The following is a 60,943-nucleotide window of genomic DNA, read 5'->3' as shown; positions in this document are numbered from 1 at the left end:
TTAAAATTTGTGATTATTATTACTATCAAAAATGTGAATGTTATTAAGAAGATGAATAAGATTATTTCACACATAGACATAGCTAAGTACTCTTACCTATTCCTATATTTAATGGTGAACTATTTATGTTAATTTTCCTAGAAAAAATTATCTAGCTTTTGGCCTTTTTAGTAGCTCATAGACAAATTTTTGTCGTTTTGTTTATTTTTACTCAGCTAATCACTGGTAAATAGATTTTAGTTTGATTACATAAATTAGAAGTTAGTGACTATTTAAACAATCCCTAATTGATGGTTAATTTCATTTTAGTTTTTATTTGAGAAATACTGTATTATAATCCTGAGAAATATATAGACATTTTCTTGTGGCCTTAAAATTGTGCAAGATTACTTAACGTGAAGGAAATAATTCAAATTGAAGATATTTTTTTAAGATTATGAAAGTGTCTCACATGCACTGTTCTTCCACTCTACATGTTCAACGTCCTTTAAACACTGTGTATCATTTATTGCTTTTAACTGTTTGCAACAAAGCAGTCATAAACATTAAAATGCAAGACTTCCCAGAATAATTTAGTATTTTCTTTACCTTAACTTCTTGAGGATACAACACTAACAGCTTTGATCATAAAACACTAAATGCTTACTAATTTACATGTAAGATATAAAAAAATTATAGAAACCTGTAGTCATAGGACGCCTATGACTACACGCTTTCTTAATGTTGAAAGCAATGACCTCCGCTGTCGTATTTCCCAGTGAATCATCAGTTACGTACTTGGGACTCGGCAGCATAAAACATACGTACCGTTTATTCAGGACCCACACTGAACATCGTGGACAAACCCAAACAGAACTTTTATTCAAGTATTAAAATGTGGCCACATCATTCTGAATACCAACGAAGTACAAATCAACACAATTATAAAAGCAGAACAGATTTTTGTTTTACTTAACATTCGATTTGCAAAATATGGAATCCAGCCATCTACTTCTTCTTTTCCCCTTCTTCAGGTTCAATATGCATAGAAAGGTGTGCACAGTAGCTTTGATTAACTACAATCCTGTGTCCCAAAAATGTATCGATTGGTCCCTTAACTAAAATACAAAGGGGGCAAGAACATAACAAAAGCATTTAATGTGTCGTTATGATCATTTAAATCAGAGATTATTTTCAGCCAAAAACAAAAAGGCTGCTGGATTTGCAAAGCACATACACGCTTAAAGACTGGGATCTATTTCTAAAATTAATGTAGGCAAAAGTTTTGGACAGAAGGGGGGGGGGTAATAATTTTTTGGACCAGATTAGGTTTTACATTTAATACTGCGGAGTATTTGTCTAATGGACACCGGAGGCTTCTATACAATCAAACAGCACTGCAAAAGCACTCAAAATCCTCAACATTCGCCAAAGTCATCATTGCTGATTATTTAATCAAAAATGAATATAAGGAAGGCACAAGAAAATGAGATCAGTGACTCGCCTCTAATCAAATCAATCACTAAACTCTCCTGTTGTTGGTTACAGATTGATAGATTTACAGCAGTTAGCTCATTTCGAATAAAACGATTTAATAGGCAAATTTCCCAGTTTGAAAGGAACTGAAGCATAGATATTTAAAGAGCTTTTGTGCCTCTGATTTGGTTCAAGTGATCTATACGCCCTTCAAAGTTGACATCGTCATAAATCTGCTAATTCAGACCAGTGTGTTCCTATCGAAGTGAGGTAATGGGCCGAACCCCTCAGAGACATCTTGGAAAGAACGGGAGTGACAACTGGGAAAAAAAACACAGTGGGAACGTCCAACACTTGCTGAAAGGTGCTGCCGTGAGACATCATTTAACATTCCTCCTATTTAAAAAAATCTAAGTACATCCCGAGATAAAAGATCACGCATAACGTTTTCTAAGGAACTGACATGAACGCGTAGCCAGCTAGTAGCTGATGGCTGCATAAACCTGTTTGCTTTAGCATCCTTCATTCAGAGGAAGCAGATTTCCATTACTTCTACTTCACTAAAACAAAAATAATAGTTACCAAAGTGCCTGTGAGTGCTTAAGATTGCAATAACATCAGAACTGTAAATCTGTTGCTAAAAGCAGTGCTCTTCTGCCGTACGAACCGAGTACAATCATTACAACAGGTAATTAATAACAATCAAACTTGTTCAACAAACATTTCAGGGAGACACAACCAAACATGTGCTTTTAAGACTTAAAAGTACTCCCAAAGGAGGTAAATGAACATTAATAGAATGTAACTTAAATGTCACTAAACTTAAATTATCTAAATAATATCTTGTAACATTAATTCTGACAAGCTCCTAAAAAGTGCATTAGAAGTTAGGCCTGGTGCCAGCAGTGAGGGTTTGAGGATTAGCACTGCATTTAAGAGCATTCTCTTCCACGTGTAGCACTGAATGACTTGAACGCTTGAGAAAAATAACCGAAGTGGAACAGCAGTGGAGGAGATATGGATTCTTCTGCAGCAATAGACGTGTGTCTGATGAGGTGATTCTCTTTTTGTTTTGTTTTTTCGTTTGTTTGTGTTTTTTGTTGTATTTTTTTATCTTCAGCTATCTTTTAGGCATCAGGCAGTCTGAGAGCAAATCCTGCAGCTTGGTCCACAGTGAGGACATGTCCAAGGAAAAGTCCAACAAAGTCCTGGAGGTCTCATGTGGTCAGTTCATAGTGATGCCTTTTTCTCTGAGCTCCTCTGTCACGCGCACCAAGTATGTGGGGTCTGGATAGCCAAAGCTGTAAAAAAAAGGAAAAAGTGGCTAAAGTTCCTTTATTTTGCTCAACTGGCAACAAAAAGTACCATGCAACTGCATTTTAATCCGTCCATTTCCACCGAAGCCTTTCTTTACAGACTGAACTCCCTTGTCGAGGATTCTCCAAAAACCAGACAACCGATACGTACCAGGGTGGCCCGCCGAATATGGATGTCTTGTGGTGAATGTCATTCCAGGTGATGACATTTTGCAGGCCCGTAGTCATGGAGGTACCAATAGTGAAGATAAGGCGCTGTTCGAAGGCCTGACGCAGCAGGCCCAGCACGCGGTTCCCTTCTGGGCTGTCAGGGAGGTAGGCCACGCGGTCTGTTCCTGGGTATCGAACGCCAGGGTTTGGGTGATCAAGCTGTGGGTGAAATGAATCAGAAACGGTGTGAAACTATAACGGCATAAGCTCAGCGTGTTTTCCCTTTACATCCTCGTGCATCGTTTAAAAAAATGCCAACTAAGTAGCAAGTGTCAAATAAACACCGAACGTCTGTTATGGAATCAGTCATTTCATGAATCAAGTGCCAAACAATCCATCCTTTAAATGGTCTGGCCTTAAAGAGACTGCCACTCGAGAAAAATGTTTGAAATCATCTTAAGTCACCATTTTAATCAAACATCTAGCCATGAGCTGTACGCCTCAATGATCAGCTTAAACCCTTTGAGCTTTATTTTATAATGTTGTACACATGAACTTAAATTTATGCATTTTGGTGATTTTTTTTTTTTTTTTTTCGTAACCAAACAAGCTGTACTGACACTGGCATTTAATTATGTATTAAATAGGCGATTTCTGGTCACAGTGAGTTTCACAGGACTTTGTTTAGATGGTGGATCTTCAAATGCAGGCCTCGAGGGTCGGTGTCCTGCAACTTTTAGATGCGTCTCCGCTTCAACACACCTGACTCAAATAATGAGGCCATTAGTACGACTGCGAAAAACTGGACTGTATTCTGAGGATGTGATTCCGCCATTTGATTCAGGTGAGTTGAACCATCAAAAAGTTGCAGAAAATGATCCCCTGAAGCCTGCATTTGAAGACTCATAATTTAGAAGCATCCGAATAAAAGGTATATAAACCACTTTCTTTTGGTTTATCATATAAAATTCAAACAAAATAGTTTGATGTTTGTTGTATCAAAGTGCAAAAAAAGGTCAAAGTAATTTTGATTGCCATAATAGCCATCAGAAGATGAAAGAAGAGAAGAAGACACAAGTGAGAGGTAATGCTACGCAGCAAAAATAAAGACGGCAGTAGCAGCAATTCAAACACTCTGCTTGATCCTCCAATGTCCAGCTAATCTGAGAAAAACTTCATGTTGATCAGCAGAATAAAGCGATGATAATAGTACGTATGATGTGAATAAGTGCTCCATAAAGTGAAACTCACAGTCGAGGGATTAACACAAAACTAAGATCTGCAAGTGGCTGCTAACTTTGTCACTTTCTAAGCCTATTTAAAACATTTCCTTTGTAGCTTTAAGTTTATTCACTGAACAGCAAATGTTTTATACTTCCTCAGAGATGATTTACAAGGCGAGGATCACAGTGAACATCAGTCACATTTACATGTTGACGTAAACCTGCAGACATTATCTTGAACGGGGAAGCTTAAAACCTGTTTGACTTTCCATAAATGAAAAGCAGATTTCCCAGTGTGGGAACAATGCTGTCTAACTCATTAGGTGTTGTTTGGCTTTGGATCAAAAATGTGAGAAGAAAGTGACGTCAAAGGGAAAACACAGAGTTTAGTTTAGACAGTGTTTCATAGTCATGTCAGAGAATATCAAATTAATGGAGCACAAATACAACTTTGTTTTGGTTTTAAAACAAAAATAAAATGTACGGAAAATTAATTTGCAGCAGCACTGCATAAAATGTTAAGGCTATAAATGCAGATTTTTTTGCGTTTGCAATCTTCAGTCATTTAAGCTCTTTCTATCTATAAGGTGTTACAATAAGACTGAGGACTGCGACTTTGAATTAGTAATTTTCTGCCTAATGTTTGAAGAGACTAGGTTTAGATCTAACTCAAGAGAATATTAATGCATGTTATCTTGCCAAGATAAGCTCTTTCACATTTTGTCAGGTTACAACCACAAAGTGATGGAAGTCAACAAATTTTTTTTGTTTTTACCCAACAAAAACAAAACAAAAAAAATGCATAATTGTGAAGTGAATGAAAATAATGAGTCTTGTTTTGCTTTATCTTTTACAGATAAAAAAACCCCTGAAAAGTGTGGTGTGCATATAGATTCAGTCTAATTTCACAGAGCTGAAAAAATTGGGGAAAAAAAATAACTGGACAAGAGAGGAAGGTTGTGTTTTAGGCTTTTGAATAAGTTGCATTGCTCAGAGTCTATATCCGTACCTGACGGTACTTACTGTCTGCACTCCAGGAGGGAAGCTGTAGATGATGCAGATACATCCATAGCCCTCGTGGCCAGGAAGCTCCATATCAGGGTCCCGCTCCACCATCATCGAACCATTGGCAGGCTGGTTCCCGACCAGCTGGCCATAAACCAGTCTGCACACGGGACAAGCTTGCTTCACCTTAAAGGCTCGTTCCAGGCAGGAGCGGCAGAACGAATGGCCGCATTTCTCCAGGGTGGTCCTCTCCACTATGTCCCCCATGCAAATTGAACAAATGCCACTGTCCTCGGCCTCACTGTGGGAACCAATGCCAGAGTCCATGTCTTTCCTCAGAGAGGCCTCGTGAAGCATGGCACACACCTCCTCGTCGGCAGGTTTCCTGAACCTCTGCTGCTGTCTCTGGGAGCGCCGCGGCAGGGAAGGGGGAGCCTGGAGGTTCCCTTCTCCGTTCTGCTCCAGGACCTCCACGCAAGGCAGCAGAGCCCTCTTCCTCTTGGGTCCTCCCTCCTGTTTGCTCATTTCTTTACGGGCACATCGGCATAAGTCAATGAAGGCTTTTCGCGTCTCACTAGAGATAGGTCCATCCATCGTCCCAGATCTGGTGCTCCTCGAGCCTTCCACCGGCTGCAGCCGCACAGCGCAGCAACCCCCCCTCTCTCCTCGCCTGACGATGCCGGCGCTCATCCCCTGCTTGTGCTGGAAGTCAATGAGCCAGGGCCGCCCAGCTGCAGCCAGGTAATCCCAAACTGCCTGAGAAACTAGCACCTCATCACTGCCCTGGCCAGCACGCACACTCATCTCATCAGAGGAAACTGCACAGAGGAGCACATAAAAGTCATTACAGGTTATTAAACTTATTCACTTGACCGCAGCCGGTTTAAGGGATAAATGAAGTAAGCTGCTGCTTAAGGTGAATGTTCTGCAACTACGAATGTTGCTGAAACACAGGGGCTGCTACAGGTTATTTAACTGGTATCTATTGTAACCACTGAACAGACAAAACATCGATTCCAGATTTTTTTTTTTTTCGCTGAATATTTCTGGCAGTACAAAAAAAACTGAGTGTAAGCATTTTTGAAGCTTTTAGGTTACAAGCTTTCACCAGTTGAATATAAACTACACCTGAATTTCTGCTTATATTATGCAATAAATATCTTTTCAAGCCTGTATTTCTGATGTATAGATCTTACATAAGATCTACATATCAGTTAATAGTTATTTTTTCCAACTACAGCACAACTATGGCCCCCCGGGTCAATCAAAGCAGTTAATATCTGTATACCGTCAAATTACATCAACGTGAAAAGATGTTCAGTATTAGAATTTGAAGATGTACTCCTTGAATTCAGAGTATTTAGTAATACTTTCCACAGTTTGTTGATGGGTAGTTTGATCAATACGTTCTGCCTCAACTGGCTCTCTGAGGACATCCGTGATCTTGATTTATGGCAAAATGAAAATGACTTTTGGCGCCCATGAGCTATAGAATCTTAAATAAAGGTAGACAAAAACAAATGCTATTAGAATAAATATATTTTTTGCACTCTAGTTAAATCTTAACCAAGTAATCAGCCAGTGGGTCTTAAAATAAGCAATGGTGGTAACATGTAAAAGTAATATAAGAGAAATCCATGTGCATCCCAGAATACCTACTGAGTGAACAAGTGTGAGACGTAAACCCACACCGCCCATTATTCTTTGATTACAAAATATATGCACTCACATCAGTCACACTGCACAGTCTTTTAAAAGCACAATTATACCTTAACCTTTTTAATCGCGCTTTTGGAGGTTCGCATTGAGCACGTGCAAGCTGAGCAAGCGGTGAGCTTTATATACTTGACACATTCGTTGGTGCAGTGTTCTCCAAAAAGACGATCTTTATAGATGGATTATATCAATTCAAATCTGCTCTGCTACATCACCGTCCAAACAGACCATTTTGAGTGAAAGGTGGCACACTTGATCCACGCCAATTTCTACAAATTCAGAGGCAAATAGGCACCATGACAGCCCGCATGTCATGGTGCCATGACGTGCCATGACGCGTGCTGTCATGATGCACCATGGTTCACCAATTGACCCTTTGCGATTGGCGCAAGGGGTCGCGATTGGCGCGCAGCCCCTTGAGCCCAGTTCAATGCATCAACTATACACCTAGCTTAGCCTTTCTGTGCCTTCATTGTGACGGGTAGGTAAAACAACCTATTTAAAATAAAATTACAAATGATACTTAGCCTGGCGGGGCGGGGGTCAGTAAAGCCTAATTACAGCCGCATAAACTAATGTTTTCAAGCCTCGATTTCTGTTAATTATGTTTGTTTTGCTTACAGCTAGTGAAAACGCTATTAAAATTAAAGTATTGCATCACACCAATACAAAAGTTCAACAAAGAAATGTTGGCTAAATGAAAAGCATCATAAATGGCTCCTTAAATGTTCAAAAGACAGTTTTAATCAGACAAACAAGCCTCATTTTTAATTTGTTTAATAATAATAAATCTGCAAGTAGGTTACAAAACTGAATTCTGCTTTGGGCCCTATTCAACTTTGGGTCGGCCCTGCTCACAGTCATTTGCACTTTAAACTGATGGATGCAGTGATGCACAAGCCAGGTTGAAGCTTTCAACGTGTATTAGGGGGATTACTTTAGCTTTAGCTCAAATATAGCTCCAAGAGTTCTCCTGCTTTGTTGCATTCACATCTGCTTAATCTGCTGATATTGAGAGAGAGAGAGAGAAACGGTGCGAAATTCAGGAAATTTGTCTGCGGCTCATCAAAGGGTGACAATTTAAATGCTTAAAGAACAAGTATGTGCTTCAGGGAACATAAAGGCTGATGACAACACATTAGCTGCTGGGATGTTCAGGCTATAAACAAAAGAAACTAAAGCCTGTGATGTGTGGAGGAAAGAAAGAAAAACAAACCCCGAAAGCATGCACTGACAAAATCATCCGAAAAGGACAGAACCATGATCGATCCAGCAATCTTACCTTGCGATCCCATAAATTCCTCCAAGTGCGAATAAAGCGTCCTGTTGAACAGAAGTAAAGAGAGAAACTGACGGTCTGAAGCACAGATATACATACACAGACAGCTGGCAGCGCAACGGCGAGCGGGGAATTCAGCGGTGTGGCAACATTAGCGTCAAATTTCTTACAACATGAATCACTACAGCGCTTTCTTCTGTGCACATATCCACATCTCACCCTTCTGAGTTGTTCTCCACTGCCTGTCAGGGAGCTGTGAGGCTGGATTAAAGAGCCCTGAGCTCCATCTGCGGAAGGAAACGGAGAGAGAGAAAGAGAGAGAAAGAGAGGGAGAGAGAGAGATGGGGGGCCTTTATTTCTCACTGCAGCTTATCGGCGGAGAACGGTGAAGAGCCTGCTGTGGTCAAGCCATGATATCCCAATGTTTTCCCGGATTAAGATACAAAAAAACAACATTTGAATCCACAACCTCCTCCCTCTCGTTTTCGGTCTCGTCTGCGCTCCCGTGTCCTTGTAGGCGTCAACACAAAGTAGAAAAACATTCACCGACGCTGTCCGTTTATCAGCCTCAGCCACGTTGAGCCGTGAGCCTGCGCTGTCCTCTCAGATAATTTACTCTGCCTTTTTTTTTTTTTTCTTTTACTCCAACCTGTTTTCATCCAATCGTGGTCGCGTCATTTTTGTCAGCTGCGCGGCGCAAATAGACTTCACTTCATACAGGAGGAGGAGGAGGAGGAGGAGGAGGAGGAGGAGGAGGAGGAGGAGGAGGAGGAGGAAGGGGGAAGGGGGAGGACAGGGACCTACATGATGAAAATGTAACCAGGAAGTTCGTCATTGGTATGACATGATTGGTCAGTAAACGGTGGATTACATAGTTTATGTGGTTTCATGTTGCCTTTATTACCACTGTAAGCGGTGATGTAGTGCACAAAAAATCCCCGCAAAAGATATGAGCCCACAGGGAATACCCACTCCAATACCGGATTTACCTTTACCGCTTTTATCTGGGTACACATTTCACTTAATACCACAACAGAGATCTTGAATACAGTTGAAATACGACCCCTTAGCAGCCAGACAATCCAAGGGCTTCGTGTAGCCAAACTGAGGTACATGTATAATACTCATCCAAATGTACTAATGTAAGAGTAAAGGCATATTTCGTATGGCTATTTCTTTTTACAAATTATCTGATCATAACACCTTATTTAATATTTGAAAGTGAAGTCAGAAGAGATAAAAATATAGTTGTATGCAAATAAAATGTAATAAAATTAATACAACTAAACAAATACAGAATGTCAAATTTAGGCAGAGAACGCATGTATTTAACAAGAAACATATGAAACCAATCACTAGCGGAATAAATAAACTAAGCACCTGATTTTTCAATTTTCAGTTTTAGTGAATAGAAATTATAATCACAAAAAACTGATAAAATTGACATTTACATTTGTTGCTAAAATATTATTCAAGTTTACAATGTATAATAAACCTGCTGCCTTTCTCTTACAGTTGAATTGATGCCTTAAGTACAGCAAGATGATTTATTTTTATCAGGAGATCACTTGAGCTACACTTGATGGGTTTTGCTCCTCTGCCTTCCTGTTGATGCTACATGAGACCTGAATACAAACCCAGCCGAAAGATTGACGCCATTTCTTCTTCTTTAAATCAAATCATGTTTATTAAGCACTTGGTGTTGGTAACACTGTAGTTTTTGTTGTTGAAAATGTAGCTAGCTCCTCATTGAAAGAAGAATGAATTACTGTACAGAATTTGAACCAGATCTTCTTGTCCAACAACAGTGTCTGACCACATAAATGTGCTTCTGGAAGAATAATAAACCACATAATATTAAACCCTGTTAGTCATTCATTCAATGTCACATGTGTGGAAGGCAGAGCAACGTAAGGCCAGTTGATGTTAATGATTTGTCTTTTGTAATAACTTCCATGTATTTGAGATTGGATCCATGTCTTCACACTGATTTTTAGCTCCCTCCCCAGATTCTCTGTCAAATTCAAGTCTGTGCCACTAAAAAGTGGCAATATTAATGCAATCTGTGTCTCTTTTGGGTTTTATTTAGAGTTTTGGAAAATAACAGTTGCAATCTACATAAATGTATCTTTTTTTGACGTGCTAAATTAGATTAGTTGTTGGTTTGTCAACAACTTCAATTCTCTCAGAGGAAGACCAAAGACGCTTTTTGAGTTCACATTTAAATGTTATTCTTTTATCTTAAACTGTTCTCCATGTGTATTTAAACCCTTTAAAAGGTCAGCTGTTATATCTGGCTATTTTTTTTGAAAACAGTTCCAGTCCATTAATAGATTACCAGAATATGAGCAATTGTTCAATTTTCTTCAATCTTCTCGCAGAAACCGATTCAGTGGCTCACTTTGTCCTCTGTGGATATTTTGTTCAATTTAAATATATGAAATATGATCACTTATTGTCATAAATCCCCCGTGGCTGCATGCATTGTCTGCTAGATTGTTCCATTATTCACTGGAAATGGAGCAGCGATTGGATTTGTGCCTGGCTTTATTGCAGTCTTTGCTCTCTGTTGGACAGAAAATTCTGTAAGGAGTTTTTAGCCAGGAAAAATTACATGTTCCTTGGGTAGGCTGGGAGAAAATAGGTGATATCAAAAACTGCTTTTGCAAACCTTTTAGAAACATGTGACTCAACAATTGGCCAAAAGAAAAGCAGTTCTTTTGAAGTGCTACATGAGCCCCTCTCCTGCTGTTTGCATTGCACAAAGATTTCTGCAGACATCAAGTGCTTTGCAGTCTGAGATTAATCCATTTTTGTTTGTTTGTATTCATGGCACCTAAGCCAAAGCCAGATTTGCAACAATGTACTTTTCGAATTCTACAAATGGCATAATTATAGTCAGAGCGGTAGGTAACGTTCACTCATCTGGACCACACAAAAGAAAAGGTAATTAGGTGTCAAGATCACAACAATACGACCACATTATGGCTTACTGTCGTGCAACGAGACTGGTAGAAACGACTTAGCACCACAGTGAGCAATAGCTAATCCCCCCTTTCTAATTACAGAGCTACTGCAGAAAGCTCCTGGAGGCAAATTAGATTTAACTGATGCATTTCTTTTCTTCAGTAATGGCTAATTTAAAGGATTAGTAGGTTGTAAATGCACAGAACCCAGTGCCTTTATCGTATGGATAAAATATGTTTGGTTTTGATTCTGTGGTTTTAGGGGGGGGGACACTAGTAATTCTGACGTTTTTCATAATGAATCCATAAAGTTTTGTCTCATCGTGAAGCAATATTTTAATGACGCTGACCCAGCAGCAACTCAAATTTTAGTAAACAATTACAGTTCCACTGCCTTCTCTGCCATCTCTAATGGTTTTCGTAGTTTCCCACAATGACGTCTGAATTGCTTTATCAATAAAAGGGAATTTGACAAGTGAGTGGGATGTTTGAAAAGAAAGAGAACACAAAAACAAGATGCAACATAGAAAAAGAAGCAACAAATAGAGTTTTTCACAAGGTCAGAATTATTCTGAATAAACAATTCTTAGATAAATAATTGTAAGAAATGTATCAAACATAATTAATAAAAGGTGAAACCAACGTTATCAGTCTATCATTTTAACAACGTTTTATGCCTTGGGGGTATTTAACTAAATGTGCAGTTGTTTTAGTTGTGCATAATATTTTACTTGGAAGCCAAGTCATGTAAGGTCAGGTTTTATTGAACAAAATCACTTGAGTTTTGAAGATGGTCAAAAATTGCATTCAGTCTCTCTGGGATCCACTTCTCGTTTAGAAAACTGGGCTGTTATGTCTCAGTTTGCTCTAGAAATATATAAAATTTTGTATTTTGATGTACTCAAGCTTTAAAAATGTTTTCATTTTAATTTTAGCCTCTTGATAAATCACGGGTAACGTCCTCTCAGAAGGTCATGTAGTTTCAGTATAAGTCAAGTAAAGGGTATTCATAGAGCACAGTTGAGCAGCAACTCTTTACACCATGAAAACATAATGGCCAAGGCAGCTATAAAAACGGGCAGTTTTTTTAGTCTTGATTTGAAGAAACTCAGTGTTTCAGCATTTTTGCAGTTGTCTGGAAGTTTGTTCTAGAAAATAAATGCTGCTTCCCCATGTTTGGTTTTAGTTCTGGGGAAGCAGAGTGCACTAGAACCAGAAGACCTGATTGGACTATTATAAAAATATTATAATACTTGCTTAAAGGTTGTTATTTTCAATTGAAGCACACCTGTCTACATATTGTAATTTATTGAATAACAGTTAGCTTTTTTTGTTTTAGTTTTGTTGTTCAATGTCAGAACTGAACAGTGTCATAGTTGATGCAACTGTTGTCTGGGTTTGAACCCCCTCCCGGAATCTGGTGGACTTCCATGTTCTCGTTTCTGTTGTTTCTCTCCGGGTTCTTCACTGTATAAATTCTCATCCGTTGGGATAATTCATCCATTCATGCATTTTCTATACACCCTTGTACCTAGTGGGGTCGGAGGGGTGCTGGTGCCTATCTCCAGCGAGACATTTCGAGTGATAGGTGGGGTACACCCTGGACAGGTCGCCAGTCCATCGCAGGGGTTAGGATTTTTTTTTAACTAAATTATCCGGTGGATGTTTGAATTTATCATGAATTACTTGTGGCTAAGCAGCAGTTGGCGCTGTTGCGCCGCACACTGTTTCTAGAATTATCTCACAGCGCGTGCCCACGCTCCAAGCAGGCGGGTAACGTCCTCTCGAGATATCACAAAAACTCCGCGATACTTTAAGGGACTTCAACGTTTCGGTTGAAAACCTGAGTTTAGTATAGGTTTCAGTCATCACATTTGCCCGGATTTTTATTATACAACACCGCTAGATAGCCCGTAGTCAGACGAAGAAGTTCACCTGCTATACTGTAAAGATGTAAGTCTTGTTTATGTGTTTACTAGCAGTCGCTTGTTGCTAATAAGCGCTTAGTCTTTGAAGTTCGCTAATGCCGATCAACTAGCTAACATTAGCTCATTGAGCTAGCACACGAGTTAGCATTAGCTGTGCAGTTAACATTTATTGTTACAGGACTAAAAACCAACACAAATCGTTAAACCTACCTACCCTTATAGCTTAACATAACCTTTTCCAACTAGCCCCAAACTTTTAATTGTAGCTTACGTTGTATGCGCCCCAAATATCAGTTAAGTTAACATTAGCTGGCAGGCTAAAGTCAACTAACAGTACTGGGTTAAAGTTAGAACCGAGGAGGACTGCTGTCATGATGTGAAGGTTTCTCTTTGAGTTAAAGTAACACATGTCCTCGTTCAAAACCATTAATTGTAATTCAGGACAAATATTTGATTGCATATGTTTGTCATTCAAAAAAACAGATTACAACAATTGTACGTTAAAGCACAACTGTTTTGCCACCTACGAAGGTTGCTGAGAAATCTTCCTTGGTTACAATTCCTGTATAAAACCGAAATCACTCAGTCTTGCCCTGTTAAATGGTTTAATAGGTTTTCTCTCTAATAAAATGCAACATAACTCTGATTGCTTCACCCTGCACATGTGACCCAGCAGATCAAAATAACCACTTTGTTTGACAGTCTAATGTAAAAATGAAATATGTTGTCGTTAATTCCCTCTTTCTGTTCATCAATAGCATGGCCCATTTGCCACAGCATGGCCCATTTCCCACCCTAAGTGCCACAGCTAAATGGTATGACAGAAGAGACTTTGTTTTTGTAGAGTTCTGCGTGGAAGACAGTAAAGATGTACATGTCCAATTGGACAAGTCAAAATTTGAGTTTAGGTAAGTTGTGTTTAAAGTGCACTAGACGGTAAGTCTTCTTGTATTTGTATAAAAATGTGTTGTGTTTTGTGAAATCCAGTCATCTGTGTGGACCAAATTGAAGGAAAACTGGGTGTACTGGAAAGTATGGTGACCTCCCTTTCTGTCATTTTTACAGGTGTGTGAGCGGAAAAGACAAGTACAACAATGAAATTGAGCTTTTTGGGGAAATTGATCCCAAAGTAAGATTAACATCTGCAGAACTAGTTAAAGTTTTAGGATGAGTTTTACTTCTCAAAAACTGTTAATAAATTGATAATCTATGTAATTTACAGCAATCGAAACACAGCCGCACCGACAGGTCTGTGCAGTGTTGTTTACGAAAAGCAGAAGCTGGGAAATCATGGCCACGACTTACCAAAGAAAAGGCAAAGGTAACTTTAAATTTAATGCATTTTTCCTTAATTATTGTCAAACAAACGTCTTCACACTGCTGTTCAAAAGTACTTTTCATAAACTTAAAAAAAGAAAAGTGATTGTCTTTTGGAAATAAACTCTGCTGTCTTTGGGTGTTTAGATAATGACATCTTGTACAAATGTGCAAGAAATCTGTTGCTACTGAATTAAATTGCAGTGAGACAGATAGATAATGGAGCTTTATTTCTTTTTAAATGTATTAAATACACTTTAAGTCTTTTCTCAAGTTTTTTCACTTATTTTCTACATTGTGTGATCTTTTAAAAGATCTTAATTTTGTTGTACAGTATGTAAGCCATACACAAACAGAGTTATTAATTTAGTGAATTTAAATTGAAGAATTTGACAATATGCTGTTTATGTGCAGGTAAATAGTATTTTTTGATTGTATAATTGTTCCATCCCCCAGTTTAAATGGTTGAGTGTGGATTTCAACAACTGGAAAGACTGGGAAGATGACTCGGATGAGGACATGTCAAGTTTTGACAACTTCTCAGAGGTAATCGAGTGAAAGGCTGTCAGCACTTATTTGTTTATTCAAAGATCCCCTTTACCGTAGTAGAGACTAATGGGGTCCACAACAAAACTTACAATTAAGTCTTCTTTCACGGACATTACAATAAAGACATGATGGTATTCCTTAAGACACAAACTAAATTAAATGAAGCACAAAATTCAAATCATCTCCAACAGTTATAACGTCTTGCAAACATTACGAAAAGACATGCTGATTTATGTGCGCCATACATCTTTTTTTTCTTTCCCCTTTTTCTTCAGATGATGAACAACATGGGTGGAGATGATTTACCCGATTTAGATGGTGCAGAATACGGTGCAGAAGAAGTATGAGTTATTTTTATTATTTTCTGAGGATTTTCTTGAAGTTTATCAGGTGAAATCCGAGTTCCCATAATTTTGTTTTTGTGTTTCAGCATGATTCTGCAGACAGCGATGATGAAAGTAAGTATGACTTTAAAAAAACAACAAACAAAAAAAACCAGCAAAGTTGTAGTTTGTTCTTTGTGAGGACAGAAGAAAATCATTCTTCATATGTAGAAGAACATAGCAGTATAATATCTTTGAAAGATTCACATGTATGACAAGTTCAGTTAAAGTGAAACTCGTATAACGTCATTACTCACTCATGGGAGTGAAACATTTCAAGTGATTTATGTTACCGTTGATGAATATGGCTTGCAGCTAATGAAAAGCTGAAAATTCAGTTTCCTAGGAAATTTAGACGGTACATAAAACTAATTTAAAAGTAATCCAAGTCTGTTAAAAAGCATGTCATTGTGCTACAGAACATGGTTGAGACTCCTGACATTAACTGTGGCATCAATGCAGCCGTGTGTAGAGGAGAAAGGCCTGTGATTCTGCTGAGGTGTTGAGAAAGCCCAGGTTGCTGTAGTTGTGATTTTCAGGGTTTCTCTCATCTTACTCTTGACAAAAATCCATAGAGTCTCTGCAAGGTTTAGATGGGAGGAGTTTGCTTTCTCATCAAACACTCTTGACACCGTTTCCTTCAAACGGTAACGTTTGGTACCTTTTGTCATGGACAGATGCCAAGTCCTGTTGAAAAATTAAATCAGGATCTCCATGAAGCCCATCAGCACAGGGAATAATTTAATGCTCTAAAATCTCCTGGTAGCAGGTGCTTGTGCAACTGTTTTTTAATCAGTTTTCCACTCAACCATTATTCCTCTAACACACAGCACTCTGAACAGCAGTGACCTCTTAAGACTTGGCCATCTTGCGAAGATGACAATGTCTATCCCCTGGACAAGTGTCCAGTGAGCCAACTTCTTTTCAATCGTTTTTATTTATGTCATTTAAGAAAAATAATCTGATTATTAGCTGTAAGCTCCAAATGCCCCATTATGACAATGTGGTGGAAAAAAAGCTTCTTTTTTTTTTTTTGCAAATTTATTAATAGAAAACCAAGAAACTACTTTTACATAAGTATTCACAGCCTTGCCGTGAAGCTCAAAATGGAGCTGTTTCCACTGATCATTCTTGAGATGTTTCTACAACTTAAATGCAGTCCACCTGTGATAAGTTCAATTAATTGTTGTTGATTTGGAAAGGCTCACGCTTGTGAGGTCTCACAGTTGACAGTGTAGGTCAGAGGTCACACACAAAACATAAAATGAGAGGAATTGCTTAGACTTCTGGGAGAGGATTGTCTTGAGGCACAAATCTGGGGAAGGATACGGAAAAAATTCTGCTGATTAGAAGCTCCTATCGAGAAATCCTTTGCAAATGGAGGAAGGTTGGAACCAGCGGGACTCTTCCTAGAGCCGGCTATCTAAACTGAGAGATCAGGTGAGAGAGAGAGAGAAGTGACCAAGAAGAACCCAATGGTCACTCTGTCAAAGCGCCAGTGGAGAACCTTCTAGAAGGACAAACATCTCTGTGGCAATCCACCAGTCAGTGTATGGAGTGACCAAACGAAAGCCACTCCTTCATAAAGTGCATGGCAGAATGTCTGGAATTTGCCAGAAAGCACCTAATGGACTCGGACCATGACAAAAAAGATTCTGTGGTCTGATGAGACAAAAATTGAACTCTTTGGTGGTAAATAGATTAATTTAAAACAATTTAGAATAAGGCTGTAACATACCAAAATGTAGGAAGAAGTGAAGCACTGAACACTTTGCAGATGTGCCGCATACATATACATTACATCAAGTGTCACTTATTGTATTTTAATGACTGAATTTAGATATTTTTTGACGCTTAATCTTAAGCTGTTTCTGCGTTTGTCAATGTTCCCCTCATTGGAATTTTTGTCTCTTGCAGAGATGCCAGACCTCGAGTAGGCAAACATGGTTGCCACCTCACTAGAGATCAAAACAAGTCGTGAGTCTGAAGAACGAAATTAGGCAATGAGTTGGCAGCCACATTGAAGAAGAACCTCTCTATACCCCGTTTCCAAAGTGAAATCCCTGCAGAGCGACGGGGGGGACGGGTGACTGTTGGATACAGACATGCACAGGCGTCCATAACAACATAAAGCGCTGTGCTTTGCTGTTTTGTTCTGCATGGACGATTCTGTTCAAATGAAAATGTTGTTGTTCCCTGGCTTAAATGACTATTGGGATGTGCTGATGTCTTATACCCTATTTCTCTTCTGTTTTGTTGTTTTTGTTTTTTTTTTCCTTTCTGGTGTCAGGTTATGTAAACACATTGTGATTTTTAATGACAAAAAAGAAACTGAAAATGCCTATTTTCCAAGAAGTAAATTTTCTAATGACAGACTTCCCCCTCTTTAATGTTTGTATTGTAAATTGCTCTTATGTTTAATTTAAGTGGCAAGAGTTCTGCTTTAAATTGGTTTTTCAGTGTCTTTGGTCATATGCAAATATTTAACAGTAATTTCAATTTTTTTAATATGTTGCAGCTTTTAAAGTAAACATGCTTGGACAACTACAGATTTGTGTTAAGAATATGGCGGTTGAGTTTATGACCTTATGTGTTCACATCTTGGAAAGGCATTGTTTTCTTTATGCAATCCATTAAAGATCTTTCATTGTTGCAAATAAAACTGATAAGTGTTTTGGTTATTTTTAATCTTATGACGTGAGAAAATAAACTGCATACATTTTCCCTAAGATTTAAGCGTAAGTTATGCATAACATGAACAACAAATATGCTTTGAATATGTACGTTTGATTCTAGGTATCAAATGTGTTCATTGTAGGCTATGGGACTTTAAGAAAGATTTTTTAAGAGGACAATAATTATTTGGTATTTTTCAAAATCCATCCAGAGTTGAGATGCTCTACATTTTTCCAAATTATTGGATCACTACAGCGGTCACATCCTATTTTTACTACAAATATCGTTCCTGTACCAGGGTGGTACAATAATGCAACCTGCAACTTCAGTTAAACTGTGTAAACATGCCCACTCTAATGTTTGACTAAATCTCCATTGGCAAACTTAAGATTGACCTCAAGATTTTTATTTCAAATATTCACTAATTTTTTGTGAATATTTGACCATGGAAATAAGTACAAGCATTAATTTCTTAGATGGTTTTATTTAAAAAAAAAAAAAAAGTAAAAAATGAGACAGCAGTTAAAAACATTTTAGCTGAGTTATAGTCAAATTCAGAAACTTAATTAGCCAACTTTGTTCATTCTTTGAGATCATTTTACTGTTGATATTCCCAATTATTTCCAGTTTCACTCATCTGACAAAATCTGTCTCCAGATGAAAAGGTATGGATTGGGATGTTTGTATATAACCCAGGAACTAAATGGCTCAAAAACCAAACATAAACATAAGGATAATCACCAGACGGGTCTTGGGATGAATAAAGCAGGGCAAAATGAAACTTCTGGAACGACCCCAACCACAGACCAATTCAAACCTCATGGACAACGGTTCAAACACGTCCACTCCAAGAAATCTTCCAATTTAATCAGCTACACCACTTTTGAAACCCAAAGTCATCGCCTTATCTAACCAGAAATGAGACAGAAAGTCCCGTTTCCTACATAAAGTGGGCGCTAGAGGTGCAACTGATTGCAGGAGATTTAACTAGATATCAGTGGGAGGGGTGTGAGGACGTTTGAGCTTTTATAGCTTAGATTAAAACCTGTATGCTCATTTTGCCCTTTAAAAATGTATTAAAGATTAACTTCGGGAAAAGATTGAAATTTAACCTGGTAGCGGTGTTGCTGATGACTTTATGTGAACTTCAGTGGAACATGAATAGTTTGTGTGTGACTGTGCTGCCTTATAAGGACCTCTGTCCTGTTCTGCATCCTTGTACTTGGAGCCGCTGGTAGGGACTTACCGTCTTTACTTTCACACAGACTGAAAAGGGAAATACCCAGTTTCATTCCTCTTTTCTGAATATTTGAGGTGTAAATTAGTTGTGGTTCAGTTTTGCTGTGTGTACATTTTCAAACTGTGACCTTCAACTTTAGACTTCCCTCAACATCAGGGTGATACGGTTAATTAGCTTTTGTACACTATTTGATGCTCATCAAATCTAGTGTCAAGCTCAACACAGAACTTCAAACACAGAATTATACGGACCGCAATTATGCTAGCAGAGAGCTTCTCAAAGGCATTGAAATTTAATCATGCCTACATTTTCTTCTTCTCCGGCAAGTCTTTACTACTGAACAGTTTTTATAGAGTTTGTCTGCCCCGATGCGAGATGTTTAGGGGCTGCAGGTTATGTGTGCGTCAGCAGTCTGGACCAAGAGAACAGAAAAACACAATGCAAGCATCTTTTCCAACACCCTCCAAACAAAACTACAGGCTTAAATGTACAAAAGCTGGCTTAGGGAGACATGGGGAGGGGGAGGACAAAACTTCCCAACCTGTTAACTAATTAACTTTTTGAAATGATCCATGTTTTGGTTAGTTATTTATTTATTTTTTTTCAAAATCAAGACAGCTCTCAAAGTCAAAATGAACCAATTTCTTTTTTTTTTTTTTGCTGCTTGGCAAAAATCTGCCAGTTGAATTTGTAACATGTTTCACACACGTACAGATCAAAAGTGAAACAACAAGCACTAAGTCAGCCACTCACAGATGCAGGGAAGGGAACTTGCAGATCTGAATATGACTGCAAGAAAAACAGACCATAGAAACCAGCAGAAACTGTTACTGCTAGCGTTTTGTTTCCAATGCGTGAAAGGCACAAAAAGCAGTAAGGTCAGCATAAACCTTTCAGAGAGCAGTGGCCGTCCCTGTAGCTGTCCTGGTCAGCATGACGCTCCAGTGCAGAAGCTCAATACCACGGCTGCTCTCCCCTCTTCCTCTGTGGCCGTGGATTTTCCACCGCTTTATCCGACCTGAGCCTGCAAACCAATCCACAACACACAATGCATAACTCTGTCTAATCAGTTCTGCTACAGAACTGTTTTTTTTTTTTTTTTTATTCAGAGCATAAGGTTGGGAAATTACTGGAGCCTTATGGATTGCAGCATTGATTAGAGTTCATCTGAGTTCTGCTTTAAAAATAAGGCCATAAACCTGTGGAAGATGAGTTGTTTCTATACTGTATGTGCTGTCGTCTCCGGCATTCTTACGTGGTTAGCATGTAAGAAGAAAATAAGGCCAGAAAGAAGTTTTTTAGTGTGACAGCAGTCACCTTAAACGGTCATCTGCTCTCAACAGACATTTACAACCAAATGCCTTCCAGAAAAAGTAATAATTGTAAAGTGAAACACGCCAGCTGTGAAGCAGGGAGGTGGACGTGTGATGGTTTGGGGACGTGTTGCTGCTCCAGGAACTGGTCCGCTCACTAACATGAGCTGGCCACATTACCGATGCTGCTGGAGGGAAATGAGAGACTATTAAAGCTGAAGCAGAACAGAAACTTGTGACGATAATCTAAAATATAACAGTGAATACACTAAGTACTGGCTGTGAATTAATACATGGACAAAGTCAAATGTGCTGAAAAGTGTGTGTCCAAACCGGGGGACACACCTGTAGTCATGGTTACAAAACCTCTTTTTCTCTTCATATTTTCATTAGCAACTAAGAATTAAAAAAATAAGTTCTTAAGGTAGCAATAACTACAGATAAGTTACTAAATTGATTTTCTTTTGTAAGTACAAAACCAAAGGAAATTGATTACTGTTACCGTGTTTGAAGTTTTACTCAGATGTTATTCATTCTTACATTTCTTTATTTTTTTCCAACATTGTAATTACGGCAAACAAATGGAATAGTCTTAACTACCCTTGTTGTCTGAATGGTGCTCAGTTTCTTCATGCTTCTGTTCCACAATACTGAGTAGTTTGTATTAGCAGCTATAAATTAACAATAGTAATGTTAAATCTATTAATGTTAATGTGAGATGATTCATGAAATATACAAATTGTAAGATATCTGGTCTGTTCGAGTTAAAAGGCTCAAGTCCAAGTGAGGTCACAGGTCATCGGTGCTGAAGTCTGAGTCGAGTTCCAAAGTCATTAAATTTGTGACGCTGGTGTGGAAAGAAAGACATTTTTTCCTATAGAAAAGCGCTTTACTGCCATCCTGGTTTCCAGTAGGCTGTTAGACTTCTTTTCATCATTAAGGTAATCCAAAAATAAAAAAGCTTCATGTTTGGCGAAGACACACTGTTGCTCTTCCCAGAAAGCTCCTCTCGGCCTCCAAGTTTCAAACTGTATGTCCAAAGGACCAACTAGCAAAAGAAGGGTTAAGTGACCTTGTTTTGATTAGTGATATTGTCCGCTGACCCCTCCCCTTGGCTCAGTGAGTCCGTCATGGTGTTGGTGGGTTATAAAAAGGCCTCTGAGGTCCCCCCGCTCTGATAAAGAGGCTTAATGTCTGCAGGACATGCTTAACGTTTGTCTATCCATGTTACTCTTCTAACAACCAGCGAGGGCTGGCATATAGATGCACAGAGACTGGCTTACTGCTCCACTCAGGAGCTCTTTATGACAAAAATCTGACTTCAGAAGGAATCCGTGCATTTTACTCACAGCTACATGCTGAGGCCTTTATGTGTTGTTACATTTAGCTTTAGAGAGACAGCTTTTGTTTGAGTGCTTTTTGGTCTGTATTTTGTATAATTTTTTTTACATTTTCTCCTTTAGGTCGATTAGTTAGTCCTCAGGTGTTTAAGAAGCTGCTTTTTTACTTTGTACCATCATGTGGGAGTTCAGGTCTATGTCTTTCTGGCGAGCGGTCTTTGCAGAGTTCTATGGCACCATGTTCTTTGTATTCTTTGGGCTGGGAGCGGCCCTTCGCTGGACCACAGGCCCCCACAATGTTCTCCATGTTGCCTTTTGCTTTGGACTGGCGGCTGCCACCTTCATCCAGTCCATCGGTCACATCAGCGGGGGACACATCAACCCAGCCGTCACCTTTGCTTACCTGATCGGATCCCAGATGTCCATGTTCCGGGCTTTCTTCTACATCATAGCCCAGTGTCTCGGAGCGCTGGCCGGTGCTGCTGTGCTGTACGGAGTCACACCCAACAACATGAGGGGGAACTTGGCACTGAATACGGTAAGGTGACCAGAGTAGTCAAGTGGGAATGAAGGTTTTTACTTCTGCACTGTAATGAAGACGGAACCACCCAGTCTGCAGATTGAAAATAACCTGACATATGTCCCAAATATACACCACCTTCTCTTTAATTTCAATTTTCTCCTTGTCATCTTTCTAAACTGTCTCTTACAGCTGCAGCCAGGCATCAGCCTTGGCATGGCCACCACGATTGAGATCTTCCTCACCCTCCAGCTTGTCGTCTGCGTCTTTGCTGTGACAGATGAGAGGCGCAACGGACGCCTGGGCTCTGCTGCTCTTGCCATCGGCTTCTCTGTGCTCATCGGGCATCTGTTTGGGGTAAGAAGCCAGCTCAGACTGCAAATGTTTTCAAAATTTTTTATTTTTTTTGATTAATCCAAGAGCAAACTCTAGCCTTTTCATGCACGAATTAGGTTTTTAAGAAACACAAAAGCAAAGCTTGGATAAACTAAGATAGACGATGTTTTGGGTTTAAACTTGCTGGGTCAGCTGGATTGTCAGATGGAAAACCTTAAACTTCTTCAGCATCATAGCTACTTCTGGATCTTTATTAACATCCTATTGAGATGGATGGTTTCTGTCGTTGAAGGCAGATGTCCTGCAGTGTTTAGGAACGATCCGGCTAAAGGTCACTCACCTCAATCAGAAAGTATCACACATAGGAATACGTTAAATCCAATACAATTCAAACGTCTCTTAGATTTAGGATTACAGTCATCAATTAATTTTACCAACATGAATCTTCTGACTGAAAGTAACATTAATGTTTTGGAGTGGTTTAGACAGATGACTTAAGTACATCTTAGGTACAAATTAGGGTGATGGCAAGGAGAGCTTTCATCCTCAAAGAATTGGACGTTATAATGATGTGGTTGAATGAAAACACCTGAAATCTAAATGTGCCCGGGCTATGAAAACGTTTGGCTTTGACTGTGGTTCTTCAGCCTACCACAAATTTTGCAGGCGCCTGCTAATCACCAAATCATTTGACTCAGGAGGGTTCAAGCAGAGCCAGATCTAAAACACGCAGGACAACGGCCGGTCCTGCTCCGGATGAGATTCAATGTCGCTGTTGCTAGGACTGTCTTCCTCTCATGTAGAGTTTAGCTCCACCATCTTCCTCATAGGTATTGTTTTTGCGAACGTAAATTGTAATAGCCTGAGAACTAAAAATAGATTTCCGGTGTTATTTAAGTTTCTTAAATGATGTAGTCAAAATCATGGCAAACGTTTCAGTAGATAATTTCTACTATGAAGGACATCCTTCTAACACCCTTTCAACATAAAATTAATACATCAAGACTATAAATGAACAACAACACTGAGTAGTATGCTAGATTTAGTGACCACCACGTGTTAAATGAGCAGATAAGCAGCCACAATGCTGAACCACTTTATCTGCCTGTTGCTTAGATGTACTACACAGGAGCGGGAATGAACCCAGCAAGGTCCTTCGCCCCTGCTGTCCTCGTCAGGAACTTTGTTAACCACTGGGTAAGATGTATAAATACATTGGCTCTGCAAAGAAATCCAAACCAAATTGTTGTGGTATTTCTATATCAACTATGCTGGTTTTCGTCCTGTCCAGGTGTACTGGGTGGGACCCATGATCGGCGGTGCCATAGGCGCTCTGCTCTATGACTTCCTGCTGTTCCCACGCATGCGCGGCCTCTCCGAGAGGCTGGCCACGCTGAAGGGCACCCGGCCCCCAGAGGCCGAGGCCCAGCAGGAGACCAGGGGAGAGTCCATTGAGCTTAAGACACAGGCCCTATAAATCTGGAGATTTGCTTTCTGACACCCCCAACCTCTCTCACACCCCTTCCGCCTGTAGCGCCACACTCTGCACCCTTGGTTCCCGGTCCATCCGCAGCCCACACACTGTTTTTGCACGCGTGCCTCCTCCTGCTCCTCGACAATTGCAAAGAGTGATCAAAAGCATCCCCTTGTCATCCTTGTCGTGCTCCCTACAGGACCTGTAGAAAGGGCATGCACTGCCCCGATTAACTTACTTAATCTCACCTGCACCCATTGTTCCTTCTCCTGTTCCCAGAGTCGGAGGGTTGGAGGAGGACTTGCTGCTAAAGGAAGCACCCCATGCCCTGTAGCAGGGTGAATCAGTTACTCCTTGCTGACCAGACATCTGTAACTGCCAGGGATAGTGGTGCTATTTCCATCTTTACTTCCCTTTCTGTTTATTTCCTCTGCCTTTCATTTCGCTAGGAGTGAAGCTACAGTAGAACAAAGGACCTCTGCCTGCATTTCCAATTTTGATTGAGCGTGATCTCGCTCTGTGTTTTGTTTCACGAACTTTGGCCAAGATATGTATTGGTATTGTTTTTGCCTTTTCTTTCTTTTAGCTGTATGTGTGTGTGTGTGCGTGTGTGTGTATGCAAGCCTGTGTGATAAGAGTGATGGTGAGAAAGATAAATTGAGTGCGCCTGCTTGTCTGTGTGTATGTGTATGCTTGTTTTACAAGATATTTTCCCTGAAATGTCATTGCTAAAATTGTTTGTATAATGAGTTATATAATGCCACATTACGTTAAGAGATGTGTCACCATTTTATTTTATTTTTTTGCCCTAAATGGAAAAGTATAATTTACTGTAAAACTCCCAAGAAATGTGCATGTTTAGGGTAATTGTATCTTTCTCTTAGGGGGATAAATCTGGATTTCAATCACGGCTTAAAGCCCCTTTCAAACACTTGAGCATTTGTGTCTCATGTAGCAAAGCCCCTATATTATGCTATTTATTTTTAAAATAAAGATCCACAATTAAAACATATATTTTTTTCTTTTAGGCAGATCTTTTTAAGTGCCAATATTAAATTTTATTATTTTACCCAGAACCGTAGCATATTACTTTATAAGTAAATAATTTGTTCGCAGCATCCACATTTGGATCATATGCAGTAATTGCATTGGTTTATGCTTTCTTTGACGTTCTGACAAAAATTTTATACCCAGAGTTTTAGAGCAGAGCTGACCAAAGACCCATGTACAGGCGTTTATGAGTTATTACATTTGATTTATTTAGGCCTACCCAGGAAAAACATGGAGAGCAAATTCGGCTTGATGTCCTGAAGACCAGGTGTTTTTCTTTTATTCATTGGCATTGTGCTACTTTGCATAAATTATACATCGGAGAAACTTAAATTCTGTGTTAATAAAGGCAGAATCCCTGAGGTGGGACAGCTGCAGTCTGTTCAAGCTGAAAGGCTCAATTCTGTTAAATTTGAAATTTAACAGAATGCATCTTGATTTTCATACATTCTCCAAGAGGAAGATTGAAGTTTGAAATTGTATTTGTTCCCTTCTTCACTCACCCTTCTTCCTGTCTTTGGCTCAGAGAGAAGTTAACATTTTGCTAGTTTTGCTAGAACATTTCTTGATCCAAGCTTTGTAAACTGATTCTCTTTCTGCTTCCTTTACGTAACACCTTCACTTCATTTCCTTTTTTTTACTCCTGGAGTGATTTCCATGGCTGTGGTTGAGTAGAATTAAAATTTTCAACAAAAAAAAATTAAAATTAGATTGTTTTCTAATGGAAACGTTATGATGTACAGTGTAAGATTTTTTTTCTTAAAAAAAAAAAAGGCTGTTGAAAATGGACGAAAAGTGGATTGATAGAAAGTATAAAATGCTCGCTATCCATGTTATCATAAATTAAACAATTCCTGCTATGTACAAACATTCAACTGGTCATCCACTGTGGTAACAGGCATAGTTTGGGGCATAATTGGCTTTAAATGTCAAAAAAAAAAAAAAACAGACCAAAAAAAAATCAGTTTGCAATTTCTGTTTTTGTTTGTGTTCTTTTCGAGTTTATTTGGAGTGTATACAATCAATTACAAGACAAAACATTTGCATATGGAAAATCTTAGACATTTGGAAGAACAAGATCGATTAACGTTTCTGGTCCCAGCTCTATTTACAAGAACAAAAACCCGGAGGTTATTTCTGTGACTCATCTATGTGCTGCTGCTTCTAGTAAGGAAACTGCAGTGTTTTTTGAAATTCTGAAATAATACATGTGTAGATGAATGCATTTGTAAATAAATTCACCCAATTATTTTGGCAGTTTTAATTTTATGGCAGTTTGAAATCTTATACATATGTCGTCACAACAATCGAGGACTTTTATCAAAAACCTGCATGATGTGTAAAAGGTGAAAAATGCATGTGACAAGGAGCATTAAACACATTGTCATATATAAACATGTGAAAGGGATGGCTTAAAGTGGAAGGAATGTTAAAAACTGAATTCATTCAGCTTACACAGAATTGATTTGCATAAGGCTTAAGTTAGAAAAAGAGTAACTATAAAAATTATATATATTTTGTACAATATGTTTTTAAAAGAGGATGTTCAGTACTCTTCAAATGAGGTTTGTTTGAAGCAGTTACAGGTAGCTAATATATTTCTTAATAAGCATATTTGTTTTTCCAGAAGGCTGAAGCTACCAGACCATCTGACTGGAGTCTAAAAACGGGATTTATGCCATGTTAAAATTATTCCAGTCTCAAAGGACCCCTGCCAGCTCCCACAAATGTTCCTTTAAAAACCTGTAAACAGACACTATTGTTGCAGTGAAGGAGCAAAACCTTTCCAGCCGGACTAACAATCTGTTACAGTCGAAGAAATACAACAGTGGTGTACTTCATCAACACACGGTTTCTTTAGACAGAGATACTTCACAGTCAATTTTTTTGCTGTATGTTCCTGTATTCGGTCATTTGACCTTTTGGCTAATTTGCAACCCATTTTATATCCAGAGACAGTACAAGGGGTAATGATATTTTTAGTCACATAAGCACATTTTCTCAAAATCTTTTCATTTGTAGGATTGTTCCCAAATCTTGGCATTCTGCTTAAACATCCATCACCTTCTTTGGAAACAATCATCTAATGCAAACATGTCGATAAGCCAAAACTGTCACGAGCATCTTGCATTTTCAAAATATGAGTCTCTTTGAGAAGGTGGGGCTCTCGTACAAGCAGCTAACTTCAGTCGTGGGGGGAAAAACAAATCTGTATGTTTGCAAACCGGATTTGCCGACAGATTACTAATTATCAACTGTGGGTAGGATAATAACAACATACTGTACAGTCTCAACAGAAGTTTAAAAAAAAAAGAAATTGTGCGATATCCCTTTAATTGTGGTTGGAACTTTTGCTACATTTCGTTCTATCTTATGACCTAATAAAGTATTTAAATCACACAACTTTTCATACAAAAATAAAATCAAAGCAGTTCAATTTGCAGAAGTATGTATTTACAAACAAGAGAAGGACAATCAGTTTTAGCATTTGTAATGTTGTCACTGGAGTTGGCCTAACATGCTAACCCTCGTGTTGGTGTAGTTTCTGTGTCGTTCTGATATACTGATGATTTGTCTCATGTTTACTATTGGGTTTTAATGTGAGATAAACATATGAATGTACTGTAAAGCTTTTTGAAAATACTGTCAACTAGAGTTTTATATATAAAGATAGCATAAAAAAATTTAACTCACAGAAATAACTAAAGTCTTGCCAACTTCACTGCATCTGCCTTCTGTTATGAGCGTCCATCACCATGGTATAGTACTGCAGTCCGAGGTAATGAAAGAAAATAATTATTATTGTTTATTATTGTTTTCTTTTGTGACTGAACCCTGGTTTAACAAAGAGCACTAACTATCAGACTATTCAGCATAAATATTGTGTAATATATTACGGTTAAATGTTCAACATGCCGTAGCTGAAGTGTTTAGGTAAGGACAGATTATACAACTGAGAAAATACAATGTCACTGAAACCACTCCCAACATCTCAAAGAAAAATAGCAGGACTACCAAAACATAACACCCAATAAGTTGAAGTAGATGACAACTCTCTTATTTAGCTTAAATCAAACCAAACAAGCAAATTAATGAGGAGTTAACAAATGTACAAGTTATGTTATATGTGTGTGTGTTTTTCAAAGAAGTGCACCATTAAGCATAAAAACACAAATGACAAGAAAACCCATTTAATTCAGATGGGTTTCTAATTTAAAGTATTCAAAGTGAACTGGTCTTGTTGTGTTGCTGTTTCAGAGATAAATACAGGAAAGCAAAAGGGTGGCTCACATAATGTTGAATTTAAATAAAATAACTAAAGTAACAGCACCAGTAAACAGCATCCATGAAGATTTTAGCAATTTTTTTTAAAAGCATTTTTAGTACTCAATATTCATACAATTTCCTTTCCTTATTTTTTCCCTCTTACCTGTCAGGGGGAGTTCATAAGCTAGCAGCCCATTTTTGGGTGCTAATTAGGGAATCCATGTTACCCACATATCACACCGGTTAAAATTAAGATAAACATTAAAATTGTTGCCATAAGCAAATTATATTTTTATCTTGAGGTGTTACTTTTAAGTTGGGATTGGAAGATACATCCAGTGCCTTAACAAGACCGAGATTCACAAATACTGTTTTAAAAGAAACTGTGCCAAGTGTAGAATAATCTAGTTCAATATTGGTTCATAAAGTATTTTAGAATTAAAAAAATAGATCAAATGTTGTACAGCGTTAAAACAATGAAATGGCCTTTTCGTATAAGATGCTAACGTTAACCACATTAGAGGCTAATAATGCTTAGCCAACTGGGGTATTAACACAGCGTTCATTGTAAAGACGGCTGTGGCAGCTGATGAGTCTGGTAAGGAATTTAAAGAAATAAATTGAAATAAATCATTCCAATCTACATGTGGAGGAGATTTAAAATATCTGCCTACAAAATGCTTTAAATTTTGATCCAGAGATGGTCTAATGCAGTCAATCAAAATGTGGAATACCTTTTTAATTTAGTGCTCATATGGAGTTCGCAAAATGAGCACTAGCACATAATAGTTATCCAGTTGATAACTATTATGTTATCCTCAACTCACACTTAAACTCTTTACAGTGTGAGTTTAAGACTTCAAGTTTTTGAATCACCAAATGCTCTACAGCAGTGGTCCCCAAACTACGGCCCGCGGGCCGGATCTGGCCCGCCTCCACATTTGGTCTGGCCTCCTGAACAATACCAGAGAGCATTCAGATTTTTTTTCATATATTGTATTTTCCAGTTTATATGTGGATTTTTCTTCAACCACCAGGGGGCTCTTTAGCAGGAAGAGTGTCCTGTAAACTGTGGGTGTTTTGTTTTGCATGGTGCATTGCTGCCATGTGTTGGACTTTTAGGGAACTGCTTGACTTTTATGTTATTTAATCAGTACGGTTGTTTGCTAGCGGTAGAGCAGATAACACACGTGAACGCCGCATTCCAGGTCAAATTCTTCGAAGCAATGCCTGTAAGTAGCAGCTTATACTTCAAAACGAGCCTTTATGTTAACATATGAGGAATTCATATGTTGAAGTTACTTTCCCTCAATGGAATAAATACTAGTCAGTCCCAGTGACCGTTTCACTAACGGTTTTTGCCCATGTGCTTTCTGGGTAAAAATCAATCAAGCAACGTGATCCGCCCCCACCCCCGTCAACAATTTCCGGCAGCGCAGGTGATGAACGTGTAACACTTTTTCTGTTACAAACTGACTCCGGCCCCCCACCAGAGAAGGGAAAAGTTATGTGGCCCTCACAGGAAAAAGTTTGGGGACCACTGCTCTACAGACTATTTAAAAATCCAGCAGAGAGCTCAGAAGCAAATGCTAATCTTGTCTTCAAAAGCAGCTAGCGATTAGCAAGCCGTGATATTTGCACAGGGATAAAACCTTATAATTTAAATCTTGAGCTACACAAAAAAAGTCCTTTGTCTATTACTTTTACGTTAGATTTCTAGAATAATATTTGTGAGAAGAACGCATGTTATTCAAATTTCGATTTTTTTGGACTAAAATTAGCTTACACCTCAACATTTAGGAAATCTCTAGTCCTTGACATACAGTTTCTGTAGTGCTAAAAATCCTGCTGTTGGACACTTGAAACTGGTGTTGCGCCGATACTGAACTCATTGTTATTTCTTCTCAATTGAATATGGTGGCAGCCATAATCAAATGGGTGTGGCCATTTGAAAATGGTCTAAAAGGCCCTGAAAAGGTGAATTCTAGCCCTAAAAAGTTTCTATTTACAATCAAATCAAACAGTAGATCCCGATGAAGAAAACAGCACAATCACTTGAGTCATAAAAGATGAGTTAGTCTTCAGTCTTGACTTTGCATCTCCAATATCAAGTAGAGTTCTTAGTAAATTCATTGAAATAAAAGTCGTATTCCATGCCATCTGGGGGACTAGAAGATTAAAAAAGGCACATAATTAGTATTTTGCACAGTCTAATACAACTTTTAACAGTGAGCAACATGCCACTACAGTATATGCAAATAAATGACTACGTTTTAAAATCCAGTCTTTAGACATTTAACATTTGTCTTTCCACATGCATAAAAGACAGGTTGCTTCATCAAGCTGTACTAAAGGGAGGCCATTCATTTACCAAATGGTATTTAAAATAATAGTATTTTTAAATACCAAGTGGTAATAATGGTATTGTTTATAACCTTTTTATTATTATTTCCCTTTTTTTTTTAACATAGAAATAATTTTTTGTATTTTTTAAAGTGAATTTTATTCACAAACATCAATTAGTGTACTGTAAAAGCACAGTACTGCTACGTTAGCGGTAAGGTTGCATGAAGGTTACTTCACAAATTTATTAAAACCTTAAAGGTTGTGAAATAGTCAACAATAGCAGTGATGTCAAGTCAACAGAACAATCTTAAGGTTACACTTACACGGGGTCGCAGTGTGCGTCCCTGCAAATTGGAAGAAATTCAAATGTATAGTCAATAAAAGTGAAACAAAACTGTAGCACAGTCCAACAACTGCAGCATTAAAATTATAAACTGAAAAAACCCCAAAAAACTGAACACTCTTTGTTTGACCAGATCAGTAGCTACTGTAACTAACACTGAAACACACACACACACACGCACGCACGCACGCACGCACACACACACGCACACGCACACGCACACACACACACACACACACACACCACAAGCAGTGTGTGGTACTTACTGAACATGCAAAAACGCAACAGAAAAAAAAAAACATCAATCACACCAACTTTACAGACCTTTTAACGTCACTCTGAGCGACCACTCAAACAGCCGATATAAAATTTAAACTCCTGTTGAGTGACTTCGATATTTAAAATGTCTGATTTTTATTCTATTTAGGAGCTAATATTAGACAGAGAAAATAAATTTTGAAACACTTACATGGAAAGGCCATTCAAGTCTGGTAATGTATCTCTGCAGATGTTAAACCAAGAGAAACATAAAGTTAGTGGAGTTAGTAATGGTAAAACATTAAGAAAGAACCAAATACACAAATAATTTTGTTCTGATATAAAACTCCATAAAAATGTGCTTGACTTTATATGCCGATGGATGTTTAGCCTAAAGTCCTGATCTGTAGTTCTACTCATCTTGTATCCATCCTAGTTAAGACACTATAAAACTATACCCTGCATTAACATAGTAAACTTAGCACAGCTTTTCCTTTTTCAGTGTCTGTTAGATGGTCGTTTTGATTAGTACATGTGGTTTGAGTTGTGTTGGTGGAACAGGAGCAGCGGCAGGTTACAGTCTGTGTTTACAAGCAAACGCAATGTACCGCTGAATACATCTATTCATGATCTATACGAACTTATCCTTGAAGGGTCTCCAGTGGTCATTAGGCAGGTAGTTAGATTTATAATTCATCACAGGGCAATACAGAGACACACACACACACACAAACAGGGATGCATGTATACACTCATACTTGAGAATAATTTAGAGAGACCAATTAACAGTCATGATTTTGGACTGTGGGAGGGAAGCCTGAGTACCTGTAGAGTACACACACCTATATGGGTAAAACATGCAAGCTTCATGCAGAACCCATGATCTTCTTGCTGCAAAGCAAGTGTTGATAACTGTGCCACAAAATTATTATTATTATTATTATTATTATTATTATTATTATTATTATTATTATTATTATTATTATTATTATTATTATTATTAAAACTTACCATAGATACCTGAAAATATCCTTAAATATATACAGTTAACCCTCGGCAGACTGTAATCCAATAAGCTGAGGAATCATTTCACTATCAATGAACACTGCAGGAATTCAGTGCAAAGTGCAAATCATAATGCTTTTAATTAAAAGATAGGTGGTTTAATAAATTGAGATTTTCAATGCTTTTAAAATCTAGTTTCTAGAAGTATATTTGATCAGTTTAATCCTCCTGCACACTGATCCCACGTTCACTTTTTTTTGGTGTGTGTGTGTGTGTGTACCCCGTCCCACCCCCTTGCCCGCTGTCCGACTGAGTGACACACTAAGACCGCAGGAGGGTTGAATAAAAACTAAGAGAACTTTCTGTGTTGTAGAAACAGAAATCAAATTTGAATTTCCACACAAAGAAAAGTGACCACAGTTCAACAACTGTCTGTGCGAACAGACTGAGAAGCTGGCACATAAAATAACTCTTACAATGAGTAGGTGTCTTCGACATTCAGCGCGCTCAGTTCACTGTACACACAGAAACAGACACACATAACGAACAAGATCATTTTAGCCTTTGTAATGAAGTTTCTTGCTGAACAAATATATGAAAAGTTGTAGAAAAATTAAGATACAGGATTATCAAAACCAAGCCATTTTGAAAAACAGCTTGTGACAGTGAATTAGCCATGGTGTAAACAAACATGAGTTTGTCCTGGATCCTGCTCTGTGTACACTTTATAAGAGAGGACTAAGTGACGTCCTGTTGGTAGAAAGCTGAGTCAATTATTTCATTGTTTTCTTTCTTGAGATGGGAATTGACAGGAATTTAGCCATACCAATGCCATTATCAATCTTACTTACTGATTAGATTCTTTATCAATTTTCTAATCAATTTTCATCGAGTTAGGAAATAAACTCTTTAAGTTGTTTAATTTAAAATATGCACCATGTCTTATTCAATTCAAGCAAAATTACAACTGACTTAAAAAAAATGAATCCCTTTGTCAAATGAACATGAAATGCAACTTTTTACACAGTTTTTGTGCAGGCAAATTTGCATGTTTCCCTTTTCAGGAAGGATTATTCAAGACCCTCTCAGATGTTATTTATTATGATTTATTTTTGCCTCTGTCATTTTACTCCACCCTGTCTTGATGAATGGATAGCTGAAAGAGAGCAAGAGCTTACGCTGAGCCACTTTACGCTGGCAGTCCTCATTAACTACAGTCATATTCAATAAATAAATAGCAATAAATAAGCTTTATCTCACATGGTTATATTTGTATTATGGATATTTAATATCTTAGAAGGAGTAGCTCGTCAACAAATAGGCATATTCCGTTATGGGATCAGTAAAGTATTTTCTATTCTGTTGTTCTAAATTAGAATATTAATAAAAATGTCATGTATTTCAGTAACTCAGCTCACAAGTTAAACAGTTTATATAGATTAATTCCCCACAGACTGATGTTTAAAAGCTTTTATTTCTGTTAATAGTGATGATTTCTTGCTTAAGGCTAATGAAAACATGACAATCAAGATGAAAATATTACATCAGACCAATAAAAAAACATTATTAATGCAGACATGTGGGTCTGATGAAAAGTATGTTTAATATCTGCCTAAAGGTTGTTATTTTCAAAGTGTACTTTTGGTCTGTCAAGCAACCCTCATTGGAGCCAATATTCAAATTTATTGAATATGACTGTAAATATTAATATGAGATGAAGTTTATTCATACAGCATGGTGCTAACATTAATACAATAACCAGGATTTGGGGGACTTTTACGTTACCTGTGACATTTATGGCAGAAGACACTGCTCAAACCTCAACCGCAACAGAGTCACAGCCGTTGCTTAGCAACCAACCAAACGCTTTACGTTTGTGGAAATTATTTGCATGCTGTGTGGTCAAATGTTTGAAGATATTTCATCCTTTTGTGATCAGCGCTCTGCACATGTAGCAACTGGCCCTAGTGTGTCACATGATCAGTTTCCTACATGGTTCCCATGGCGGCACAACTTACCCACTGACATGACTCCCATCGATCTCTGGTACCCTGCAAACAGAGAGATTTTGAAATAATTGACACTGGCACATACATTTTACTTTGTGACACATTAATGAAATATTTTTTAAATTGAATTAGTTGATGCATTTATAATATTTATCACTTCTCTACACACTGATCCTGCCCATGCACGAGTGCATAATGAGGCACTTTGCATCTCCATTCAATGATGAAAGATTAACTGGTTTGAAAGCGTTTTTGCACATTATAAGAAATGTGACCATCGTTTATAAGCTTAAAAAAAATCAGAAGTTTGTTAAAATTTAATTTTACGTTTCAGAAAACTCAAAAATAGCCAAATCATAGCTAAAACCCTACATGTCTAAGAGCTGCTTTTGATGATGGTATTCAACATCAAATTCAACAAAATAAAATGTTTGTTGCTTGTCTAATGGTTGATTGCTGTGTTGTGTTTTGATCATGTAAAGCACTTTGAACGGTGCTACGATGAAATACAACTTTAGCTTATTCACTGGGGAAGCAGAACTTGATTTACAGAAGTTTTCTGAGAAGTGGTTATTTTTCTTCTGAACCTACTGACCTGCCTTATCCAAGTACAGAGCTGCAAACTGCTTCCTTTGATAAGCTGATGGGAAGTTCCATGTTTACGTAACTGGTGAATATTAAAGCGATCCACTTTATCTTTTATTCACTCTCCTGGACTAGCCAGGGAGTTTCATTTTCTTTGCTTGACCATTTAATAAAATAATAATCAAAATGCATTTTCATTCATTCTTGATTGACTCAGTGTTTCACCTTAAAATAGGATTTATTAATCTCCATAACAACTGCCTTCTTGCTGAAATGTGCTTATAAAAGAAAAATCTTGACTGAACTTACGTGCCAACTTTAGTCTGCAGACTTACGGGAATGTAGCCCGAATTGGTGGGCTGTTGCTCTGTTTCAATCAAGAGAAAAGCAAGTCACCCCTGATGACTCCCCAACCAATCAGTTTAAATTAACATACAACTGTCTTTGGTCACTTTGTACAGCCTTACCTGTGTAGAACTTCTTGAAACCCTCATGTTTGGACACATTTGGATAGAGGTACAAGATCTCATTAATGTCCCGAATGCGGTCGCCGAGGCAGCGGATCTCGAGATCTTTCCTGGTGAAAGGTTGAATGTTCTGAATCATTGGTATCCCATCTAGAGGAAAAAAAATATTGGATCTGTCAATGGAAATGTTTAAGTACTCAGATTTTTTCTTTCTTTTTTTTTTAAACATTTGCCTTGTCAAAACCAACACAATGGTGCGTCCCTTTAAAGTTGAAGAATACGGTTTTATGGTGTTGTCTATCTTAATGTTTCTAAAGAAACATCAGCAAACTGTGGTGTGCATTTGTCTTCATAAAGGTGGTCACTAGGGGCCATTGACGAGTGAACTCATCATCAATGGGCCGGACTGAAAAACGACGGACATGCTAGAGTCAGAAGTTTTTAAAACTAATTTGGCTGAGGAAAGCTAACTTGATTTCTGGCTGTTGATGAATCCACCAATAGTTTAGATGTAGCTCAACGGTTTTTGTATGTTTTTTTTAAACGGTGACAGCTTCAGAGACAACCTATAGAGCCTGACACATTAGAAGGACAAGTCCCTGCTTCAATAATTTAGCAAAATATTATGGATTTAAAAAAAAAAATTGGAAGCATAAATATGCAAAATCAACAGACATTTCCAATATTGTCTGGATATTATGGTATAATGATATTACAGTATTTCTTTTGCTATTCATCTAATTACTTTTTTCTTTGAAATTACAACCTGCCAGTAAAGTGTTTAATCAAATGATACACATGGTTCAAAATAAATGTAATCGAAGCTATCAAGCCAACACTTACTCTCATGAGAAACATAAGCGATGGTGATGCCTCCGATTTCTGAGTCACTGAAGCGAAGGATGAAAGTCCCGCTGGGAGACTCTTTGAGAATCAGGTGGACATGTTGCTTTCCAATGAAACCAAAAATCAGCCTAGAAAAGCAAACAGTGGTCATCGTGACTGAATATCAGGGGATTCCTTCATTATTGACTGAAAGACAATAAGCATCTTCTCACCCGTCACTCCAGTAGGGCTTCAGATGTTTCTTGGTGAGATCCATTGCTCCCTCAAACCACTGCCAGAAAGTGAAATTTCGACCCGCGAGGACCTCCTGTTAAGGTTAAAGACGGAATTTAGACTTGTACGCCAGCTGATGTCTGTGAAAAAAAAAGTTACACACCACTGCTTACTTTATTAAACTGGCACCAAGTAACCACAGAATCGCTTAAGTCATTCGCATATTCAGGCTGGTCAAAGATCTTCTGAGCCAAGAAGTGCTTGTTGTAGGGGTTCAGGTTGTGATTTGTCCCGACCTCTGAGCAAAATTTAACATTCAGAGTTTCAATCATCATCTTCCAAGTCACACGATCCGGGACGACAAAGGGCACTCGGTCCTTGAGACAGAAACAGAAAATAAGGCATGATATGACAAGAGTATGTAGACAATCTGGAGGCTGCTGCCCCTCTGAGCTGCAAGCCAAGGCAGTGGCGGTTTATGGGCGATGTGGGCAGCTGCCCAAGGCGGCATCTCGTCTTGAGCGGCATGAATTCCTTGAAATGCAATGATAGCACAGAATAATTTCATAAATGTTTGACTATTGGTTCAATTTTTTATTGTTTTTTTCTAAAGCATTGGGCCTCATATACCATGAATGGGAATGGAAGTTTGTAGTATTATTCTAGCTTGTTTCATGTTTTTCAAATTAAAAATGAAAAAGATTTTTTAATCAGACTCAAAGGATTTCGAGGTGATTTAAAAGGGTGAGTCACGATGGAGCTTGTCCGTGCCCCCCGTTGGTGAGGTCGGGGCTTTTGGAGAGGTTGTTTGCCCGGGGAACCAACCCGGTTAGAACTATGCCATAGTTTACTATAAATTGTATGGAACTACGATGTCTCCAAATAGAGTTCACTGAACATACTGCAAAGAATGTATTTTTATTTTTTTTATGGATGATCAAATAAAGTGAGTTAAAAACTAGATTAAAAAGCAGACACTACTGGCTACACTTCATAGAGATGAAAAACATGCGCAGAAATGGAATTTAATATTTTGAATATTTGGTTCCCGCCCAGTAATGACAGTCAGTAATGACTGACTGTCATTACTGGGCGGGTCGTTCTCTGAGACAATTGTCAGCGGCAAGATGCCAAACATGCTTTAGCTTCGCACAACTTGTGACAAACTTTCAGAGTGACTATTTTTATGGCCAAGAAGAGTTGAGAAATAGAAACATGAAGGAATAATGGAAACCCAATAACAACTGGACACCTACTGGTTCAGCAAACGCACAATCCCAGATGATGGTGGCCACGGCGTTGATGTCCTGACTGCCGTGAACAATGACGACCACAGGCTGAGAGTTTATCTGTGACAACAGACAATAGATGATGTATGCTTACAAAGTTGTAATGTTTATGGCAGAAGTTGAGTGTGTATCATTTTTTATTCCAGTGAGAGTTTATCCCTTAACTGTCATGAGGACACTGGTTTCTGAACGGACTCATTAGTTAACATGTAAGCATTTTCAGTGTGACAGCTCAGGTAGAAACAGTTGCAGTTCTGGATTTGCACAACTTCGTCATGACCCTAAATGTCATCTTAAACGTTGCCTTTTAAAAATCTGAACTCCTCTTTCATTCATTATTGAGCTGCAGTAAATTTAAAAAGATGCATGTTCAGTACTGGACTAAATATATGCTGAATCAACATATACGTACATGTATCTTGAAAGGAGTCTCATGACCTGTGATGAAAATCTCTGCTAGAAACATCAGCGCAAACTTCTCCTCTGTCACAGATTCGGCTCCCTTCCGGTCTGCTCGCTTTATTTTTTTAATGGACTGATGAAGAAAAAGATCAGAACATTTAAGGCAGAAAATCCAACAAATACGTGACACTCTGAATGAGGAATGTTAAATACCATGTGTCTGAAGTTGGCGTTTGTGGTCTTTGTGGCTGTGTTTCTATCCAGGATTGCTGTGTGGTTTATGAGTTCTCCGACATTGTCGCTGCATATAACAGATTCCAGGTTATTCCCTCACAAATGCAGCACATGGTGATTACCATTTCAAAATAAAACTGGAGAGCTAAATGTTAATTAGACCTTCTATTTTCTTTTTTCATTTAATTTCAAATCACCAATAAAAACAAGCTCTATCTACTGTATAGTCTGAACAAATTAAAATATCTAAAAGAAGAGCATGAGATGGCTCTCGTTAAACGTCCTGCTCAAATTAAGGTTTTTCTGAAAAGCTGGGTTTCAGTGTGAACAGCATGATTTTAAGTTTATTGCTCTGATTTATCCTGTTACATTACAGCAGCCAATCACATTCAGTTTTCTGGGCATAATTTTAAGTGCAGGTTTTAATGACATACAATCCAAATGACACAGTTTTATAAGTTTGTCTCATTACTTTATTACCATTAGAGAGAAGAGAAATAATAACAATAATAAAAAAAAAAAAACATCTAGTGCGGCATTGTATGATACTCACCACAATGCAAGGTTCACGTTTCTGGCTTGGAGTTCATTAATAATTTGTGCCTTCATTGTCACAGGCTGCCCAGACACCAGCGATTCCCCCAGCAGATATCTCACAACTGCGGAGAACTTTGACTGAGTTTTAATGACCTGAGGGGGTTGTTTTTCCACAACGAAAGAGCTGAAAGACAGAAACGTAATCAATGACAAAGACAATAACAACATGTCTTCTTCACAAAGTGTATCTAGCTAAAAAAGTGTGTAGAGGAGTGGATGATGCCATATGCACTTTCCTGATCATTGATTTATTGATTTTGGTATTATAAGTAATAATAATAAATGTATGCGTAATGTCCTCTATGTCTCAAATTGAAATATATGTGTATCTATTGATGAAGTTTTTAGTTACCAGGGCCAATAGGTTTTCTTCCCCCTTTTATTTGTCTTATACACAAACATATCAAAGCCACACATATGTTCACATTTGCAGATTATTGCTATTGTGTCTCTTTCAAAATCAGACGACCCTGATCATGGATCAGCACCAGACTTTGACTGGAAGATAATCAATGCCATCTCCCTCTGTGTCCACATGCTTTTCATGCAGACACTGTATGCAAGAAAGCTCACCAATGTTTGCACTTTTAACAGAAATTAATGAATTTTATTAAGGACAGTAGCTTTATAAGAATGTTTTATAATTGTTTTATTGAATCTGTTGTTAATTTTTATTAACTGGTATAGGTTACAGACGCTGAAAAAAGAAAAATGCATTCATCACACTGTCACTGTCAGTCTGCAGCAAAATTGCCAATGGTTCGCTAAACAATATTTCTACTCTCCACAAAAACAGACCGCTCAAGAAAGATTAGCCAATTTTAGCTAAACCAAACCACCTCCTGTTTAAAGAGTTTTTGGGGGGGTTTTTAATAAGGAGCAGTGGGTCCCAATGGGTTCCCATAGGGCTCAAAGTGTAGGCCCTATTAGAAGTGGTGTTGTAGAGTTAGGGATTAGTTTTAGGGGGTGCTGAGCTGAATACTTTATCCTATATCAGAGAATATGAGGGTGTGACCGGTGTGTACCTTTGAATCAGCTCCTGAAGAAGACCCGTCAGTTTTTCTCCGATTTCCTTTGGAAGATCAGGGATCAGCAGCCACTCCTGTCGAAGGTTACTGTTCACCGCAAACAGCTTTTCAGACCTAACAAACAGGATGAAGATAGAATAATTTCTTTTTCTTTTAAATCCCAATCTCAAAAGTGTCATGGCAGTGTGTGAGATGTTGATCCATCCAGCTCAGGCCACCAGTCTCGCATCAACACAAAGACAATCACATAGGGTGTCGAACCCCAGTCAGTCTGCTTTTGGACCAAAAGGATTCACTTTTCTAAAAGTGTTTCTAAATGCCTTTTTACAAACCAGGAACTATGCATGGGATTATTGAGCTAGAATCTGATATTATTGCGTAATGTCATGCTTTTCACTTGGATAAGAGAAAGAGTCAGCAAAGTGCAAAGGCACAAGTAGAAAGAGGAACATCTCACCAGTTCTGCAGATGGCTGAGGTCATCAGTGAAAGGATATCCTATAACGGATTTGTGCTGCTCCCACTGCCATACATTCATCTTTACGATAAAATTATCCTGACACTGTTTCAGCTTGGTCAGAGTCTCTGTGAACACCCCCAAACATTCCTGCAAACAACCAAATTAATATATTTTTAATTCCTATAATAAGATAGCTGTAGCTGTCTCCACCAGATAGCTGCATCTTCTCTGTGTGTACTGTTAATGTATGAAGATGTGCATAACAGAAGAACAGAATGCATACAAATAGTCACACAATGTTAAACTAAAATACCATTATGTTCGTGACTCAAAGGACCGTTAATGTTGTCTCACCTGGATTAGACTGCTTTGATTTATCTTGAGCTCCTGGATTTTCTTCGACAGCACCTGTAGTTCTCTGAGTGAACGTTCCGCTGGAGACTTTGCATGAACGGCTGTGGATGCAAACGGTTAGCATTAGCACGCGTGACACACTGAACACACAGCACCACTGCATTTCCGACAAATACATCTCAGTCCCCTTTACATAGGTGTCAAGATGACATATTTTGGATAACAATAAAAGCAAGACCCTGAGCACTTCTCCTGTTTTTGTTTTTTAGCGTTAACATTATTGACTGAAATGTGAGAAAATGTTGGCCCACTGGAATCAAGCAGATCAAAGGGACACAAATATAACTGTGGGTAATGTGGGTTATAATATTTGATGTGCTTCATGAATTTGCGAATTGGACTTTATATGTAGATGTAATCAGAATATTAAAGTGAGTCATACAACGTTTTTGAGAGAACTGCTGAAGATATGAAAGCCCAGTGCTTTGGTGCAGTACACACCAACACACAGCTGGAAAGCAAAGAGTACTTACATTGCAGAGCTTCAAAGTTTACCATCTCCCAGTTGATATCCTCTTGACAGCTGTGGATTCTTTTTCTGCGGTCCTGGAGCTGAAACACTGTATTCTTCAAGAAACTCAAATCCTCAAAGTCAGGAGTCTTCCCTTCTGCCCGTTTATTGGCGAGCCTCTAACACAGAACATTGTTATTTTAATTTGCAGAGCACTGGAGAACATCAAAAGTAACTTGCAAGTCAGTTTATTTGGCAAACAACAGGCAGCTTATGGTGATTTGACTTATACTTGAAAACATACACTGCTTAGCCCAAAAAAAAGGAGAATACAGAAACTACTAAAATTAGGTTGAGAACTGTTCAAGTAATTATTAAAAACTGTAAGGAAAGTGGGGGGTGTCTTGCGTCATCTTAAGGATCATCACAACTATTCTAAATAAGAAATAGAAAAGGTCTCTTACCTCACAGAGTATCATCTTCTCCTGCCTGAAAATGTTCCTGATCTTCACAGCAAACTCCATAGCTGGCCGAGTCATCTGTAAATGCAGCTCTGATTTTCAATGTGCCATGTATAAGGTCCACCTGATATGTGGCACATGGTCTTTAAGCACTTTGCTGAAATGTTTGCAGACATATCCAGCAATGTCTCGTTCTACCCTTCCGTATGAAAATCACATAACATTTTTCTTACCGCTGTTTTTTTTAATTTGATCAAATGTTTCACTTTTTTTGTTTTTTTTTTAACAGAGAAAATCTGATTATCCACCCACCATGTTCTTTGTTATCTGCACCAGCTTCATCCTCTCCACTATATTCTGCTGGTCAGCAACCGATTCTAAGAGGAGGACAGCGTCGCTCAGTAAAGCCTGCGCGAGAGGCTCTTTGTCCGACTGGTCTGGGCTGAAACCTTCCCTGTGAGAACGCAACCACATATGTACAGATAGAAAATGTAAGCACACACTGAATGGTCCATTATCACACAGACAACAAGCAAACTGCAGTACAGCTGCTTGTAAAAGCATTCCTACCCCTACAACCGTTTCACATTTTGTCAACCATGAATTTCAATGTGTTTTGTTGTTTAGATATTGTGATACATTAACAAAATGTAGCGCATAACAATGAAGTGAAAGTCAGCTAGCTCCGAAGCTAATGTTTCTCTTTTCGTCACCCTCTAGATTTTATAATTTAAGATTTTTAGATTTCCTGCTGTTTTTCCCTCTTGTTATAGTAAACACCCTTTTTCAATTTAATGGGGCTTTACTATAATTTCTGTAACCACTTGCCATGCCCATTAGTTAAGGTAGATGGCCATGTCTTTTTCGAGATGCTGTTATGCCACTTTCTTTCTATGCTCATATTATGACACTCTGAGAAATTCAGGAGCTGGATTAAAGTTTTTCAAAATTACTGTGTTTTTTTTTAAAGCTTCTCTGTAACTTTATCCCTGATCTGTCTGGTGTTATGCTTGGTCTTCATTAATATTCTCTGAAGAAACTTCTGAAGCCTTCACAAAAAAGACCAACTTAGATTAAAATAAACAAACAGGTTGACTCTAGGGCTGTGTAATAATATCGATTTTGCGATATATATATCGATATTTTCTTTCCTAGAAAAAAATCGACATTCATCCGCAAGTATCGTAACATCCAACTGTCATGTTGCTCACTCACTGCTTGCTTCGCCAGGAGAGTGATTCGGTCATCAGGCTTAGAGTGATTCCTTCAGATGTTAAGTGTCAAGCTTAAAAAGGTATCAATCTATTCAGAGAACTTGGTGCACTTTATTTACTTTACAAATGTATGTAAGCTACAGTTTGTACTGTTTCAATTAAAAGAAACATGTTTTCTCACCACTTCTTTGATTCATTTTGTCCAGCTGTCGACTTTAAGTCTGTGTCCATGTCCAACCAGAGCCAGGTATGGTGTAGTTGGTGCTTTTAATCAGTTTTCAGTTAAATTAATTCAGTCCAACTCTATAACAGTCACAAAATGTCACCAAAATCACCCTGTCCCTCTAAAATCTCAGAAAATCGCAAAAGTGTATTGAATTGTATCGTTTGCTGAATATCGCAATACATATCGTATCGTGAGCAGAATATCATGTATCGTATAATGAGATTATTGTATCACTTCAGCCCTAGTTGACTCAATAAAAATATATTGAAGTTTTATGGCTGTTAAATGTGGGAAAGTTCAAGAGGTTGTACTTTTGCAAGATATATGCTGTTATGAGCATGCATCTCTGCATCTGTATCTTACCAATCTTTTTCTTCCATCCATTGGCAAAGATAATGCCTGATTTCAATCGGGAAGGTGTCTGGCGGATAGAGCGCGTTGATTCGCTCATCGTCCATGTCAGTCAGGACATAACTCATCTCCAACCACTGGGCCATTATAAGGCAGTCCTGGAAAACGGAATATAACAAAATTAAGTGTTATATGTTTAGTCACCTCTTAAATGTTAATCACATATTATTTAAAAATATATAAAATAGCACAACATCTTGCCCTGATCTAAATACATTTAAGAACAACTAAGAAACTAATTCACTATCATAAATCAGTCTTGAAAAGGATTGAAAATACATTTCTAAGGGTGTGAGACTCCAGAAAATCACAAGGAGAGCCATTATCCACCAATGGAAAAAACTGTGGAAAATCTACCAAAGAGTGGCTTGTCTGCAAAAATTACTCCAAAAGCACAACAACAACTCATCCTGGAGGCCAAATAAGAACCCAGAACAACATCCAAAGCTTTACAGCCTTCATTTGCCTAAATTAAGGTCAGAGTTCATCATTTTACAATAAATAACAGACTGGTGGAAAAATGGCCTATGAGGAGCAAAAGCACAAAGATTCAAATCACATTTCCTAAAAAAAAAAAAAACTGGACAGACAAAAGTGGAACATTTTTACAATTAAACTAGTTTAATGGGTATTTTGCTCATTTCTTTGGCTGTGAATTTGTATTTATCCCAAACTAACATCTAAAAAAGATGATACTCATTCCAGTGCAGATGTAGTCACTGATGTTGCCAATCTGTTGCTGGCAACATGTCAGCAGAGAACATCCTGAAAGCTTTGTCAGCTTTGAACAAAGAGGGGTGAACTGCTCTTCGTCACCTCTTTGCTTTAAGGCATCCTATTAACAACCATTTATGATAACGCAGGGTGAAGTCATGATTCATTCTCAAATCAGCTTTTTAATATCCTATTACCCTTTCTATTTTTAAGGTAAACATGCGTGATTCTGAATAATTATTAAAACTCCTATTCTTAAATTTCTAGGATTTAAGGGTAGGAGTAAACCCAGCCCTGCTGTCAAGGCATCTGACATGCAGCCTGTGTTGAGTCAGAGTAAATGAATGAGCACGTTGTCATTATTTTCAACTTAGAAAGTCATGAGAATCTAAGTCCTCTAGGAAGTATTACTCAGTTTGCAGATTTCTTGATGTATGAGAATTTCTACATAAATCAAGTGCCTTTACAAGCAACAACATCATGGATATATGACTCTAGCATGCATTGATTTCAGCCACTGGCAAATAACTGAAATCTGACACCAGTAGATAACATCCAGTGTAACAAATTACTTTTGGAAATCACCTAATTTTTAAATGCACCTGTGGGTGACTTCAAGCAAGATAACCACAAAAAATACAGCCAAAGCTGGAACATCTGCTGAAATGAACCAAAGTCCAGGCCTAAATGTAATTGAGGATCGGTGACAAGACATGAACAGCATCCAATCTGACTAAGTTCACCTGTTTTGCAATGAATGGAAAAAGATTTCTGCGATGATAGACGACAAACCTGTGATTTGGTATTGACTCAGTACTCACTGGCTACAAATCAGTGACGCACTTTTCAGATTTCATATCATCACCTTCTCAAAATAATGGCTAATAAGTACTTTTTTGACAAGAGCAATTTTCTTTTTTGCCTTAGCAAATCAGCACCTTTTTTGGCAAAAAAGAGGTGCTGACTTTTTTTTTTTTTTTTGGGCCAAAATGTCTTGGCAAAAAATATTACTACAGCCATTATTTTAGGAAAGTGATCTTCTCATTAAAGACAATCAGACAACATTATGGGTAACATTCCACAACACACTGGTGACAGTAATTTCACCTACCACATAACATTATCCTGTTGGTTGCACATTTAACTACTTACACAACTGCAGGATATCCTTAGACGTTTAAGATTTTTTTTTCCGCATATGATAGGAAAATCTGGTTATTAACATACATCAAGTTAGCTCAAACACTCATGCAAATCTTTAACTTCATACGTTTCATCTAAGGTTTTTCTCTGTTAGACTCAGAATGAAAATCATCCCAAGCTTCCCATCAGTAATGCCCTGTTTACTGCCCCACTCAGAAGGAAACCCATTAAGAGATAGAGGGAGGAAGTCGGAGCTAATTTGCCGTCTGCAGTTCGAGTTGTGCAACAATAAGTCGGTCTGGCTGTGAATTGCTGAGGGCACCTGATCAACAAGACAATGCCAGCCAAATAGTTCTCAGTTTTACTGCTTATTAATAACTGCCTCATAATGCATGTCCATTTACTGTTGAATAAAAGCCACTAAAATTTCAAAAGCAGAAGAAATGTATCCTCGCTGCAAAAGATCTCAATATGTCCTTTACAAGAGCATACAGAGAGTACAACTTGAAAAATGACAATTCCACAACATTATAGTACAGTTCTCTGTGTGATGCATATTTTTAAGGTAGGCCACTACCATATTGCACTGTCAATACAGCAACATAACATCAGGTTCAAAGTTAAGACTGAGGAGAGTAGAAATACCACAGGCTGGAATGTAGACTTCTTTTTCCTTGTGTTTTAACTGGACCAACTCCAAATCAAATCCTGGCACCATGTTTCCCTTTTTTTTCACCTACTAAAATGCTTGATTGTTCTGTGTCACTGGGGTGGATAGGTCTGGCAGACAAACCCAGAGAATCAACCGTATATCACTCAGCACCAACACTGCTAAAAGAATGTGTTCTTAATTTGAAGGTGTCACATCAAAATAATCTAATAGTCACTAAGCAAAGTGGATCCAAATGGGGGCAGGAAGGTAGAATAACCCACAAAACGTTCAAAAAACAGGTTGCACCTCTTCAAGGATGTGGAAGTGGTTTGAATTCTATAGATATAATGAGAACTACCTCTTTTAGCAGAGCTCAATATTAGCATTAATACTTTGGTGGTCTGGCCAAGTTATTAGCATACTCATTTATATAAAAAAAATTTGTCAAAATGACTAAAATCTTACATTTTCTGATGAGCTTTATATCTTGCATTGAGTGAATCCCCTTCAGCTGAACAAAACACACATCCTCATATTAAATTCGACCCTCCACTCACAATGCATAGAATAACAACAAGATGAAATTTATAGATTAAAGCAAATCTCTGAGTATTTAACTAACACTTTGCCTCTCTTGCTGAATATTGCACATACAGCTGGAAAATTTAATCGAGATCAATAAATAACAGATCTGACAGAATATTAACAATTCAATATATAGAATATACACTGAACTCTGGTGCAGAACTGCACTTTGGGAGCATTTTGGGAGATGTACGCAGATGACAGGCTTTAGCTGCTCAGCCTCTCACAAGGTGGGTGGCATCAACTAACTCCCTCAGTCTTTGGTTACCTAGCAACCACCTGTTGCCAAGTAACTTGTGCAGCAACTGCTTAAAAATAAACAGCGGAATGGAGTGAAAACTAAAAGAGGAAAAATCACATCACTAGTTTGGCAGTATTTCAGATATTGACAACTAAAGACTAATCAATAATTATTTAGCTATCGACAATTATTGATATTGACTGATATGAAATGCTTATATTGCGAAGTTTTTCAGCCATATTGTCCAACACTAGTTGCACAACAGCCACTATGTTTAACCTGCATTTTACGGATGCTTTTCTTTCTTTTTCCAAAATGAGGCTAAGCAACTCAGCCACTAAAAAATATAAATCTGATGTGGACAACAAAAGTAGTCTTAGATCACCCAACTGACCTAATGTACTGTTCGTATCCAGAGAGTGAATGAAGGACACGGGAAATAAAACATTTTACTATAAGTTGCATCCAAGCAAAACTGCGACAACAACTGCAATGTGGTGTATTGCCCTGCTCTAAAATATTTAAATGCACCACAATACTTGTGCAAAACAATCACTTTCTAAAACATGTTTAAAAATTTTTGAATCAAGATCAATTAAAAAAAAAAAAAACTAATGTGATCATATTTTAATATAGTGCCCACTCAAAGCGGGGTTTAGAGTTGCTTCGGATTAACAAAAATGAGGTGAGATAATTTCACCCCACTGACTTTAATATGCACCGAATGTAAACATGGGATGATTTGTAAGAGGCTTTGACCGTCTCTCAGCTCATCACTGTTGACAGGTTGTGTTGGATGCTTACTCATGGTCTGTTCAGCACTATCTTGGGCTGATAACCACAGTTGAAGTGATATACTGTTTTTATTCAAATGGAAAATGTTTAGATCAGCCACAGATCACTCTTCGGTCTGAAAATACAAAATGTCAGGTGATTTGTCAACAGCAAATGGGGCATTTTTATAGTACTGGCACAACAAGTTATATTAATAAAACTCTGGCACAAGTTCCACCATGCAGACGACTAGCAGATTGGTTTCACAAATAAGGGATTAAGAACAGGTGAAGGCATCAAGTAACTTCATAACCCAAGGTTCTTCTAACAGAACTAAATATTCAACAAAACTTCCTTCACCCATTTAAGAGCAATTTCCGAACACTGAGTCAGTTATTTCCTTCAAACTACACACTTCTTCTGCTTTTTATCTCACAGCCACAATGACAACTAACTCAAATGTAGTTATCAGCAAAATCCAGTAAGGTTTCTGTTTCAGTGGTACCCTCAGTCCACGCTCAAAATCCACATGAGTGCCAATGTAGCTTCAGGGTAGAGCTTATGTTATTGTCTTTTATAATCACACAGACAAGTATACCAAAAACAAATTATCACACACTAAACTAAGGATGGTCTTTAGTACGATACAAAACTCTTCTAAGAACTTCAATGTTTAAATCTCCATTGTTTTTGTCGGCCCTCCAGAAAAACACTTGACAATGCACATAGTTACGTCTGAAATTCAACAACCATCCAGGACTACTGAGGTTTACTGGCAACAAGTACAAACTAGCAACTCATTCTCTCAAACAAAGCACACACACAAAAAATTCAAATAAGCCAAAGCAACTCATCTTTCTGACATTCCGCCTTCAGGAAGTCATCGCAACATCGCTCCTCTTTAACCCTTTAACATTTTTACCAGTGTTGCACTAAGACGTAGCTCCGGTAATGAGCTCAGCAGATGAACAGTTCCACCAGCTGTTTGCTAATTGCTGATGGCTAGTCTGAAGGAGCTGAATGGGAGAGTAGTGGAGGATGGGGGCTTTGTGAGGCGGAAGCTCGACTTGGAGACGGTCGCTTTGAAGGCGGCGCTCGGTCTGACCAAGCGTTTTGCACAGCTGAATGGTTGCTACTGCAGATTTAAGGATATGTCAAACATGCATGACAGAATCAAGGCAACACTTCAGATATGTTTTTAAGGAGGGAATAACATTACAACACATAGAAAAGTAAATTTTACATATTTCCTTTTTGAACATAGTTTCCCCATGTTAAACACAAAATGTTGCATTTTACAAGAGTGTCAAAAGCATTCAATTCCTTTAAGATAAGCTTAGATGTGTGGAAAGAGTAGAAGAAGAGAAAGTTCTTTTGATGTCATGACCTGCTGAAAACGTGACACATAGCAGCATGACGCAGGACTCTCAGTCTTTCTCCTTACAGCCAAATACCTTAAGTTCCTTAATAATCCACAATGCAAACACCTTTTATAAAATTCCAGCTGAAGATTTTTTATGGAATTAAAAGTCATGTGACTTTTCTGGTCCCATTTGCAGAAATCTGGGTGGGCATTGAGATATGCTTGGTATAATTGTGCTGCAAGTAACAGTTGATGATGAGTAACAGTCACCACAATTAGTTATTGGCCTTTATGTATACAGATCATTACAGCGATTGTTTGATTACCTTATTATGCAGATTGAACACACAGTATATTTGTTCAGGGTGCTTTTGACAAGTCTTCACTAAAGGAGTATGGTTTTCTTGTGATAAATTATTTGTTACGTGATGTGCTGACACAAACACGCTGGAATTTGACCATGTAAGATTCCACAAGACAATTGGCATAAATTGCACAACGTTGTGCAATAGGTGTTTGTTTTCAAGTGCTGAACAGGCGGCTCAGAGCATTTTTGTAACTGGATGTTCACTGCTTAAAGTTTCAGGGTGTTTTTGACTATTACAAATATGGCATTTGTAATTTCAAACTTAAAACAGTAAAACATTCATAAACTATTTCATGGAAACCGTTAAAACTAGTAACGTTGTCCTTCCAATTACTGTACAGGTCTGGTTTCACAATGTGGAATAAGACGTCAAAGCGTTACCTCCCACCTACCCAACTGTCCCGGCATAGGATCATTTTCACATCTTGAATGTGTTGAGACATGAAGCCTGTCTTAATTTTCCTGGTAATTGGTTAACCTCATCATTATAGTTCTCAAAAGCTGTCATACACAGAAGTAGCCCAACTGTTACAATGTTCCCCGCACTCATAGGAATCATTCCACTTTCCAATGTGAATACGTAGATGAAATATTACAGCTTACAATGAGGATAAAATGAAACGTTGTTGTCATCAGAACTTTAAACATTGTCTGAGATTCACAACTACCACCTCATGCGGGTACATCACACAGTATTTAAAGTTCCTCTGTTCAGGTGCTTTTGATAGCCCTTCACTAAAGACAAATCCTTGTGACAAATTGATGTGTTTCGTGACACAAACACTTAAGTCAGATTCCACAAGACAATTACACATGGTTGTGCAAGCTCTTCACAATGCTGAATGTTGTTTTCAAGTGTTGAACAGAGATGGCTGAGAACTGTGATCTTGCTTTGTAAGGCGGACTGAAGCTTCATTGCGGGGCTTTGGGTAAATAGATGGGGCTTTGTGAAGGCAAGCGTTTAGGCACTCCGGATGGTTGCCCCCAGAGATTCAAGGCCTTATCAAAAATGAATCCAAAGCAACACGCCGGGTATGTTTTTAATGAGGGAATTACATTATTTAACTTCCCTTTGGGCTCAGTAAAGTATTTTCACAGAGGATTTCTGATTTTGATGGTTCACTGAATAAGGTCGTAGCGTAATAGGTGGAGAAAGTGAAGCATTTTAAATACTTTCCAGGTGCACCGTATTTCCCACAAAGCCGGCGAGTTGTGAAAGCTTGCTGGTTACACTGAAGACAGTGGTGCAGAAAACAGAAAAAAAGAAGGGTGGCACTTGAATTACTCACTTTGATGACAGATGAAAGTGACATTTGAGACATAAAGATATAGTTGTTTTGAGATATTTTTCCACGTAAAATAAAATCTTGTTTTGTCTGTTGTTCTCAATGCTGACAGATGTCTCCATGACCGTCTGCGTCATTCCACAGGCTTACAACTGTTGCCTTAAAGAGCAAGTAAGTCAGACGGCTTTCGTAACTACCTGGCAAACAGACGTACACGCCTCAGAACACCCAGGTATATATACTGCTCAAAAAAATAAAGGGAACACTTAAACAACACAATATAACTCCAAGTAAATCAAACGTCTGTGAAATCAAACTGTCCACTTAGGAAGCAACACTGATTGACAATGGGGACCCTCGTCGGGTCAATGTTTGAAACCTGTATTTTGTCAAATGCAGGTAAAGCATATTGATGAATTAAAAAACACATTTCACCTCATATGTCACGCTGACGTGCATAATGCCAAATTACCTCTATCACTCAGTTTCAACATCGTTACATAACATGGGATATCTGATATTGTTTTATTATTATTTTTCTATTTTATTGTATGTTTTATAATCTTTATTGCACTTCTTGTTCCAATTGTTGCTCTTTTATGAGCAACAATCCTTTTAATTGCACAGTGACATTGAGTGTCCTGAAAGTTGTTTTAAAATAAATGAATAAATATATTATTATTATTATTATTATTATTATTATTATTATTATTATTATTATTATTATTATTATTATTATTATGTAAGAACAGGTCAATTCAGCCCATTTAAAACAACTTGAGTAAACTAAAACAACTAAAGTGTAAATTTTGTGAGCTCTTATTTCTCTTATTTATTGTTTTTTTTTATATAAATACATATGCTAAATGAAGTGTAAAACTGAACCAGCAGAATGCATAACCTGAAACATATGGCTTTCTCCACAAAGGTGTTAAATGTTTTTGACATACCAATGCAGCTTTGCATGCATAAATTAAAAGGGTGAAACAAACATAAAAATGGCCTCTGCTGCTTTGCAGAATTTCTATTATCGCTTTAAATGTATAAAGAGTTGTCTGTACTTGAACTAAAAATAGGTTAGTGCATAAAAAGTGCTGCTCCTAAAACTGCCCAAACAGGTTTTTGCCTGTCAGAAAAGTTCTGCCAATAAAAAGTTGTTCACTACAGGATTAAAAAAAAAAAAACCACATCCTACACGGTGTTCAACAGCAACAACAATGTCAGTCATGTTTTTCTTCCTCCTCCTGGATTTTATACTTTAGGTCAAATGTACATGCATTTACACAAGACGGACATGAATGTCACACTAGTTTGGGGCTTTCAGTAATTTATCAGATTTTTTTTTTTTTTTTTCAGGATTCAGTTCCACAAAGCTTCAGCTGTTTCTGAAAACAAAAAGTTGGGAGCTCAGGTCATCAGTTATTCTACAAATTGTACACAGTTTTTCTATATTTTGTTTTAGAAATAATTTTCACATTGAAATCCAGAGTTTGAAACTAATAAGGTTTTGGGGACTGCTCGAGTAGAAGGATTCTTCATCAAATGAACTGTGCACATCCTCTTCATCAGACTGTTATACAACAACAGTGTCTTTAGTCAGAGGCTTCCTCAGAGCCGCTGTAACTCCTCTACGAAAGATCCTTCATGCCCAAAGCCATCACAGTCCTTTGCAACTCTTTGAAGAAACCTAGATAATATAAGTTACAACACAATTTAATTTCCACTTGCAGTTAAATCATTTTGAACTAATTGAACAGTTTTGTGAGATATGGACTGAGGGTGTTTTCATGTCACTGAAACAGGAGATTTAATAATAACTCATTGCGTGAGACCTATGAACAAATGGATAAATATGAATGAAGACTGCTTGCTGTAACTTGTTACTATCAAACTGTAGAGGTTCAGGAGTGTGTTGAGGCAACACCTTAAACACACCACTTTATTGGGTAACGCCTCAAATTGGCCAAGACATCGAGAATTTTTACTTCTTCCATGAGTTTTCGTCATCCTTGGGGACTATTTCCAGATGCCTAAAGCTGCCATCACAGGTAAGTATAAACACTTACTTTCTTTCTTTGTGATATAATTCACAAAGAAAGAAAGTGAATGGATTGGCCATCAGAAAATGTATAGGTCAATCTGAAAGGCCAGGTAGTCAACAAACCTGACGGATTCAACCCTTGTTGCTCTGTCAACTGTTTGGCTCTTTGCCTTTTTATACCTTCGCAGTTTTGGTCATCTGGCCACAGTAAACTTGACGCAGTTGGCAGCCTGGCGCCCTGGGTGGAGAGCCATATGGGCTGTTCAACAAACCACCACTTGCTACTGAATGTATGAAGCATAGCACAAGAACAGTTCATCCTCTCTCCTACATGTTGCTGCACACTGCTAGTCAGCTGGTTGAAAGCAGGCTGCTTCACATTCAGATGCACCTCACTTACAAGTATGAGAAACTGAGCTGTTTTATTGGACTAAACAGCAAATGTTGCATTAATCAGCACAGTAAGCATCAAACCTGTTTTTATTCTGCATTTCTATTCACATTTTCTGTTCATAAATATAAAATGAATGATATAAGTGGTAATTAGATCCATGTTACACAATGGGTAATATGATTCTAATTACCCACTGTGTGATATTTTTACGCAAGGGAGTCAATGTTGTACAATGAGAAGAGAGCTTCTTCTGAGATAAATAAAGCATAAAATAAATAAAAAATACCATCTACATAGATCTGCATAGAGGCCTCTGTTAGATAGACATACAGGACTAAAAATGATAGCAGATAAAGGCAATGTCAACAAACTTCTTTGGTTGTAAAACCATCGCTTGAACGTGCTTTCTGAATTAAAACATCAGCAGAGCCAACGGTGATGGTGCAGATCAGTCAAAATTGTGTGTGATTTTTATGAGATTTGAAGGAGAAAACAAGAGACTTCCGTCTTCCTCTTTGCTGCAGTGCAGAGCAGGAACATCTGTGGGGGGAGCCCAGCAGATTCTTCCAGGACTGTGAGACATTTTAGTGGCTCAGTAAGAGCCGCTAATGTCCACCAACACGTTTACGTGGCTTTACAGCTTAACTTGGTTTTATTATGCAAACACTATATTTCAAGTTTGACAGACTAACAAGCTGGTGGCTGCCTTTCGTTTCATAACTCCACATATTTAGAGTAGCTGCGCTCATAGAGCGGCTGTTTACTCAGGATTACAATAGACCTGCTATGGCAGGATATGAAGTGCATTAGCAGCGAATCTGGTTAATGTCAGTGTTAAGGCTACATAAACATCGTTAAGCTGTGAAGCAGCAGAATGTAACGCGGCCAGGAGCAAGACACGGGTGGAGGTGTAGCGTAACTTGAATTAGCCACAGCGACTTATTTGTGGAAAGACAATAGGCTACTTGGTCATGTTTAGAGGAAGGGAAGTTGATTAGATGCGAAGGATACGAAGAGGTATTTCACGCTGACACTTTTTAGGTTCTTGTTGCAACAAGTCGCAGTTTTGTCGCCACAACATGGCAGAGACGCAGTCAGCATCCCTCATTACGCTTAGCACACACCCATACCGAGCACCCAGCTGCTGCGAGGCCCCGCGTTTTAACGCACAAATGCCACAGGTACAACACGTCCTCTCCGTATTTGAGCTTACCTTCTGTAAAGCTGAGGTGTAGAAACAGTTTTCGTCGTCGCCTTTTCCTTCTCTCCCTTCTCATAAGATCTCCTACACTCCGACCATCCTCCTTTTCTAGTACTTCTGCATCAAGAACTCGCTTTAAGATGCGACGTCCGTTTCTTGTGAAAGCTGTTAATGTGGGTTTTCGTCTTTCCTTATTTCTGACGTAGAGAAAGCTAACTTCGAGAACAGGGTAGAGAACTTTCAGCAGTGCAGAAAAGCAGCCGAGGTTCACTTCCCTGTTGCGCACAATGTGCCATTGAGCGGGGCTGCGTGCGTTATTTCCTGCCTTCACGTTCAAAGCAAGCCCTCACTTGAACGTCTTGTCATTACAAACATCCCATCCGCTGAGAAACAACGTAACGAGTTTTAAGAGACACTTTTGAGCTCTTACAGCTCTTAGTTTATAGCGGTTTCCACCTGCGCCCTCTTTTATACAACAAACCGAACCTCTGACTTAATGAGCCCCTAAAAAAGAAAGTAAACAGGACATGAAGCTCAGTAGGGATTACATAAATGTCCCCGTTGAAACAGAAACTGTTTAAAGAGGGCTTGGTTTGAAGACTTCCACAGAACTGCTCGTAGGCGGAGTACTGTTGAGTCACTGTGCCGCTCGCCGTATAACTTCCAGTAAGGGAAATGATACCATATCTGCAGAGGACAGAGCCTAAGAGTCGGATGGGGTTTTTTCCCAACTGCCACTGAAGGTCCAAAACATCTGCTGCCTCAAAAGTGCCAAAATGTTGCAAATACAAGTAAATCTCCTTTAAGTAGGATGTCGTAAAAAAAAAATTCGTTGAATAACTTGAAAAAGAAAAAACTGTCATGGATTTATTGCACACGGAGTAATATAGTTTAGATATTATAGAAGAAAAAGAACCATGCAGTAACTTACTGTATAGGTCCAGTGACACGAACAGCTTGGATTCTCAGTATCTCTACTCTTATTTCAGACCTTGAGACCTTGATTTACAAATATTTATTATTATTATTATTATTATTATTATTATTATTATTATTATTATTATTATTATTATTATTATTATTATTATTCATCCAGTTTCTGTATACCCTTGTCCCTTAGTGGGCTCAGGTGGGTTGCTGGCACCTATCTCCAGATTATTATTATTATTATTATTATTATTATTATTATTATTATTATTATTATTATTGCCTTACAAATTTCCTACCATAACGTTTCAGTGGGATTTGATCCATAATCCTTTTAAGGCTGTGGCTCTCGCTGTTGCTTGTGCAGCTTTTTCTACTACACTTCCTCCTTCCACACAACTTTCCATTACTGTTTGGACACTGTGTGAAAAGCTAACTTCCTTAGCGATGATGTCGCTAACATCTGATTGGTTTGCTTGCATAGTAAATTCACATTGCACCATTTATTTTAACTTGCGCAGGATGAGGATGACCAAAAAATATATTAATGTTAGGGCTAAAAAATGTAATATGAAGGGAATACATTATTGGCACGATTATTATGAAGATGTGCAATTATTTCTTTATCCATGTCTACCTTTTTAAAGGAAGTTTCCTTTTTAATCCCGTAATTTCTTGAAGTAGCCACCAGGGGGCAGTGACGTGCTGCATTTCAACACAACCCCTCCTGAAAAAGCGGAAGGAATACTCATCCCCCCCTGCGCCCCCCCCCAAATCCGTTAAATATAAAATAATGAGATAAGCGAGAACTGAACTGAACCAAAACATGGACACACGGTACCGCCAACTTCTATTCCTCTTAAAGATAAGAAATCAAACTATCTGTTAAAACTTCCCTGGTAAAAGAGGTCTTATAGAAAAATGAGCAGCATATAATGGGACTGACTGTGACTGTTTAAAAAAAAAAAACCTCATAGAAAGAAGATATTCTTGCCAGCAGATGTACTTTTTCAGTGAAGACAAGTTTATAGCTCAGCTTTTGTGTTTGTTTAAGCCATTCAAGCACATACAGACTGCATATAAACAAACTCTATTTATTCATCCTGTCATGGGTAAGAAATAAACCTCTCTATAAAATAAAAAGAAAAAATTCTGATACATTTTTCTATGTTTGAAGTCTTTCTCATGTTCTTCAGCACAAACACCGGCTGTTTTCCTCTTTGCTTTTCTTGAGCTTTAACTGACATATTTGAAGTTGTTTTGAAGGCCAGATGAGGATTCCTCAGGGGCCACCTCAGGCCCTCAGCCTGGGTTTTGCCCTTGTATGGCTGAGGCTGCTGTGTTGGCTGAGGTTTACAAATTGTGTGCATCAATGTAAATACTACGCATCATATTGCTGTTTTTTGTTGTTGTTGTTGTTGTTGTTGTTGTTGTTTAAAAATCAAATCATGATTCATTAGGTCTACTTAACACTTTCAAAAATATTCACATTGCAAATCAGCAAACAGTAGTTTGACTAAACTTAAAAATAGATGAATCTGTATTTGGCTGTCTGCGGTTTCATCTTTTGTACTTTTTTAAGTCATCCTTTCTAGAGCCATATTTACTTTGATTGAATTAATTATAGTACTAGTATTCACCATATGTTTGATATTAGTTTGAACAACACATATGGTAATCTTCAGGTTACCTTGTATGCAATAAATTAGCCACTGAAGTTTAACAGCAAGTTTCCATTTCTTTAGAATGATTAAATTAGGAACATGACCAACGCATGTAAAGAATTGGTCATAGTTGACACTTTATGCTTTTGTTCTCAATTATTATAAACAAACTGGCACCTCTGGTATGCATTCTAAAACACTAAAAAAAATGTTTGTCTTTACTGTTTTTTTTTTTTAAAGGAATATCAATTTATTTGCGGAAAATGTATTTAGCAACATGCAGTGGTGAGAAAAAACCCGGTTGCTTAACCTTGAATGTTTCAGACCAACAGAAAAACTTTACCAATAGACCAAAATGCCATTTTGAGTAAATTCCAATAAATGTTCTGTCTTTTAATCCTTAATTTCACATCCTTTTTTTCTTTCTTTTTACTGTTAATCTCTGAGATGGAGAAAAGTCAATTAGCTAGAACCTGTTTGACAATGTGAAGTAGACTTTAAAGCATCATGCCAAGGCCTAAAGAAAGCCTGTGGTAGATGAAGAACAAAGTAGATAGCATCTATCAGAGTGGAAAGATTTACAAAGTCATTTCTAAGGTTTTGAGGGCCTCAGCTTACTTCAAAATGACCACATTGACAACTCATCCAGAAAATGAGAGAAGAATCCAGAACAACATCTAATGTGCTGCAGACCTCACTTAACTCTCTTAAGGTCAGTTTTCAAGATTCAACAACCAGAAAGAGAGGCTTGGTAATGTTGACCTGTATGGCAGAGACCCGAGAGTAGAGCAAATGAAGAAAACACAAAGGCCTGTGCTACATTTGCCAAACAAACACAAACTTTCTAACTTTTCAGTCAAATATGGCGGTGGTAGTGTGATGATCTGGGCTGCTTTGCTGTTGTTCTTTCTCTCAGTACTTGGCATAAATCATTTTCAAAAAAAAGTTTGTTTGTCTGATATTCAAATCAATCTGATGACCTGAAACGTTTCAGTGTGAGGGGGGTGGGAGAGGAAGCAAAAACAGAAGAGAGCAAATACTTTTTACACCAATGTGGTTCCTTAATTAATGTTTCTGAGGAAAGTACCAACACTCTTAAGGAGGCCAAGGCCTTAGATAAACTTGCATCAAAAATGGTAAGTTTGACGTTGCGGCGTTAAACCTGAAATCAGATCAGTTCTTTGGAACCGCCTCGGTCAACATCTGTCTCTGCTGCAGCCGTCCCCTGAGGATACAGTTTTAATTGCTGTTGGACATTATCTGTTTATTCTCCCATGTATCTGTTTACTATTTATTTATTTTGTGATCACATTTTAGTCTTGTGGGAGAGGGGGGCGGCCCCAAGTCCTTCTGCAAGGACATTCCACCTGTCAGATCTAATTTCCTGCGAGTTTTGATGGAGCAGCGCAGAAACAATGCAGCTGCAGAGGATGGAGCTCTCCGTCTGAGACAGATTATGTTTACTATAGTTTCTTTTTTTTATGTTGATCATAAATGGGTTTATTATTCTGGAAGGAAACCAGAGGGGAATATGTAATTTTTAAACAATCCAGAGGAAAAACCTAATAAAACCTTAAGAGATTTTTTTAACAACATTTGTCAGATTTATTTTTAATTGCTAGATCTATTTAGGTGATTTCTGAAGAATTTCAGCTACTTGTTCACATCGTTGTCCTCGTTTCATTAAGGCAAACCTGTGCAGAAGTCCCACCATTTTCCGCATGTTGCTAGGTAAAGAGTCCTCCCTACATCTGGAACCAATACAGCTGTGCCTGCTATCTGCAGGACCAGGGGCGGGGAGGTTGCAGGCTGCGTTAGCGGAGGGTGAGGGGCCGGACTGGTTGCTACTTTGGCCCTGGGGGTCTGTGTGTCCCTGACTTCAAAATAGATTTGATTGCTAACAGCTGGCAGTCCTAACTCACCCGGTGTCAGAGCTCTCCTCTGATGTCAACCTTGTCAGCGTCAAGGCCCGCACAATGGAAGGCCAAAGGTAGAGAGGAGGACTGTGTCGCTGTGAAATGAGATTCAGACAGTGACTTTTTTTTTTTCCTTTGTGAAGGTTGTTGCCATAAATAACATTCAGGTTTTTTGGTCCCTGACAGAAACACTTCCTGCATGTGTTCAATGTGAGCAGCAGAAATTTAGGTTGAGTGCTTGCTAACAGCTGTTTAAACTGACACAATCAAGAATATCCGCAACCAGGAGAGCAGCTATGGTGCAAATTCACTCACAAGCAAGCAAATGACAACGTGTGTAAATAATGCTGAATTATACGGAAGTGTCCTTTGATATTCGCCAAGGTAAAAGTGTGGCTGAGCCGTGTCCTGCTATTCAGAGCCGCAGCCTGAGTAAATAGGACGGCGACTCATTAGCATCTTTTATTATCCAATTACAAACCCTGCTCGCCTAATTACCTCCAATCAGCAGGGAGAAGAAAAATGATTGACTTCCTGGAGGACAGGACTCACTTTGGGACAAAAAAAAGGGACAAAGTGTTTTTTTTTGTCATTTACTGAAAGTGAAACCAAATCCAGCTGCTTCTGTTACACTGTCAAAGTATTTTAAAGAGGTTTTCATAAATATCTTAAGGTAATCTCAGTTTTAAACCAATGTTAGACTTCAGCTGCCTCATCATTAAAATAACTCTGCAAAATGCTGGTGAAATAGTTAAATCCATTTGCATTATGTATGTGGACGTCCTACTAGTTTTGGGCTTTAATGTGGATCCATTAAAGCAAATACTTTGAAACAAATGTATTGAACAACTTCTAAAAACTAAAGTCTCTCCAGAAATGATTTCTTAATTTCAGAGTTTTCTCGTATCCACTCAAAATTGCTCAAAAATAAAATATCAGCTTTAGCAGAGAAACCAAACAAGATTTTCCACCATGAGGACGGTCCTTGTGTAGATAGACATTTGACCATTCTTCTTGGAGGAATTGGTAAGAGTTTATTTAAATTTGCTGGTTTCCTGCCACAGATCCAGCTAAACATTTCAATAGTGCTACAGTAAGGATAATACCAGGATCTTAATGTTATTTAGCTTCCTCTGTGCTAAAGCCAACAGCAAACAGGACAGTGATCCCAAACACTGACTGCCCTGACCACACAGCTCTGTGGGTTTTTACAGCCTGAGCTAAAAACTCACATTTGTGGCAGGAAACCAGCAACATTAAACAAGCTCTACTATAATTAAACCTAATTTAGTCAGTATGATGCCAAAACTTATAAATTGTTGGAAACAGCCTGTGCACATTGTGCAAGGTCTAAGAGACACTTTTTAAAATATTATCAAATATTATAGCGAAAATCTAAGATAAATGTGTCTGGAAACAAACAAACAAAAAAACACCTAATGGGCTACAATGCATTTAAGCTTCTTGACTCTGCATAGAATAGATCAAATCCACAATACATTCAATTCTGTGCATCCATATTAAATAAAACAAAAATAAAGGCACTGGAAAAAATGGTTAGAAACAAACATTTGGCATTAAAAATATATATATTCATGTTATTAAATTTCACTCAAGTTCCATCTTGGTCAAACTAAAATGAGTTATAAAAAGCCCCACATTTATTTTATTTTTTCCCTCTGATGAATGTATATAAAATTTCCCACTGGCATTTTTTATTTATTTTTTCTTACTTGCATTTAATACCTGCAACTATAATTTGAAACATTTTTTTTCCTTGTCGTCTGTCACGTTTTGGCCCAAACGAGGCTCTGCTGTTCAACCGATTCTGTAAATAGCTGCAGAAAAAGATGGGACGAATTCTCAAACAGCTGCAAAAGCCATTATCCTTCACTAGAGGATGAAGGGCAACTG

General features: G+C 38.1%; 4 protein-coding genes across 7 annotated transcripts; 2 read left to right on the top strand and 2 right to left on the bottom strand.

Annotated features, from left to right (window-relative positions):
• Nucleotides 1–838: 838 nt before the first annotated feature.
• On the bottom strand, nt 839–8,878 carry dtx3 (deltex E3 ubiquitin ligase 3). 3 transcript variants are annotated; one of them, XM_081608980.1, is made up of 6 exons: nt 8,614–8,878; nt 8,347–8,431; nt 8,148–8,188; nt 5,168–5,967; nt 2,923–3,140; nt 839–2,756 (listed from the first exon to the last, which is right to left on the bottom strand). In XM_081608980.1, exons 1-6 carry the CDS (start codon nt 8,684–8,686, stop codon nt 2,681–2,683), a joined length of 1,293 nt encoding a protein of 430 aa, XP_081465106.1. In that variant the 5' UTR covers nt 8,687–8,878; the 3' UTR covers nt 839–2,680. The 3 variants fall into 3 exon arrangements, with proteins under 3 accessions (XP_081465106.1, XP_008411798.1, XP_008411797.1); XM_008413576.3 differs by having other exon boundaries at nt 8,364–8,431; nt 8,614–8,685; XM_008413575.3 differs by having other exon boundaries at nt 8,364–8,876.
• Nucleotides 8,879–12,893: 4,015 nt separating this feature from the next.
• Nucleotides 12,894–17,949, top strand: ptges3a (prostaglandin E synthase 3a (cytosolic)). The gene is made up of 8 exons (XM_008413574.3): nt 12,894–13,063; nt 13,797–13,946; nt 14,104–14,167; nt 14,261–14,359; nt 14,812–14,901; nt 15,180–15,245; nt 15,335–15,362; nt 17,205–17,949. Exons 2-8 carry the CDS (start codon nt 13,798–13,800, stop codon nt 17,222–17,224), a joined length of 516 nt encoding a protein of 171 aa, XP_008411796.2. The 5' UTR covers nt 12,894–13,063; nt 13,797; the 3' UTR covers nt 17,225–17,949.
• A 3,731-nt stretch (nt 17,950–21,680) lies between these two features.
• On the top strand, nt 21,681–24,388 carry mipa (major intrinsic protein of lens fiber a). Its single transcript, XM_008413573.2, has 4 exons — nt 21,681–22,394; nt 22,569–22,733; nt 23,829–23,909; nt 24,004–24,388. Exons 1-4 carry the CDS (start codon nt 22,035–22,037, stop codon nt 24,187–24,189), a joined length of 792 nt encoding a protein of 263 aa, XP_008411795.1. The 5' UTR covers nt 21,681–22,034; the 3' UTR covers nt 24,190–24,388.
• A 4,221-nt stretch (nt 24,389–28,609) lies between these two features.
• stat6 (signal transducer and activator of transcription 6, interleukin-4 induced) lies at nt 28,610–55,123 on the bottom strand. 2 transcript variants are annotated; one of them, XM_008413571.3, is made up of 22 exons: nt 54,535–55,121; nt 43,714–43,859; nt 42,223–42,364; nt 41,914–41,988; nt 41,472–41,628; nt 40,939–41,039; nt 40,583–40,731; nt 40,123–40,239; nt 39,054–39,221; nt 38,480–38,567; nt 38,277–38,399; nt 37,832–37,924; nt 36,749–36,952; nt 36,575–36,669; nt 36,360–36,490; nt 35,517–35,666; nt 35,359–35,416; nt 34,474–34,506; nt 32,932–32,970; nt 31,662–31,694; nt 31,173–31,193; nt 28,610–30,671 (listed from the first exon to the last, which is right to left on the bottom strand). In XM_008413571.3, exons 2-22 carry the CDS (start codon nt 43,845–43,847, stop codon nt 30,611–30,613), a joined length of 2,172 nt encoding a protein of 723 aa, XP_008411793.1. In that variant the 5' UTR covers nt 43,848–43,859; nt 54,535–55,121; the 3' UTR covers nt 28,610–30,610. The 2 variants fall into 2 exon arrangements, with proteins under 2 accessions (XP_008411793.1, XP_008411794.1); XM_008413572.3 differs by lacking the exon at nt 32,932–32,970 and having other exon boundaries at nt 54,535–55,123.
• Nucleotides 55,124–60,943: the final 5,820 nt, after the last annotated feature.

This window comes from Poecilia reticulata, chromosome 7 (genome assembly GCF_904066995.2).
Source record: "Poecilia reticulata chromosome 7, P_reticulata-male-v2, whole genome shotgun sequence".
Taxonomy (NCBI): domain Eukaryota; kingdom Metazoa; phylum Chordata; class Actinopteri; order Cyprinodontiformes; family Poeciliidae; genus Poecilia; species Poecilia reticulata.
Note: the sequence above shows the minus strand (reverse complement) of the source record. Positions and strands in the feature narration are given on the sequence as shown.

Coding starts and splice junctions, on each gene's coding strand:
- stat6 (XM_008413571.3), bottom strand. CDS start 43,847: ATGGCCCAGTGGTTGGAGATGAGTTATGTCCTGACTGACATGGACGAT. Junction 42,365..43,713: donor TGGATGGAAGAAAAAGATTG/GTAAGATACAGA, acceptor GCGTTCTCACAG/GGAAGGTTTCAGCCCAGACC. Junction 41,040..41,471: donor AAACTTTGAAGCTCTGCAAT/GTAAGTACTCTT, acceptor TTGCATCCACAG/CCGTTCATGCAAAGTCTCCA.
- dtx3 (XM_081608980.1), bottom strand. CDS start 8,686: ATGTTTTTCTACTTTGTGTTGACGCCTACAAGGACACGGGAGCGCAGA. Junction 8,189..8,346: donor AGGGTGAGATGTGGATATGT/GCACAGAAGAAA, acceptor TCTGTTCAACAG/GACGCTTTATTCGCACTTGG. Junction 2,757..2,922: donor ATATTCGGCGGGCCACCCTG/GTACGTATCGGT, acceptor TTTTTTTTACAG/CTTTGGCTATCCAGACCCCA.
- ptges3a (XM_008413574.3), top strand. CDS start 13,798: ATGGCCCATTTGCCACAGCATGGCCCATTTCCCACCCTAAGTGCCACA. Junction 13,947..14,103: donor AAGTCAAAATTTGAGTTTAG/GTAAGTTGTGTT, acceptor TCATTTTTACAG/GTGTGTGAGCGGAAAAGACA. Junction 14,168..14,260: donor TTGGGGAAATTGATCCCAAA/GTAAGATTAACA, acceptor TGTAATTTACAG/CAATCGAAACACAGCCGCAC.
- mipa (XM_008413573.2), top strand. CDS start 22,035: ATGTGGGAGTTCAGGTCTATGTCTTTCTGGCGAGCGGTCTTTGCAGAG. Junction 22,395..22,568: donor GGAACTTGGCACTGAATACG/GTAAGGTGACCA, acceptor TGTCTCTTACAG/CTGCAGCCAGGCATCAGCCT. Junction 22,734..23,828: donor TCATCGGGCATCTGTTTGGG/GTAAGAAGCCAG, acceptor CCTGTTGCTTAG/ATGTACTACACAGGAGCGGG.